Genomic DNA, 72089 nt, shown 5'->3' with positions numbered 1-72089 from the left:
AACATCTTGCCAGGAATAATAGCTCAGGTCAAAACCAGGGCACAAAGAGGATGGAGCCTGACACTCCCACCCCCAAATACACCAGCAGTATAATATAGTAGCACTTCTTTCTGCAAAGGCATACTATGAAAGGGGAAAGTTTACATATAGAAAAAAGCTCTTATCTACTAGGAATAAGAACTTGTACTTTTTTATAATATAGGGGCACCCCCTACCTTGAACATACGTCATGTGGACCCAACTTAGATTCCAGGTGATTACACAGCAAACGTCCAACCCTGGACCCTAGATCCCAGACATAGAACAGACACAGTTCTCCGAAGCAGCTCCAGGAATCAAACTTGCTCTGGGACATTCTTAACACTGCTCTGACACCAACATATGTTTTGACATGATATCAAATCATGCCAGTTTTTATATGATATCCTGACAATGAAGAAATGGCAACAACCATATCTGAGAGCAGGTTGTCTCACCTTAACATCTAACGATAAGATAAAACCAGAAGACTTGTCATCCTTTGATATGTGCAAAAGCCAAGATCGCTATCTACAAAAGACTGACTGTGACAACCATGACTGGGCAGAACGTATCCTGGGACCAATTAAAAATCCCTCGTCTAGGCTTTGGCATATAATCTGTACAATAACCAAGATCTCTAATTCCAGAGGTCTGACTGAGACAACTGCAACTGAACAGGTCTTCTGGAAACATAATGAAAGACTCTATCTTAGGCTTCTTCCTAGGATCAGTGCAAAAACCAAGACTATCAACTACAGAAGACTGATTAAAACAACAGTGATGGAATAGAACTTCTAGAACCGTAAAGAAGGACTTCATTATATACTCCATTCTTCGACCTGTGCAGATACCAAGATCTCTAGATACAGAGGTCTGATTTTATCACCCATGATGGAGCAGAAGTTTTCCATACACCACAAAAGAACCTAGGAAAGAGTAAATGAACATGTATGGAGTCTGTAGTTATTCCCATGACAGTATGACAGTATACTTCAAGGGTGAAGAAGCCCTGTATCTCTTAGGCCAAGGGAATTCCCTTTCTAATTTCCCCAATATTGACTGTGCCTACACAGAGAAAAAAAAAAAAAGAAAGCACAAAAAAAAATGTTTTTTTTTTTTGTTTTGGTTTTTTTTTTGGTTTTTGGGTCACACCCGGCGGTACTCCTGGCTGTCTGCTCAGAAATAGCTCCTGGCAGGCACGGGTGACCATATGGGACACTGGGATTTGAACCTATCACCTTAGGTTCTGGATCGGCTGCTTGCAAGGCAAGCTATCTCTCCGGGCCCTATTTTTTTTTTTTTTGGTTTTTGTTGTTTTTTTATTTTTTGTTTGCTCTGTTTTGTTTTAATTTCAGGACCATGGTTATTGTGTGGTGCTTGTATTTATAGCTGTAGTGCTTATTGGATTTTTTGTTTGATTTTTCTTTTTGTATTGTTGTGATATTTCTCTTCCTTTTTCCCTTTCTTCTCTCAAATTGATGTTTAGAGCCTCTAGAAAAACTCCACCCATTTTCTGCTTGTTTTATTTTTACCCCATTTTATTTCTTTTCTTTTCTTCAAACAAAATCACATAACTTGAACCATCTTGTTCTGCCCCTCAAATTGAGGGGGAAAGAATGGAGGGTACCAAGACCAAACAATTGTATGATCACTAAGTAGTAATAGAAATGATTGGCCTTAAACACCAAATCCAAAGTCAATGACAACAGAATAGATACCCAATCTACAACAAGCTAGACATGGAGGGGGATCACTTATTCTAGCAGGTGGGGGAGGGGGCGTAAGGGTAGGGTATCTGGGATGCATGCTGGGAACGGAGGTGGAGGGAGGACAGCTTTGGTGGTGAGAATTCCCCTTATCCAATGTTAATGTGTACCTAAAATATTACTGTGAAAGATATGTAATGCACTTTGGTCAAAATAAAAATTATTATTATAAAAATAGATTCCTTGGGAGCTACAGCAATAGTATAGCAGATAGAGTATTTGCCTTGCAAGAAGCCAGCCTCAGTTTGATTCCTAGCATCCTATAGACCCCTATGACTGCCAGGAGTGATTTCTGAGCACAGAGCCAGGATAACTTCTAAGCACCTCCTAGTGTGGGCACCCCCCAAAAAGGATTCCCTATCAATACTCAGTATTTGTGTGCCTGAAAACTGGTCTAGAATTCTTGAAAAATTATATGAACATTTAAAAAAAAACTAGGAATAGAAGTACTTATATGACTCAGAAATTCCATTTCTTGGCATCTACTCCAGATGCTCAAAAACTCTATTAGAAAAGACATCTGCATTCTTATGTTCATTGTAGCACTATTAAAAATAGCTAAAACCTGTAAGCTATCAAGTTTCCAGTAACAGATGACTGCACATAGAGCCGATCATATATGATGAAATACTACTCAGCTTTAAGAAGAAATAAAATAATCTGTCATCATTTCAGCCAGCTACCTCTGTATCTCCTGTTTGCTCTTCTAACCTTCTCCAGGTGAGGTTCAAGCTATTTACTAAAATTCCAGGCTTTTTTCAGTTTGGAATAGGGTTTTCTGTCCTTTAAACTGAGCTGCTACAATTTTAATGTCAATATGTTAATGAAGTTTAACGAGTTAGAAGAAATAGTGATATAGGTAGGCAGCAAAACACAAGAAGGTTTGAGACCAGATATGAGAAATCTCCATTAAGAAGTAAAAGAAATGAAGAGTATATTTATGAAATTTAAAAACAAATAGTGGGTCTTAGCAGCATAATAGTTTAACAGCAGCTAAGAAAAATGCTATCAAATTCTAAGATAAAATGAAGAAAACTAGAAAACAACTGAAAATGGAAAAATGTTAGATAAATGAAAGACACATTAAAGAACTATGAAACAATGTTTTAAATAAGAAAAAATATAAGAAACATTGTAGTCTCTGAAGCACATGAATGAAGAACCACAATCTAGCAGCATGAGTGAAGTGAGTTTGCCTTGTATGTGATCAACCAGGGTTTAATCCTCTGCTTCCCATATGGTCCCGCAAGCCTGCCAGGAGTAATTTCTGAGCCCAGAGCCAGGTGTAACCGTTGATTGCTACCAGGTGTGCCTACCTCAAAAAAAAAAAAAAAAAAAAAAAGAGAACCACTATTCAAAGAAATCACAGCTACAAATTTCCCAGTTACAAGTGACCAGTTTTAAGAGATTCAAAGGTTCTTGTTGAAAATAGACCTAATTAGAAAATTCTCAAGACACAGTATAATCAGAATAAAAAATAAAACCCAAATTCAAAGATAGAAACCGAATATTAAAAACAGAACTATCAAAAAGTGAAGTCACATATAAAGGAAAGCCCATACATAAGATCCAAAATCCTATCAAATTAAGTACTATGAGCCAGAAGAGAATGGAGGAATATAATACAGAAACATAATAAAATGAACACCTTACCAAAAATACTCTCTCCAGCTGGATTTTCTAGCTAGATTGAAGAAACACAGAGCTTTATGACAGATAACCACTTGGAAAGTCTAAGCCTTGAAACCAGATTTGCAAGAAATATCAAAGACATTTATTAATATGTCTTCATTTAATTATTTAAAAGACAAGAAATGATTGGAAATTTTGTAGGGAGCTTGTCTTGCATGTTGCCAACCTGGTTCAATCCTCAGCATTCCATGTGATTCCCTCTAGCACGCTAGGAGTGATTTCTGAGTGCAGAGCCAGGTGTAACTTCTGAACATTTCTGAGTTATGACCAAAAACTAGACAAAAAAAAAAAAAGACAAACTTCTCAGCACTTGGCATTGAGAATATGGCATTCACTCATGATGATTATAGCTGCTTTCTACTAGCTGTTTGCTTCTAGTTTGCTAAAGGATTTTATGTTTTCAATAACAAACTAATTTTTAATTTTTTACTTATATTGAATGTTCTATGTATGATCAGTTGTTTTATTTTTAAAGTTTTAATATAATACTTTACTTATTAATGCACATACTTAAGTATTATATATAGTTTAATTTGGAAGGGCACACCCGGTGATGCTCAGGAGTTACTCCTGGCTATGCACTCAGAAATTGGTCCTAGCTTGGAGGACCATGTGGGACACCAGGGGATTGAACCACAGTCCGTCCTAGGTCAGCATCATGCAAGGAAAAAGCCCTACTGCTGCGCCACTGCTCCAGCCCTTTGTTTAATATTTTCTAACATAAAGCCTATATATATCCCATTTTTAGGATAAGACACTTCCCTACTTTTAAAGTACTATTCAGATTTTAAAGTTTTTTAATTCTCATTCTAAATTGTGTTTACAAGATTTAATTTATGTTAATGTAAATATATTAGCATATAATTCTTGCTATTAATTGAAAAAAATCTAATTTATTGATTTACAATATTGTGGAATTTCAGGAGTTCAGTTTTACTCATCCATAGGTGTATAAGCATTATTGTCAACAATAAATTAAAAAGAAAATCTCTCTTATGTGGAAAGTGAAGCATAGAAAGGAAATATCAAATGGCTAAAGTAATCAGAACTGGAGATTTTATTTGTAGAACTGAGTTTACATGGGAAAGGTGGTGGTTGGGAGACACTCCTGGAGCACTGGTGGAGATAAACAGGCACTCTAGTGATGGATATGGTATAAAATGTTTGATACATGAAAAGCGTAACTACAGTATTTTAAATTATGGTACATCAACAAAAGTGGTTCAAAAGGAAAATGAAAAGAAAAGATGAAATAATGCAATCTGCTGTTGTGTAGATGGCTCTAGAGAAGTACAGTGATTTGATTAATGAAGGAGAGGTTCAAACACGAAATCATCTCTGTTATATGGGGGATATTTAAAAAAAAGGAGATAAATAAATTCTCTGATCTTTAGTGGGAAGCTTGTGTGGGGAAGAGGAGGTTGGTAGGGAAACTGGGACACTGATGGAGAGAAGCAGACACCTTAGTGGAGGGTGTGATATAGAATGTTTTATGTCTAAAAATAAAAGAAACATGATAAACTTGTCATGAGGACTCTAATAAGTAATAAAGAGAAATTAGATGAGAATGCCTTCTTAATTTCTTTCTTCTTTCTTTCTTCCTTTCTTTCTGTCTCTTTCTTTCTTTCTTTCTTTTTCTTTCTTCTTTTCTTTTCTTTCTTTCTTTTTCTTTCTTTCTTTCTTTTCTTTCTTTCTTTCTTTCTTTCTTCTTTCTTTCTTTCTTTTTTCTTTCTTTCTTTCTTTCTTTCTTCCCTTCCTTCCTTCCTTCCTTCCTTCCCTTCCTTCCTTCCTTCCTTCCTTCCTTCCTTCCTTCCTTCCTTCCTTCCTTCCTTCCTTCCTTCCTTCCTTCCTTCCTTCCTTCCTTCCTTCCTTCCTTCCTTCCTTTCTTTCTTTCTTTCTTTTTTTCTTTCTTTTTTTTCTTTCAGGGGTCACTCCTGGCTATGCACTCAAAAATTACTCCTAGCTTAGGGGACCACATGGGACGCCAGGGGCTCGAACCATAGTCTGTCCTAGTCTAGCACAGGCAAGGCAGATGCCTTACAGCTTGCACTACAGCTCCAGCCCCAAATTTCTTTTTAGGAGGGTGCTTTTTTTTCTGTGTTTTTGTTTGGGGGGGCACACAAATCAGTGCTCTGTGGTTACTCCTAACCTACTAACTCTGCAATCAGGAACCACTCCTGCTAGTACTTTGGGGATCAGATGTGATGTCAGGTATTGAGCCTATGTTTGTTGCATGCAAGGCAAGGGCTCTACCTGCTATGCTATCACTTTGACCCCAAAGTCATATGTATTTTTAAGTCTCCAGCACCTCTACAGAGAAAGTCATCCTGAGTAAGTAATGTTTTGCAGGCTCAGGTAAAATCTCAATATTTTGGCAACAGCTTTGAAAAACACAGTGCCTAAAAGAAAAAAGAAAAAAAATAGAGAATAAAATGTCTGTTATAGAGGCAGACTGGTTGGAGTGTTGATGGGAGGGAAACTAGAAATATTGGTAAAGAGATATTTGGGAGTGATATTTGGGAGTATGGAAGGCATGTCACAATATCCACAATGTAATAGAACAATTTGGCACAGTAAAGAGACAGTAATCAGTTATACTACCACCCCCAATATTACCAAGAAGTAAAGGTCACCTTTACCAGCACCCCCTTTGGCAGTAGAAATCTGTTCCATTTAGCTCTTCTTATCAGCTGGGGCAATGATATGTTCACATATTGATCTATGATTTCACAAATCCTCTTTTATAACCTAAACACAGTCCAGAGCACTCCATGACAGCTTAAGTCACTATTTTCATGCACTTAGGGAAAAATAAAAAAATATCCCCTAAACCTTAGAAAAAAATTATTGTAGACAGTTTCCACAAATTTCACAAGCAAGGGCCAGAGTGGTAGCAGAGCAATAGGGCATTTGCCTTGTACATGGCCAACCCAGGAAAGCGATTTCTGAGTGCAGAGCCAAGATAAACCCCTAAGTGCCACCAGGTGTACGCCCCCACAAAAAAAAATCCACAAGCAAATCTAATCATGTTTACTTAGAAAATATAAGCACTTTTAATAGTAGAGAGGTCCATTATTGCATCTTTGAGCCAACTTTTATATATATATATAGGTTCTCAAATGACCAGATGTTACATACATTAAATCCTTTTCACATTTATTAACAACTATACTGTCTTATTAAAACCTCCAAATCTCTGTGGAAAATATCATGAATCTATTTCCACAACTTGTTTATCAAGGCCAGAATCAGTTGCATGGAGTCTAATAAAAATAATACCTACAGTTAATTGCATTTTGTTGACCATACAATATCTAAGATTTTTGACATTATGATATAAAGTACATGAAAGATCTAAGAATTTGTAACTTTCAGTAAACAGAAAATTTTCTAATCTGTTAATTGCAGTGGAAGAAGGGTAAATGTTATCATAAGATCACACTAAAACTTCAAGTAGAACACCAGAGAAACTCTAGATTGTTTTATGGCTTTATTAAAAAAAAACACACAATCTAAATGGTAAGTAAACCAGAATCAAACATTATCCCCAGAGTGTTTTTAGGTCTGACTTTATCCGTGAGACTGAAGTTCAGTGTACAATTTGTAATCAGCAAGGACCAAGTACATTGGGATGCAGTTATGCCAGGATGCAAACACTTGTTAGATTTAAGGGGTGCCTTTTTGCACAGTTTGCAAGTTTTCTTGCTTAACCTGGCAAACTGAGTTATTTCCATGACCCCTCTATCTGATTGAAAATGTTCTGAGCTACTTGTCTCTGGAATGGAACTCTCTCCTATGGGGACAGGGACCATGAACAGTCAAGAGCATATTTGTGAAACCTGTCCCCAACAGCATTGATCCTGATTTTGATTGTAGTCAATTAATAATATTAGCAAACTGCTTTGCATTTTACCGGTGTTTTTATGGTCAATCCTCCCAGCAAGGCAAAAATTTACAAAGAGATTATCAAAGGAGGTAATTGTATTTTCTATGTCAATAGGATTTGAAAGAATTTCGATCTGTAATCCTCATACTTGAATGGGCATCAGTTAGGTGGAGGCTGGGACACTGGAAACACTGTCCAGAACTGGAAGTCAACAGATCTTGGTGAAACCTAAGAACCTGCATTTATCAGGAATGCCCAAGTGATGCCACAGACCACACTTTGAGGACCACAAGTTTAAAATTGCCAGAGGTCATCTAATTTCCAGTTCTAGATCTCTTTTCTTCAGATTTACTTCGCCAGGTACTAAAAGCAGCCACTTCCCCAACTGTCTTTCTTCCCCAGCCATTTAAATTTTATCATTGTTTAGAATGTTAAATATCCCCAGTCTTAACTGAACATTTCAAACGGTTACTATTGCATATTTGAAGATATTTTAACAAAAGAAAAAATGTCTTTCTTTAACTTGTAGGGAATTAATAATTTATTTTATTTTATTTCTTTGGGGGGGGGGGTTCATACCTGGCGACAATCGGGTTGCTCCTGGTTCTGCACTCAGAAATCACTCCTGGCAGGCTCGGGGACCATATGGGATGCAGGAATCAAACCACTGGCTGTCCTGGGTTGGCCATGTGCAAGGTAAACGTGCTCCTGCTGTTGCTCCAGCCCCTGAATAAATAATTTCTAATCATGAATTAAAGACTAAATAAAATAGTATTCATTTAAAGAAAGCAGCATTCCTGTAAGAAACATATAATAAAGTAAATGGATAGTCTGATTGGAACTGATAGTGCCATATCAAATCCAAAATAATGACAAGCTGAGAAATCTAAGGTTTCTATGAGGTATTCATTACTATCAAGGAGAAACTAATAGTTTCATTTTAAAAGAAAGAACTGTGATTTACTATACTATTAATGATGGTTTCCAATCCCATACCATCATACCCATCAGTGTATCCACTTCACTCTCCCAAAGACCCTATTACCGCTCCTTTTTTACACACACCCCTAACTAAGTTCTGTGGATCAGTTCTCTTGTTATGTTCCTTTGGCCATTTGCATTTATTTTTATGTCCCACATATGAGAGACATCATTCTGTATTTTAGACTGACTTCACTTAGCATGATATCCTCTAATTGCATTCATGCTGCTGCTAGAAAACCGTGTTTACATGCCTGCTTTAAAATTATTGATAGCAGACAAGATCACCACCCCAAGATATCTATTTTCAGTCAAAACTTGGAGCATTCTATGTTTATATTTATTCAAGTTAAGATATAGCACATATTTTGTATAATTGGAGATGTCCTAGCTCTATGAGATGCACACAGAACAAACAGAAACAACTTCAAACCCTAATAAATCATTTCTTTCCTGTCAGAATTTTGGATCATAATCTAAAAATTTTATGTGAATTCTCAGCATGATGGGTGTGAGCTTCTGTGGGTGCTTTGAATTAGCATTGTTATAAGAGAATGTTGCAGAAGATTAACTAAGTATATATTGCCAAGTTATTAACATTATACTTAATTTTCATTCCAATAATTATTTCAATTTCTCAATAAAGGTTTTTAATCATGTCATTCAAAGTGTCTATGTAATCTATTTTATTAATAAATGCTAATGTGGCTAAAGTTGTCAAACTAATTCTAAAATAGCAGATATTAAAGGGGTGGTACTAACTGATTTGTGAGAATTCCAGTTACATGTTCTCAGATCAGGACTGAGATTTCCAGTCATTGAGTGTATAAACTAAAACTTGAAAAATTAGAAATAAGAAGACAATTTTAAAATGCATAAATAATAGTTACACAAAACAAAGGAACAGAGATTTTTTAATAATTACTTTATTTAAGCAACGGGGTTACAAAAGCATTCATTATTGAGTTTTAGTCATACAATGCATACCAACAGTACACATTTCTTGCCACCAATATTCCCAATTTTCTCCCATGCGACCCCGACCCCGCCTGGCTCTGGACAGATGTTTTATTTTTCTCTGTCTCTGTATCTCTCTTCCTTTTTTTCCCTTTTGACTGTGATTTGCACTTTTGTTATTGTTAATTAAGGAATAGAATATATATCACTTTATCCCCTTTAAGCACAGCACCACATTATTTTTTGTCTAGAGTGATCAGTTACAAATATCCTTGACATAATGGGCCCTTCTCCACCCTAATTGCATTCACTGCTCTTTGTAGCAAGCTTTTTATCCTGGACAGGTCCTCCTGGACCTTTTCTCTATTGTCTAGAACAAGTCATTTTTACACTATTTTATTTTTAGTTTGTATTTCTTTTGGAATGAGTTTAAAATATCTGACAGTAAGATTGTTGAAAAGTACATCAAATATATTTTTAAAAAAGTACAATGTGGAATAAATTAGTGAGATACCAAAGTTAGTTTAACTAAATAATTCAGTGTGCTCTGAATTTCCTATCAAAGAAAAATGTGTTATTTGATTTTTTTTTTTTATCAAAATAAAGTACTGCCTGATGCTACCTGTCTCTTCCAGTCATCACTGTGGAGAACATGACTTTTAACAATGACCAACGAGTCCATCTGGTATTACTTACTGAAGTTCTTTTTGTATATTTCCTATAAATGACTAAATATTAATGCTTCTGATATGTTGCCAGTGTTTGCAAATAAAACTCTTGCTAAATCTCTTATTCCAAATGCCCAAATCAAAGTAAAAATATAGCAAATTCCTATAATCTAAAGAGAATATTGAAAACATGTATTAATGTTATTTGTACTATAACTCAGAAAGATTTATATTAAATTTATTCAGTTTTTATTTTGCTAAAATCTTTGTATAATATTTAACTATATCTTAATTGTGTTATATTGGAAATATAAAAAGATTTCTTGAACTATTTCTTATATTTATTTTTTATTTTAATTTCTTATCTTTCACATACACTCCTTAAATTAGGAGATATATTTTTATAACAGCTTCAGATTTTATTTATTAACTTGTAGGTAGAGTTTATGTTTTAAGTACATTTTTCTCTATTTAACATTTCTTTCCCACAACCCGAGATACCTCATCCTAAGTTTGTTTATCCTAGAGTTTGTCTTTCTGCCTACATCTATAACATTTATATATAAATGATAATTTTTTATTTTTATATGTTTTTCTATATGAGAATCAATTTTTAGGTCAGATGGATGATTTAATTTTATATTTAAGTTTTTGAGGGATCTCTGCATTATATTCTATGGCAGTATGGTTTTTCTAAATTTTTTTAATTTTTATTGTGGTCAAAGTAAATTACAATTTTTACACAGTAATATTTGAGGCACATATTGCCAATGAGAGAGGGGCATGTCCACCACCAGTGTTGTCCTCTCTTTACTCCTGTTCCAAGCATGCATCCTACATCTCCCTCCTTTACCCCCATAATGCGAATGCAACTATTTCCCCCTTGTACAGCTTCTTGTAGATTGGGTATCTATTCTATTGTCATTGACTTTGGATTTGGATTTGGATTCATGTCTGATCAGTTTTTATTTCCATCAAATGAACGTTCAACTGTTTGGTCTTGGTACCATTGGGGAAAAAAATAGGAGGGGTGGGCAAGCAAAAAAGAGAAGAACTAGGAGGAGTTCGTCTAGGTGTTGTAAATATCCATTTAGAAGGAAGTAAGAAAAGAAGAAAAAGGTAATAAAACAAAACAAAGCAAAACAAAAGACAATAAGGGAGTATCACCGAAATTACAAAAAGAATAAACAAAGGGAATTTCAGCCCCTTTGCGCGGCTTGGGTCGGCACCTTCCCCCAGGGGCTCCGGTGTGCAGGCGGGAGGCGTGAGTGAGGAGAAGCGTGAGTGAATTTCGGCCCCTTTGCGCGGCTTGGGTCGGCACCTCCCCCCAGGGACTCTGGCGTGCAGGAGGGAGGTGTGAGTGAGGAGAGACCTGAGTGAATTTCAGCCCCTTTGCACGGCTTGGGTCGGCACCTCCCCCCAGGGGCTCCGGCGTGCAGGAGGGAGGCGTGAGTTAGGAGAGGCCTGAGTGAATTTCTCTCCCTTTGCGCGGTTTGGGCTGCCCCCCCCCAGGGACCCCTGCGTGCCAGCCAGAGAGGGTCCAGTGACTCCCTTCCCCCAGGTAGGTGCCTAGAAAGGCAAGTTGAGCTACCCGAATAGACGGGAGAGATAGGGCCAGCCATCTGGACTCGCAGGTGACCTAGAACAGTCCACCCCCCTGGACCCTGGAGTGGACCAGGGACTCCCCAAGGGTGAGGACAGAACCCAAAGTGTTAGACTGAGGGAACCCTGGGCCCGGAGAGATAGCACAGTGGCGTTTGCCTTGCAAGCAGCCAATCCAGGACCAAAGGTGGTTGGTTCGTGTCCCGGTGTCCCATATGGTCCCCCGTGCTGCCAGGAGCTATTTCTGAGCAGACAGCCAGGAGTAACCCCTGAGCACCGCCGGGTGTGGCCCAAAAACCAAAAAAAAAAAAAAAAAAGACTGAGGGAACCCTTCAAGGGAGGCGTGGAGGGGGCGGAGCCCCAGTGACTCCCAGAGAAAGGAGAGGGGATTGAGAGCTAGGCTCAACAGCGCCAGTAACCATTGTGGCCAGGAGTGGAACTGCACCGCTGACAGAAATAAGGAGCAGAAAAGGGAAAAGACCCACAGCAGGAAGGCTGAACTCTAGGTAGCAAAGGGGAGGAGAAAGGGCTAGGCTCAACAAACTCACCCAACAGGCCCCTCTAGAAACACCTTCAGGAAGGGGACCAAAGCAGGCCAAAATTAGAAGCCACAGCACTCCAAAATACACCATTAAATACAAAGAACAATGCGTAAAGCAAGGAAATCGCTAATAACTGGAGACACCATGACAAACCCTATCAAATTTCCAAGTCCACCAAAACGCACAGATCCACGGGAAGAAGACCTAAAAGCTGTCATGAGGAAGGAAATGCAAGAATTACTAAAAGAATTAAAAGAAACCCTAACAACCGAATATAAAAAATCCATGGACGAACGAATCAGCCAAATTAAAGAAGAAATGTCAAAGAACATGAGAGAGTCCATACAAAAAGAAGTGAAGGAATTAAAAGACAAGGTAACAAGCCTTACGAGCAGAAACACAGAGTTAGAGAAGCACATAGAAGAACTCGAAGGAAAACTGCAATCAAAAAATGATCAAGAAACCAACAAAGAAATAAAAGGCAAAGCACTGGAAGGAAAAATCCAATATCTAATGCACAAGGACAAAAGAAACAATCTAAGAATTGTGGGTATACCAGAAGGGGAGGAAATAGGGAGGGGGTAGAACAGGTAGTCAGGGAGATAATAACAGAGAACTTTCCCACCCTCTGGAAAGACAATTCAGGACAAATCCAAGAAGTCAAGAGAGTCCCTAATAAAATAGACCCCAATAAACCCACACCAAGACACATAATAATCCAAATGGCAAAAAAAAAACAAAGAGAAAGAGAAACTCCTGAAAGCAATAAGGGAGAAAAAAAAACTCAAGTACAAAGGAAAGGACATAAGAATCAAACCAGATCTCCCATTTGAAATAATTCAAGCAAGAAGACAGTGGAATGACATATTTAAACGACTGAATGAAAGAAATTTCCAACCCAGGGTCCAATACCCAGCAAAACTATCATTCATATGGGAGGGCAGACTAAAAACATTCTCAAACATGAATGAACTAGAACTATTTGTGCAAACTAAGCCGATCCTAAGCGACTTACTCAGAGAAGAATTACACAATCCAAACCCCCGATTGTAACAACAACCACTCCACACAATACAACTGCACAACAGTCCTCTCTATCAATAATTTCCCTAAATGTAAACAGACTAAACTCTCCAATTAAAAGACACATAGTAGAGAACTGGGTTAGGAAAAATAAACCGGACTTCTGCTGTCTGCAAGAAACACACCTACAGCTACAGGATAAGCACAGGCTTAGAATAAAAGGATGGAAAGTAATTATTCAGGCCAATGGAAAACAAAAAAGAGCAGGGACAGCCATTCTTATATCAGACCAAATTGTATTCAACCTCAAGAAAGTGATCAGAGACAAAGAGGGTCACTACTTACTGGTCAGGGGAACATTAGATCAAGAAACACTAACCCTGGTCAATATCTATGCACCTAATGCAGAGTCACCAAAATATGTGAGGCAACTACTGGCAAACCTGGAGAAACACATGAAGGGAATTGTGATAATAGTAGGGGACCTCAATACTCCACTATCACCACTGGACAGATCCTCCAAGCAGAAAAATAGCAAAGAAATAAGAGCTCTAAATGAAAAATTAGAAGATTTAGGGCTAATAGACTTATATAGAGCCCTCCATCCCCAGAAAGCAGAATACACATTCTTCTCAAACCCACATGGAACCTTCTCCAGAATAGACCATGTCTTAGGATACAAAGCCAACCTATGTAAGATCACAAAGGTAAGGATCATTAGAAGTACCATTTCAGATCACTATGCAACAGAGCTTAAAATTGATGTCAAGAAGAAGCAATGGAGGAAAACTAATACCTGGAGACTAAACAACATGCTGCTTAACAACAGCTGGATCAAAGAACAACTCAAGGAAGAAATAAAAAGATTCCTTGAGACAAATGACAATGAAGAGACAACATGTCAAAATCTATGGGACACAGCAAAAGCAGTAATTAGGGGGAAACTCATAGCAATACAGGCCTATGTCAAGAAACAGGAAAACAACAAAACCAACAGTTTAAAAAATCACCTCAAAGAATTGGAACAACAGCAACAGAGAAATCCAACCACAACCAGAAGGCAAGAAATAATAAAAACCAGAGCAGAAATAAACAACATCGAAACTAAGAAAACAATACAAAAAATCAATGAGACCAGGAGTTGTTTTTTCGAAAAAATAAACAAGAAAGATAAACCATTGGCAAGACTCACCAAAAAAAAGAGGGAAAACACCCAAATCACTAGGATCACAAATGAAAGGGGAGAGATTACAACAGAACCCCAAGAAATACAACATATCATGAGATCATATTATGAACAACTATACTCAAGTAGGCTAGATAACCAAGGAGAAATCGACAGATTCTTCGACTAACACCCTCCTCCAAGACTGGAAAAGGAAGATCTAGAAAGTCTAAACAGACCAATCACTTCAGAGGAAATTGAAGAGGTAATTAAAAAACTCCCTAAGAACAAATGCCCAGGCCCAGATGGATTTACAGGTGAATTCTATCAAACATTTAAAGAAGACCTATTACCACTGTTCCAAAGGCTTTTCCAAACCATAGAAAAAACAGGAATCCTCCCCAACTCCTTTTATGAGGCTAATATCACACTCATTCCCAAAGAAGGCAAAGACATCACCAAGAAAGAAAACTACAGACCAATCTCACTAATGAACATAGATGCAAAGATACTCAACAAAATCTTAGCAAACCGAATCCAACCCTTCATCAAAAAGATCATACATCACGACCAAGTGGGTTTCATACCAGGAATGCAAGGTTGGTTCAACATACGCAAATCAATAAACATGATACATCACATCAACAACATGAAAGACAAAAACCACATGATCATATCAATCGATGCCGAGAAGGCGTTTGACAAAATCCAACATCCTTTCATGTTAAAGACACTCAGCAAAATAGGGTTAGAAGGAACCTTCCTCAAGATAGTTACAGCTATTTATGAAAAGCCTACAGCCAACATTATACTTAATGGCGAGAAACTAGAAGCATTCCCACTAAGGTCAGGAACTAGGCAAGGCTGTCCACTCTCTCCACTCTTATTCAATATAACCTTAGAAGTCCTAGCAATAGCAATCCGACAAGAGAAGGGAATCAAAGGAATTCAAGTAGGGAAAGATGAACACAAGCTAGCTCTATTTGCCGACGATATGATGATATACATCAAAAACCCTAAAGAGTCCACAGTAAAACTCTTAGAAACAATCAACCAATACAGCAAAGTGGCTGGATACAAAGTCAATACACAAAAGACAGTAGCGTTTCTATATACAAACAATGAAGTTGAGGAGAGAGAGATTAAAAATACAATCCCATTTAAGATAGTATCAAAAAATATCAAGTATCTAGGAATAAACCTTACAAGAGAAGTGAAAGACCTATACCAGGGAAACTTCAAAACACTTCAGAAAGAAATTGAAGAAGATCTAAAGAAATGGAAGAACATCCCATGCTCATGGATAGGTAGAATTAACATAGTCAAAATGACTATCTTACCCAAACTTCTATATAGATTTAATGCAATCCCTATCCAAATTCAGACACAATTCTTTAAAGAAATAGAACAATCAATCACAAAATTCATCTGGAACCACAAAAGACCCAGGATAGCCAAACACATACTCGAAAACAAGAAGCTGGGAGGCATTTCCTTACCTAACTTGAAACTATACTATAAAGCCATAGTAATTAAAACAGCATGGTACTGGAACAGAGACAGGAACTCAGACCAGTGGATCAGAACAGAATTCCCAGACATAAACCCCCAGATATACAGCCAACTAATATTTGATAAAAGAGGCAAGAATCTGAAATGGAACAAAGAAAGCCTATTCAACAAATGGTGTTGTTACAACTGGAAAACCACATGTACGAACGTGAAAATTGACCCATACCTCACTCCTTATACAAAAGTCAACTAAAAATGGATCAAAGACCTTGAAATCAGACCTGAATCTATAAAGTTTATCGAGAATAAAATAGGCAGAACACTCGAAGACCTATATATCAAAAAGGTCTTTGAGAACGGAGCACCAATGGCAAGAACGTTAGCCTCAAATATAAACAAATGGGACTACATCAAACTAAAAAGCTTCTGCATGGCAAAAGAAACCCTACTTAACGCAAGAAGACAGCTAACAGAATGGGAAAAAATCTTTTCACTTGACATATCAGATAAAGGGCTGATATCTAGAACATACAAAGCACTCAGAAAGCTGAGCCCCTCAAAACCAAATAAAGCCATAGAAAAATGGGGAGATGAAATGAATAGACACTTCTCTGAGGAAGACAAAAGGATGGCCAACAAACACATGAAAACATGCTCACCTTCACTCATCATCAGGGAGATCCAAATCAAGACAACAATGAGATACCACCTTACACCAGTGAGGTTGGTTCACATCAAAAATAATGGAAACAACCTTGTTGGCGAGGATTGCGGTATGAAGGAACTCTCATCCACTGCTGGTGGGAATGCCCCCTAGTCCAACATCTATGTAGAAAAGTCTGGAGAGTGCTCAAAGAACTCAGAATTGAACTGCCATTTGACCCAGCAATTGCTTTACTAGGCATATACCCACAAGATGGAAGGACATTCATTCCAAAATATATATGCACCCCACTATTTATTGCAGCACTCAGTATAATAGCCAAATCTTGGAACCAACCCTCGATGTCCACAAACAGATGATATGGATCATTAAGATGTAGGTACATATACACAATGGAATATTACATGGCAGTCAGAAACGATACAATCACAGACTTTGCAGCAACATGGATGGACCTAGGTCATGTTATGTTAAACGAAGTAAGTCAGAAGACAAAAGATAAACACAGAATGGTAGCACTATTCCTGAAACACCTAGAACACATAGTTTATACCACAACTAAATCTATCAAATAAAGGGGTAGAAACTCCGAACACTGTATAGTCAGCATAGACGTGGGGAGCAGTGTCCAAAAATACATGAAAAAGGAACAACGCAAACTCTTGACTACACATTATACCACAAAGAAAACAGCAACAACAGAAACGGCAGCATAGAGAGAACAGGTATGTAATCAGACTTCTACAACAAAGGTCCACAATAATCCCTTAGAGTTCATATACAGGAACACAAGTATAGAACACCAAGGGAAATCACAGACTACAATGGCAACATACCATAACACTACCTTTTAATGCCTTTATCTTACTATACTTTAAATAACCTCTCAGCTTTTCTGCCCACAGGTGCCCTTGGATACAAAGGGCGGACAAACTAAGGTGGCAACTCGGGATACCACACGGGATACCATACCTTGCTTGCACTACGAGATGGCCACAAGAAAACTCTTTAACATACACTTTATCTCTAGGTAATACCTTCATTTAGGAATTGAAGCACGTGACCAGTCAGACCACTGAAGCAGTACCTGAGACGTACAGACTTAAACTACAGGCTCTATTCTTCGAACACATTCAATCAAACCAGCATTCCCTTGCTATTCTCTCCCCTCTTCTCACTACTTTTTTTTCTTTTTCTTCTTCTATTCTGCTCATTTACTTTTCTCCCTTTCTCCCCCCCTTTTCTCTCTAAGGTATTTTCTCTTTTCTCTCCCTTCAAACCCTTCCCATACACCTTTCCCTTTCCCCCCTCCGGAAATCCAACTATCCCCTCACCCCTCAATCCCATCCAGATCTCCCACCATATTAAAACTACTTCACCCCCAGTCCTTATTCTATTAGGCATCAAGATCGACCTCCTACCCAATGAACCAGTACCCAGCACCCAGGCGAGAGGACACCCAGATAAACCCACACCTCGTCTCCTGAAAGAAAAGACAGCCAACTCCCCTATGGACTCATGCTGCGAGGCCCTCCCGACCAACTCCCCACTAACGCGAAACTGCTCCTTGAAACCGGGCTAAATCAAAAGTATCCCCAATGCAAGAACTCTTCCAAGACCTCCCTGCCGCAAATATTTACCAATCTGAAGAAGGTCTGGGGGGTGGTTAGGAAGATGCCTGGGAACCCACACACCACACGAAAAACCCAAAAGACAATGGGAAAAACTGTACTTCCAACATAGGCATAAGACCTGTAATACACCACCTCTTTACCTGCCCTCCCCCAAATGTAAGGTAGTCTTTTGCACCACTTTGGTCCATAAAAATTTCGCTAACTCATTTTATTTCTTTTTTTTTAATTTATTTATTTATCTTTTTTTAAATGTTTGTCCCTTCATATATATTTGTGAGCACATACAGTTTCAATCCCCCCCCCTTTTTTTTTCTTCGTTTTTTGGTATGTGACCTGTGACTGTTATCCCATCAGTCCACCCACGAATACACAGACATTATAATGTAGCACCACTTCCCCCCAACAAAGGCACAACTAAGTAAAGGGGAAATTTTACATTTAAAAAAAATAAAAGAGAGCTCCTTATCTACTAGAGATAGGAACTCATAGTTTATTAAAATATAGGGATATCTCCTGCCTTGCAAATATTGTCATGTGGAATCAAATTAGACCTCAGGTGATTAGATACCATTCATCCAGCCTTGAACCCTGGATCCCCGACATAGAAATGCACAGCTCTTCACAACAGCTGCAGGAAACAAACTCCATCCAGGATGGCCTTAATACGACGAGACCCAACAACAAGGCCCCAGCTCCTAACATGATATCCTGACAACGGGGAAAATGCGATCATCTGACCTTAGAGCAGATTAGCTACCTTACCAACTAACGACAAGGACAAAACCAGAAGTTTTGGCTCCTTTGTAGGACAAAAACCCAAGATCGGGATTTACAGATGAACTGGCTGCTTGATCCACGACCAGACTGTATACATCTTGGGACCAATAAATAAGCCCTAGTTTAGGGTTTGAACTATGACCTGCACAAGAATCATGATCCCCAGCCCCAAAGATCCGGCAGAGACAATTGTAACGGGAATGGGGCTTTTTGGGAGCACAAAGAAAGACGCTATCCTAGGTGCCCACCCTAGGCTCAGTGCAAAGACCAAGATCATCAACCACAGAAGATGGATTAAAATGACACTGAGGTAACAGAACCTCTAGAACCACAAAGACTGACTTCATCATAAGTCCCACCTCAGGATCTGTACAGATACTGAGACCTCTAAACACAGAGCAGAAGTCTTCCACACACCAAAGGAAAAAAAAAAGAAAGAAGAAAAAAAAAAAAAACACCACCGGGAAAGTAAAGGATCCTGAGCAATGTCTAGAGTTGATCCCATGACAGTATGCTCCAAAGGATGGGAGAAATCCCATATCTCTTAGGCCAAGTGAATTCTTTTTCGAATGACCCCAATATTTACTGTGCCAGTGCAGGAGGGAAAAAACAAATATACAAAAAGCACAAAACCTTGGTTATTTTTTTGATATAAATATATATATTACCTTTATTTATTATTGTTATTATTATTTTTGATTTACCAATCTATTTTGGTCGATTTCTCTGTTTAGGTGTGATTATTGAAAGTGTAGTCCCCAATTATACTTATTTTTTTTTCTCTTCCTTTCTTCTCTTTCGTTATGTGCTATGCCATGTTTCTTAATTCAAGACCATGGCGTGATTTTTGTTTGTCTGTTTTTGTTTTGTTTTTTTTCTACTTGTTTGTTTGTTTGTCTGCTCTGTGGTGGTGCTTATCGATATAGCTGGAGGCCCTCACTGGATATTTGACACTTCTTTTGGTACTAGTGGAGTGTTTCACCTACTTTTTCTCCATCTCCCAGATTGATGATGAGAGCCTTTAGAAGGACTCCGCCCATTTTCGGGGTATTAGACTCTTACCCCAGTTTATTACTTTTTTCTCCTTCAAACAAAACCACGCAACTTGAACTAGCTAGTCTGACTCCAGTTAGAGGGGGAAATAAGGGAGGCATCAAGACCAAACAGGTGCAAGACTACTAAGTAGTGGGTTAGATACAGAGGGGGACCACATATTCTAGCCGCCCTGGGAGTGAGGGAAAAGGAAAAGGGAGGTAGGATAGAAACGGAGGCGTAGGGATGACAATTTGGCGATGGAATCCCCCCCTGATTTTATGTAAATATGTACCTAAAATATTATTGTCAACAATATGTAAGCCACTATGATCAAAAATAAAAATTTATATTTAAAAAATTTAAAGTACCATTGTACTTTATATATAATTTTTGTAGGTACTTCTCTAATATTTCACAATGATTGTGTTAAATTGCTTTTTTTTTTGAGTGTCTCTGTATCCACTGTGGAAATCTCAAAATAGGCACAGCAAATACTTTTTAAAACTAAAATTTTTATAGTTCATTCTTCATGAGTAAAACAATTTTACTCTTGTTTCTTAAAAATAAGTAATTAATATTACATAATATTTAGTAATGTGCATATTTATTTACTAAAAATTTTATAATAGCACATAGAGGATTTTAATAATGTCACAGATTCTCATATTAGGAAATGTTAGTCTATCTCTTGTGATCATAGAAAAATTACTGTAGTCTTGGTATAACTTAATCATGGAAGTATCCCGTTTATTATGTTATTATAACTGCATTGTTTTGATTATAACTTATAGTACAAAATCCTGGAAAATTAAACAAATGGCCAATATGTAATGGAGATTTATTTTTACAAAATGCAGTATTTAAGATATATTTATTAATGTGTCTATTTCAGATCCTCCTACTTGCATCATTTATCCTACAATTAAAATTGTTACTGATTGTTTGATGAATTTGAATTCATTTTCCTTATTACATTATACAAATAAATACTAGAGTCTATGAAAAAAAATAAACAAAGGATAAACCAAAAGCCAAAACCATCAGCTATGGAAAAAAAAAACAGAAAAAGATAAAACAACAACAACAGCAACAACAAAAACAACCAAAAATAAAAGACCAGCAACTTCTTAAAAAAAAACAGAGTTGTGTTTCTTCTTTTTTTCCCTTTGCATAGGCATGGTAAATATTGGGGAAATTACAGCAGGAATTCCCTTGGCCTAAGAGATACAGTGTTTCACTACACTTAAAGCATACCGCCATGGGAACAACTACAGGCTCCATGCTCACTCATTTACAAACCCCAAGGTCTTTTTATGGTGCCAGGAAACTTTCCACTTAGATGTAGGTGATGACATCCTGCCTCTGTAGTTGGAGATCTTGTTGTTTGCGTAGGTCATAGGGTGAAGGCTAGGACAGAGTTTTTCTTTATGGTTTTAGGAGTTCTGTTCCATCACTGTTGTTGTAATCAGTATTCTGTAATTAGTGGTCCTGGTTATTTTTCAGAACCTAGAACAGAGCTAGGGTATAGTCTTTCAGCATAGTTCCAGAAGTTCTGCTCAGTCATAGTTCTCAAGGTTAGACCTCTGGAATTAGAGATCTTGGTTTTCGTACGAATCCTAGGCTGAGGCCTAGGCTCGGAACTTCCTCATTGGTCCTTTGATATGTCTGTCCAGACCATGTTTGTCAAAGTCAGTCTTCTGTAGATAGTGATTTTGGTTTTTACTTAGGGCTAAGAATGACATGCCTCCTGGTTGTATCATACTGTTAGGTGCTGAGATGGAGTAGCCTTCTCTTAGCTCAGGTTGTTGCCATTTCCTCATGTCAGGATGTCATGTTAAAACTGGTGCAAGTTGGTGCTGGGACGGCATTCAGAGTTTCTCTTGGAGAAGTTTGGTTTCTGGTGCTGTTGCTGGGACCTATATCAGTTCCACATCCGAGATAGGGGGTTCTGGGTTGGATGATTGGTGTCTGCTCATGTAGAGTGTTAGTTAGAACTACATGGCATATGCTTATGATGGGAGGCAACCCTGCATTTTTAAAAAATATATGAATTCTTATCCCTAGTAGATAAGAGCCTGTTTTGTGCATAATATTTTCATTTATTTAGAGTGCCTATGCAAAAGGGTATGGTGACATATTTTATTGCTGGTGGATGTAGGGTAAGAATGATAGTCTGAACAATCTCTGTGCCCTGGTGTTGACCTGAGCTTTTCTTCCAGGCAAGAATTTTCTTGTAGGTTTTTGTACCAAGCAGTACCAAAGCAGGTGATGTTGGAGAGAGAAAGAAAAAAGAAAAAATTATATTTATATTTATAGATATATAATAGAATAAATAAATAAAAATACATTTAAAAATGGCATTAAAGAAAAATGCTATTCATGGGGCTGACTTCCTTTCTAGGAGGTATTATTATACAGGTATCAAACACATAAAGAAAATATAGGCTTACCCATTGAGTCTTTTGAGATATTCTTTAGTGGGTGGAGTCCAGGATATTTTGTCATCACATATTGTGTCTGGGTGAGTTTGCGAAATTATTTGCAACCCTGAGGGAAGTGTCCTTGGACTGGGGTCCTCTGGGGCTGAGTCAGTGGCATGCAACAGTCCATAATTAGAAGGGTAAGAAGAAGGGCCATAAAGCATGAATCAGCAGGTATATTGGTTGAATTTTTTGCCAAGGCATGTTACATGGGGCTGGAGGGTGTCCTTTTGGTTTGGGAGCTTGGTGGTAGTTTATTGGAGCAGGAGATTGGTCCTGGTACCTACAGGGTTAATAACTGAGGGTAAAGAGAGATAAATAAGGAAGGATAATGGATCAGGATAGGGGGATGAAAGGCTAGATGAATTTCTAAAGGTGGGAAGAGGGGTAATATATAAGAAGAGCTATGTACAATTTAGGCATGACTTTTTACAATTTAGGTTTGTCAATCAAAGAGGAGTTCACTGTCTACGAACTCATGCCCACATAAAGACAGATATTAGTGCTCTATTTTAAGTTGTTGTTGTAGATCTGACCCTCATAAGCTGAGTCTGAGCTCTTAAGATATGATTGAGTTAAGAAAAGAAAAATAATTGGTTAAGATATGGCTTAGGAGAGAAAGGAGGGGAAAACAAAAGATAAGAGAGAAAAGAAGAATAAGTAAATAGGGTACAATGGATTGAAGTAATGAAGAAGAGTAAAGGGCAGAGGGAAAAATGTAGAGGGAAGAAGAAAGAAAGAAAAAGAAAGGAAAGAAAGAAAAAGAAAGAAAGAAAGAGAAAGAAAGAAAGAGAAAGAAAGAAAGAAAGAAAGAAAGAAAGAAAGAAAGAAGAAAGGAAAGAAGGAAGGAAAGAAGGAAAGAAAGAAGGAAAGAAAGAAAGAACGAAAGAAGAAAGGAAAGAAGGAAGGAAAGAAGGAAAGAAAGAAGGAAAGAAAGAAGAAAGAAGACAAAAAAAGAGAAAAAAGGAAAAGGACAGTAGTGATTTGCCAAAATGTATTCGATGAGTGCATAGGTCTGTGGTGCGCCATTGATAGTTTCAGTGGTCTGAATGATCATATGCTTTGGGTCCTAACTGAAGACATAAACAAAAGGAAGTGGGTTAATTAGAGTATCTTATCAAGACATTGACATAATGGGCACTGTGTATGGTATCTAGTATGATTGGCTGCCAAGGTTTAAAATTAGGGTATCCACCCTTTGTTTCCAAGGCCCTCTGTGGACAAAAAAGTTGAAGTGTTATTTTATACTTGGTAAAATTAAGGGATTTAAGCATAGTGTTTGTAATCACTTCAGGAGAAGACCAGGCTTCCAATCATATTCTGTGCCTGGTTCTGTGGAGAAATACATTAGGACATTATTATAGACCTTTGTGGTTATGGTTAGAGGTTGATTGCATACCTGTTTGTAAAAAAACAGTTGCTTCCATCATTGCTGGATTCTTTGGTTATAATGGGCATTCGCCTCTTTGTGTTGCCACCATTCCACATTATTTGAACACTTCACCACGTTATATGGTGGCACCTATGGTGTTTGGAGATTTTTATCCTTTGGGCACTTGTATTTGTTCATGAATTACTATATGTAAATGTGGCATATATTCTGAATACCTCAAAAAAGTGCTATCATTCTCTATTTATCTTTCTTCTGGCTAACTTCATTTAACACAATATTTTGAAGATCTGTCTATGTTGATGCAAAATCCACGATTGTATCATTTCTAACTGCGATGTAATATTCCATTGTGTATAGATACCACATCTTCAAGATCCATTTCTCCATTGTTGGGCATTGAGGTTGGTTCCAGTTCTTGGCTATTGTGCTGAGTGCCACAATGAATAGCGGAGTACATACATACTTTGGGATAAATATTCTTCCATCTTGTGGGTAGATACCCAGAATTGCTGGATCATATGGCAGCTCAATCCTGAGTTTACTAAGCACCCTCCACACTGATTTCCAGAGGGGTTGGACCAGGAGCATTCTCACCAACAGTTGATGAGAGTCCCTTTCTTACAACATCCTCGTCAACAGAGATTGACCCATTATTTTTTGATGTGTGCCATCCTCACTGGTGTTAGGTGGTACCTCATTGTTGTCTTAATTTGGGTTTCTCGAATGATGAGTGATGGTAAACATGTTTTCATCTGTTTATGGGCCATCTGTCAGTCTTCCTTGGAAAAGTGTCTATTCATTTCTTCTCCCCATTTTTCTATGGCTTTCTTGTGTTTTGTGGAGCTCACCTTTCTGAGTGCTTTGTATATCCTAGATATCAATCCTTTTTCTAATGTGTCGAGTGTGAAAATTTTTCCCATTCTGTTAGCTGTAGATCAGTTTTAGCCAATGTTTCTTTTGCCATACAGATCCTCTTTAATTGTATGTAGTCCCATTTGTTTACATTTGATGCTATTACTCTTGCCAATGGCATTCCATCATAAAAGACTTTTTTGAGGTATAAGTCTTGTAGTGGTCTACCTATTTTTCTCCTCAATGAACTTTATAGCTTCAGGTCTGACTTTCAGGTCTTTAATCCATTTTGAGTTGATTTTTGTGTAGGAGATGAGGATGGATCAATCTTTTTTTTTTCTTATAGGTGGTTATCTAGTTGTTCCAACACCATTTGTTGAAGAGACTGTATGCTCCATTTCGGGCTCTTAGATCCTTGTCAAATATTAGTTGGGGGTATATCTCTGGATGTTTTGTTATAATCAACTGGTCTGATACTCTGTTTGTTCCAGTACCATGCTGTTTTGATGACTACAGCTTTATAATAAAGCTTCAGGTTAGGTAAAGAAATGCCACCCAGTTTCTTGTTTTTCAATATGGATTTGGCTAACCTAGGATGTTTTTGGTTCCAGATGAACTTTATAATTGATTGCTCTAATTCCTTAAAAAATGGTGTCTGAATTTAGATAGGGATTATATTGAATCTATATAGTAATTTAGGTAAGATAGTCATTTTGATTATATCGATTACTCCTACATATGAGCAGGGGATTTTCTTCCATTTTCTTTCTGGAGCATTTTGAGTTTTTAATGATATAGGTCTTTCACTTCTCTTGTCAGGTTGATTCCCAAGTACTTGATATTTTTATATACTATTTTACATGGGATCGACTCCTTAATGTCTTTCTCCTCTACTTCGTTATTTGTATAGAGAAATGCTATTGTCTTTTGTGTATTAATTTTGTAGCCAGCCACTTTGCTATATTTGTGTATTGTTTCTAAAAATTTTACTGTGGACTCTTTAGGGCTTTATATATATATATCATCATATCATCTGCAAAAAGAGATAGTTTGACTTCATCTTTTTCCTATCTGAATTCCTTGAATTCCCTTCTCTTGTTCGATAGCTATTGCTAGTTCTTCTAAAACTATGTTGAATAAGAGTGGAGAAAGTGAGCATCCTTGCATAGTTCCTGATCTTAGTGGAAATGTTTTCAGTTTTCGCCATTAAGGATAATGTTGGCTGTGCACTTTTCATAAATAGCTGAAATGATCTTCAGGAAGGTTCCTTCCAACCCTATTTTGCTGAGTGTTTTCAGCATGAATGGGTGTTGGATTTTGTCAAATGCCTTCTCTGCATCAATTGATATGATCATGTGCTTTTTGTCTTTCTTCTTGTTGATCCGATGTATGATGTTGATTGATTTGTGTATGTTGAACCATCCTTGCATCACTAGTATGAAACTCACTTGGTCATAGTATATAATTTTTGATGTATTATTGGATACTATATGCTGAGATTTTGTTGAGGATTTTTGCATCTATATTCATTAATGAATTGGACTGTAGTTTTCCTTCTTGGCACTGTCTTTGCTGTCTTTGGAAAATGAATGTGATATTCACCTCATAAAAGGAGTTAGGAATGATTCCTGTCTTTTCAATATTTTGGAAGAACTGAGAATCAGTGGTTTTAATTCTTCTCAAAATGTTTGATAGAATTCACCCATAAAACCTTCTAAACCTGGAATTTTGTTCTTGGGGGAGGTATTAATTACTGTTTAGATTTTGTCAGATGTGATTGAATTATTTAAGCTATCTACATCCTCCTTATTCAATATTGGAAGATGATATTTTTCCAGAAATCTGTCCATTTCTTCCAGGTTTTCTAGACTCACTGACTATAGTTGTTCATAGTACACCTTCATGTTATCTTGGATTTCATGGGGTTATGTTGTAATCTCTCCCCTTTCATTTGTGATCCTATTTATATGGGAGTTTTCTCCTCTTTTTCATGAGTCTTGCCAGCAGTTTGTCTATCATGTTTATTCTTTCAAAAAAGCAACTCTTGGTCTCATTGATATTTTTGTACTGTTTTCTTTATTTCTATGCTATTTATTTCTACCATGTTTTTATTATTTCTTTTCTTCTGGCTATGTTTGGGTTTCTTAATTGTTGTTTTTTTCCAGCTCCGTAAAGTGTCCTTGTGAACTGTTGATTTTGTCATTTTCCTCTCTCCTGACATAGGCCTGTATTGCTATGATATCCCCCCTAATTACTGCTTTTGCTGTGTCCCAAAGATTTTGACAATTTTTCTCTTTATTATCATTCGTCTCAAGTAATATTTTATTTATTTATTTTTTTATTTAAACACATTGATTACATACATGATTGTGTTTGGGTTTTAGTCATGTAAAGAACACCACCCATCACCAGTGCAACAATCCCATCACCAATGTCCCAAGTCTCCCTCCTCCCCAACCGACCCCCGCCTGTACTCTAAACAGGCTCTCCATTTTCCTCATACATTTTCATTATTAGGAAAGTTCAAAATGTAGTTATTTCTCTAACTAAACACATCACTCTTTGTGGTGAGCTTCCTGAGGTGAGCTGGAACTTCCAGCTCTTTTCTCCTTTGTGTCTGAAAATTATTATTGCAAGAATGTCTTTCATTTTTCTTAAAACCCATAGATGAGTGAGACCATTCTGCGTTTTTCTCTCTCTCTCTGACTTATTTCACTCATCATAATAGAATCCGTATACAACCATGTATAGAAAAATTTCATGACTTCATCTCTCCTGACAGCTGCATAGTATACCATTGTGTATATGTACCACAGTTTCTTTAGCCATTCATCTGTTGAAGGGCAACTTGGTTGTTTCCAGAGTCTTGCTATGGTAAATAGTGTTGCAATGAATATAGGTGTAAGGAAGGGGTTTTTGTATTGAATTTTTTTGTTCCTAGGGTATATTCCTAGGAGTGGTATAGCTGGATCATATGGGGGCTCGATTTCCAGTTTTTGGAGGAATTTTCATATCGCTTTCCATAAAGGTTGAACTAGACGGCATTCCCACCAGCAGTGGATAAGAGTTCCTTTCTCTCCACATCCCCGCCAACACTGTTGATTCTCATTCTTTGTGATGTGTGCCATTCTCTGGGGTGTGAGGTGGTATCTCATCGTTGTTTTGATTTGCATCTCCCTGATGATTAGTGATGTGGAGCATTTTTTCATGTGTCTTTTGGCCATTTGTATTTCTTCTTTGTCAAAGTGTCTGTTCATTTCTTCTCCCCATTTTTGGATGGGATTAGAAGTTTTTTTCTTGTAAAGTTCTGTCAGTGCCTTGTATATTTTGGAGATTAGCCTCTTATCTGATGGGTATTGGGTGAATAGTTTCTCCCACTCAGTGGGTGGCTCTTGTATCCTGGGCACTATTTCCTTTGAGGTGCAGAAGCTTCTCAGCTTAATATATTCCCATCTGTTAATCTCTGCTTTTACTTGCTTGGAGAGTGCAGTTTCCTCCGTGAAGATGCCTGTAATGACCTGGAGTGTCTTGCCTATGTGCTGTTCTATATATCTTATGGTTTTGGGGCTGATATCGAGGTCTTAAATTCATTTAGATTTTACCTTAGTACATGATGATAGATGGAGGTCTAAATTCAATTTTTTGCAAGTGGCTATGCAATTGTGCCAACACCACTTGTTGAAGAGGCTTTCCCTGCTCCATTTAGGGTTTCCTGCTCCTTTATCAAAAATTAGGTGATTGTATGTCTGTGGAACATTTTCTGAGTATTCAAGCCTATTCCACTGATCTGAGGGCCTGTCCTTATTCCAGTACCATGCTGTTTTGATAACTATTGCTTTGTAGTAAAGTTTAAAGTTGGGGAAAGTAATTCCTCCCATATTCTTTTTCCCAATGATTGCTTTAGCTAGTCGAGGGTGATATTGTTCCAAATTAATTTCAAAAGTGCCTGATCCACTTCTTTGAAGAATGTCATGGGTATCTTTAGAGGAATCGCTTTAAATCTGTATAATGCCTTGGGGAGTATTGCCATTTTGATTATGTTAATCCTGCCAATCCACGAACAGGGTATGCATTTCCATTTCCTCGTGTCCTCTCTTATTTCTTGGAGCAGAGTTTTATAGTTTTCTTTGTATAGGTCCTTCACATATTTAGTCAAGTTGATTCCAAGATATTTGAGTTTGTGTGGCACTATTGTGAATGGGGTTGTTTTCTTAATGTCCATTTCTTCCTTATTACTATTGGTGTATAGAAAGGCCATTGATTTTTGTGTGTTACTTTTGTAGCCTGCCACCTTGCTATATGAGTCTATTGTTTCTAGAAGCTTTTTGGTAGAGTCTTTAGGGTTTTCTAAGTAAAGTATCATGTCATCTGCAAACAGTGCGAGCTTGACTTCTTCCTTTCCTATCTGGATTACCTTGATATCTTTTTCTTGCCTAATCACTATAGCAAGTACTTCCAGTGCTATGTTGAATTGGAGTAGTGAGAGAGGAGAGCCTTGTCTTGGGCCAGAATTTAGAGGGAAGGCTTTTAGTTTTTCTCCGTTGAGGATAATATTTGCCATTGGCTTGTGGTAGATGGCTTCAACTAGATTGAGAAAGGTTCCTTCCATTCCCATCTTGCTGAGAGTTTTGATCAAGAAAGGGTGTTGAACCTTATCAAATGCTTTCTCTGCATCTATTGATATGATCATGTGGTTTTTATTTTTCTTGTTATTTATGTTGTGTAGGATGTTGATAGATTTACAGATGTTAAACCATCCTTGCATTCCTGGGATGAAACCTACTTGATCTAAGTGGATGATCTTCTTAATGAGGCATTGATTCCTATTTGCCAGGATTTTATTAAGGATCTTTGCATCTGTATTCATCAGCGATATTGGTCTGTAATTTTCTTTTTTTGTAACATCTCTGTCTGGTTTAGGTATCAAGGTGATGTTGGCTTCATAAAAGCTATTTGGAATTGTTTCCATTTCTTCAATTTCATGAAAGAGTCTTGCCAGTATTGGTAGTAGTTCCTCTTGGAAAGTTTGAAAGAATTCATTAGTGAATCCATCTGGGCCTGGGCTTTTGTTTTTCAGCAGACCTTTGATTACCGTTTTAATTTTATCAATGGTGATGGGGGTGTTTAAACATGCTACATTCTTTTCCTTCAACCGTGGAAGATTATAAGAGTCCAAAAATTTATCCATTTCTTCCAGGTTCTCATTTTTAGTGGCGTAGAGTTTCTCAAAGTAGTTTCTGATTACCCTTTGAATCTCTGTCATATCAGTGGTGATCTCTCCTTTTTCATTCCTAATACGAGTTATCAAGTTTCTCTCTCTCTCTTTCTTTGTTAGGTTTGCCAGTGGTCTATCAATCTTGTTTATTTATTCAAAGAACCAACTTCTGCTTTCGTTGATCTTTCAGGTTGTTTTTTGAGTTTCCACTTTGTTGATTTATGCTCTCAGCTTTGTTATTTCCTTCTGTGTTCCTATTTTTGCGTCCTTTTTTGAGCACTTTCTAGTTCTATTAGCTGTGTCATTAAGCTACTCAGGTAAGTTCCTTCTTTCTTCCTGATGTGTGCTTGCAAAGCTATAAATTTTCCTCTCAGTACTGCTTTTGCTGTGTCCCATAAGTTCTGATAGTTTGTGTCTTTATTGTCATTTGTCTCCAGGAACCTTTTGATTTCCTCCTTGATTTCATCTTGGACCCATTGGTTATTGAGTATGAGGCTGTTTAACTTCTAGCTGTTAAGGTTTTTCTTCTGTGTCCCTTTGGAATTCACAAATAATTTCAGAGTCTTGTGGTCAGCAAATGTAGTCTGCAAAATTTCTATCCTCTTGATATTATGGAGGTATGTTTTATGTGCCAGCATGTAGTCTATCCTGGAGAATGTCCCATGTATATTGGAGAAGAATGTGTATCCAGGTTTCTGGGGATGGAGTGTCCTGTATATATCCACTAGACCTCTTTCTTCCATTTCTCTCCTCAGGTCTAGTATATTCTTGTTGGGTTTCAGCCTGGTTGACCTATCCAGTGTTGACAAAGCCATGTTAAGGTCCCCCACAATTATTGTGTTGTTATTGATATTATTTTTCAGATTTGTCAACAGTTGTATTAAATATTTTGCTGGCCCCTCTTTCGGTGCATATATGTTTAGGAGAGTTATTTCTTCCTGCTCTACATACCCCTTGATTAATATGAAATTTCCATCTTTGTCCCTTACAACCTTCCTGAGTATAAAGTTTGCATTATCTGATATTAGTATGGCCACTCCAGCCTTTTTATGGGTGTTGTTTGCTTGGATAATTTTTCTCCACCCTTTTATTTTTTGTCTATGTTTCTTCTGACTATTCAGGTGCGTTTCTTGTAGGCAGCAGATGGTTGGATTGAGTTTTTGATCCATTTAGCCACTCTGTGTCTCTTGACTGGTGCATTTAGTCCATTGACGTTGAGAGAAAGAATTGTCCTGGGATTTAACGCCATCTTTATTTCTAAATTTGGTGTGTCTTTTGGGTAGTCTTGTCTTAGATTAGGTCTTTCAGTTTTTCTCTTAAGACTGGTTTTGTGTCTGTAAAGTTTCTGAGCTGTTTTTTGTCTGTGAAACCATGTATTCTTCCCTCAAAACGGAAAGTGAGTTTTTCTGGCTATAGTATTCCGGGTGAAGCATTCATTTCATTCAGTCTTGTCACAATATCCCACCACTGCTTTCTGGCATTGAGTGTTTCTGTTGACAGGTCTGCTGTAAATCTCAAGGATCCTTGCTTGAACGTAATTTCCCCTTTTGATCTTGCTGTTTTCAGGATTCTGTCTCTATCTGTGGTATTTCTCATTGTGACTAGGATGTGTCTTGGGGTGTTTTTTCTGGGGTCTCTTTTGGTTGTTACGGTTCAAGCATGCAGGATTTGATCACCTATATTCTTTAGCTCTGGAAGTTTCTCTTTAATGATGTTCTTGACCATTGATTCTTCCTGGGAATTTTCTTCCTGGGTCTCTGGGACTCCAATGATTCTTAAGTTGTTTCTGTTGATCTTATCATAGATTTCTATTTTCATCTGTTCCCATTCTTTGACGAATTTTTCCATTGTCTGCTCATTTCCTTTAAGTTTTTTGTCCAATCTCTCCTGCTGTATGGAATTGTTATGTATCTTATCTTCCACAGCACCAAGTCTATTCTCAGCTTCTGAAACCCTGTCCCAGAGATTATCCATTTTGTCATTCACTTCGTTTACTGACTTTTTCAGGCCTGTTAGTTGACATGTTATTTCAGTTTGGAGTTTTGTGATTTCTGTCTTCATATTTTATTGGTTCTTATTAGTGTTCTGTTCCACTCTATCCATGGTTTTTTGGAGGTCTTTGAGCATCTTCCATATTGCTAGTCTAAAGTCCTTATCTGAGAGGTTGTTTAGTTGGTTGGTCATTATCTGGTCCTCAGAATTGTCATCTTCATTCTCTATGTCTGATGCTGGCCTGCATTGTTTCCCCATTGTCACACTTGTATTGTGAGTTTTTCTACGTGTTGTGGTGGTATTCATTGGCTATATGATGTAGGCAGCACACTCCTCTGGCTCCGCCCTTTCTGGATGGGCTTATTTGCCTCTGAGGGAGGGGAGTCTTTCATGGATGAAGCCTCACACTGGATCAAATCTTAGGCCCGACCATGCAACAGAGAGGACAGTCCAGAGAGAAATGCTTGCTTCTGTGATCCAGCACAGTTCTTAGTGTGATTTTTTCTTCTTGTTGTGATAGTGTTCTTTTCTTTGAAAGAGCACACGGCCGTGTAGCGAAGCAGAGCGGCCTGCTCTGCGGGAGCCTCTTTTGCCCCAATCCCAAGAGTTTCACGGAAGAGGACAGTAGACAGATATTTACAGGTAGCACTCACAGTTGGGCCCCACTGGGCAGGCGTAGATTCGTGGCTTTTCCCCGCCTGATGTCCCAAACAGGGCACCCAGCGTCTGCGACAGTCTGCTGGTTTTTATGTTCTCTCAAGTAATATTTTTATTTCGTCCTTGATTTCCTCTTTAATTCAGCTATTGTTGAATAGAATGCTGTTTAATCTCCAGGTGTTGGATTTTCTCCACTCCACAGTTTTTTTTTTTTTTAGCATTCTGGAGTATCTTTATTTCTTTTTTTTTTATTGGTTCAATTTTCTTTCTTTTCTTTTTCACTTTTTATTTTATTTTATTTTTTACATTTTTTTAAAAAAATTTTATTTAAACACCTTGATTAGATACATGATTGTGTTTGGGCTTCAGTCATGTAAAGAACACCACCAATCACCAGTCAACATTCCCATCACCAACGTCCCAAAACTTCCTCCTCCCCACCCGACCCTCGCCTGCACTCTAGACAGGCTTTCCATTTCCCTCACACATTCTCATTATTAGGAGTGTTCAAAATGTATTTATTTCTCTAAATAAACTCATCATTATTTGTGGTGAGCTTCCTGAGGTGAGCTATAACTTCCAGCTCTTTTCTCTTTTGTGTCTGAAAATTATTATTACAAGAGTCTTGTTATGGTAAATAGTGCTGCAATGAATATAGGTGTAAGGAAGGGGATTTTGCATTGTATTTTTTTGTTCCTAAGGTATATTCCTAGGAGTGGTATAGCTGGACCGTATGGGAGCTCGATTTCCAGTTTTTGGAGGAATCTCCATATTGCTTTCCAGGAAGGTTGAACTAGATGGCATTCCCACCAGCAGTGGATAAGAGTTCCTTTCTCTCCACATCCCCGCCAACACTTTTTATTCTCATTCTTTGTGATGTGTGCCATTCTCTGTGGTGTGAGGTGGTAAATCATCGTTGTTTTGATTTGCATCTTCCTGATGATTAGTGATGTGGAGCATTTTTTCATGTGTCTTTTGGCCATTTGTATTTCTTCTTTGTCGAAGTGTCTGTTCATTTCTTCTCCCCATTTTTTGATGGGATTAGATGTTTTTTTCTTGTAAAGTTCTGTCAGTGCCTTGTATATTTTGGAGATTAGCCCCTTATCTGATGGGTATTGGGTGAATAGTTTCTCCCACTCAGTGGGTGGCTCTTGTGTCCTGGGCACTATTTCCTTTGAGGTACAGAAGCTTCTCAGCTTAATATATTCCCATCTGTTAATCTCTGCTTTCACTTCCTTGGAGAGTGCAGTTTCCTCCTTGAAGATGCCTGCAGTCTCAATGTACTGGAGTGTTTTGCCTATGTGTTGTTCTATATATCTTATGGTTTTGGGTCTGATATCGAGGTCTTTAATCCATTTGGATTTTACCTTCGTACATGATGTTAGACGGGGGTCTAAGTTTAATATTTTGCAAGTGGCTAGCCAGTTGTGCCAACAACAATTGCTGAAGAGGCTTTCCCTGCTCCATTTAGGATTTCCTGCTCCTTTATCAAAAATTAGGTGATTGTATGTCTGGGGAACATTTTCTGAGTATTCAAGCCTATTCCACTGATCTGAGGGCCTGTCCTTATTCCAATACCATGCTGTTTTAATAACTATTGCTTTGTAGTAAAGTTTAAAGTTGGGGAAAGTAATTCCTCCCATATTCTTTTTTACAATAATTGCTTTAGCTATTCTAGGGTGTTTATTGTTCCAAACGAATTTCAAATGTGCCTGATTCACTTCTTTGAATAATGTCATCGGTATATTTAGAGGGATTGCATTAAATTTGTATAATGCCTTGGGGAGTATTGCCATTTTGATGATGTTATTCCTGCCAATCCATGAGCAGGGTATGTGTTTCCATTTCCGTGTGTCCTCTTTTATTTCTTGGAGCAGAGTTTTATAGTTTTCTTTGTATAGGTCCTTCACATTTTTATTCACGTTGATTCCAAGATATTTGAGTTTGTGTGGCACTATTGTGAATGGGGTTGTTTTCTTAATGTCCATTTCTTCCTTATTACTATTGGTGTATAGAAAGGCCATTGATTTTTGTGTGTTACTTTTGTAGCCTGCCACCTTACTATATGAGTCTATTGTCTCTAGAAGCTTTTTCATAGACACTTTAGGGTTTTCTAGGTAGAGTATCATGCCATCTGCAAACAGCGAGAGCTTGACTTTTTTGTTTCCTTATTTGGATTTCCTTTATATCTTTTCCTTACCTAATCACTATAGCAAGTACTTCTAGTGCTATGTTGAATAGGAGTCGTGAGAAAGGACAGCCTTGTCTTGTGCCAAAATTTAGAGGAAACGCTTTCAGTTTTTCTCCATTGAGGACAATATTTGCCTCTAGCTTGTGGGAGATGGCCTTAACTACATTGAGAAAGGTTCCTTCCATTCCCATCTTGCTGAGAGTTTTGATAAAGAATGGGTGTTGGACCTTATCAAATGCTCTCTCTGCATCTATTGATATGATCATGTGGTTTTTATTTTTCTTGTTGTTGATGTTGTGTATTATGTTGATAGACTTATGGATGTAAAACCAGCCTTGCATTCCTGGGATGAAACCTACTTGATCGAAGTGGATGATCTTCTTAATGAGGCATTGAATCCTATATGCCAGGATTTTGTTGAGAATCTTTGCATCTGTATTCATCAGCGATATTGGTCTGTAATTTTCTTTTTTCATAGCATCTCTGTCTGGTTTATGTATAAAGGTAATGTTGGCTTCATAAAAGCTATTTGGAAGTGTTCCTGTTTTTTCGATTTCATGAAAGAGTCTTGCCAGGTTTGGTAGATGTTCCTCTTGAAATGTTTGAAAGAATTCATTAGTAAATCCATCTGGGCCTGAACTTTTGATTTTGGGCAGACACTTGATTACTGTCTTAATTTCCTTAATAATGATGGGTGTGTTTAGATATGCTATATCCTCTTCATTCAACTGTGGAAGATTATAAGAGTCCAAAATTTTATTCATTTCTTCTATGTTATCATTGTTAGTGGCACAGTGTTTCTCAAAGTAGTTTCAGATTACCCTTTGGATCTCTTCCATATCAGTAGTGATCTGTCCTATTTCATTCCCAATACGAGTTATCAAGTTTCTCTCTCTCTTTCTTTGTTAGTTTTGCCAGTGGTCTATCAATCTTGTTAATTTTTTTTAAAGAACCAACTTCTGCTTTCGTTGATTTTTTGGATTGTTTTTCGGGTTTCCACTTCATTGATTTCTGCTCTCAGCTTTGTTATTTCATTCTGTCTCCCTATTTTTGGGTCCTTTCGTTGAGTACTTTTTAATTCTATGAGCTGTGTCATTAAGCTATTCAGGTATGCCCCTTCTTCTTTCCTGATGTGTGCTTGCAACGCTATAAATATTCCCCTCAGTACCACATTTGCTCTGTCCTATAGGTTCTGACAGTTTTTGTCTCCATTGTCATTTGTTTCTAGCAAGGTTTTGATTTTATCTTTGATTTCATCTCGGACCCACTAGTTATTCACTATTAGGCTGTTTAACTTCCAGGTATTAAAGTTTTTCTTCTGTGTCCCTTTGTAGTTCACATATAATTTCAGGGCCTTGTGGTCAGTGAAGGTAGCCTGCAAAATTTCTATCCTCTTGATATTATAGAGGTATGTTTTATGTGCTAGCATGTAGTCTATCCTGGAGAATGTCTCATGTACCTTAGAGAAGAATGTGTATACAGGCTTCTGGGGGTGGAGTGTCCTGTATATATCTACTTGGCCTCTTTCTTCCATTTCTCTTTTCAGGTCCAGTACATTCTTGTTGGGTTTCAGTCTGGTTGACCTGTCAAGTGTTGACAATGCCATGTTGAGGTCTCCCACAATTATTGTGTTGTTATGATATTATTTTTCAGATTCATCAACAGTTTTATTAAATATTTTTCTGGCCCCTCATCGGAGCATATATGTTTAGGAGAGTGATTTCTTCCTGCTGTACTTATCCCTTGATTAATACAAAATGTCCATCTTTGTGCCTTACAACTTTTCTGTGTATAAAGTTTGCATCATCTGATATTAGTATGACCACTCCAGCTTTTTTATGGGTGTTGTTTGCTTGGATGATTTTCCTCCAGCCTTTTATTTTGAGTCTATGTTTTTTCTGACTATTCAGGTGCATTTCTTGTAGGCAGCAGAAGGTTGGATTGAGTTTTTTGATCCATTTAGCCACTCTGTGTCTCCTAACTGTTGCATTTCGTCCATTGACATTGAGAGAAAGAATTGTCCTGGGAGTTAATGCCATCTTTATATTGGAGTTTGGTGTGTCTGTTAGTCAGTCTTGTCTTAAAGTAGGCCGTTCAGTTTTTCTTTTAAGACTGGTTTTGAATCTGTATAGTTTCTGAGCTGTTGTTTTTCTATGAAACTATGTATTTTTCCTTCAAATCTGAAAGTGAGTTTTGCTGGGTGCAGTATTCTTGTTAATAACCTTATTTACAGAGTCTCCCTCTACCCCTACCAAATCTAGCCTTTTCTCTCTTTTTATCCCTATAGTGAGAGAGAAAAATATTTGATATACTCTTCCCATAAAAATATTGTGTGCTGCTAAGAAATAATATGTACTACAACTGGGGATTTGAGGGACAAACTAATTGTATTGTACATAGGTTTAGTTTTGATTTTCTTAATGTTCTTTGGCTGAAAGTTCAAGGCTGGTATATCATCGATGGCAATACCATGAATTTTGTTTATGGGTGATTGGGCTTCCACTGTAACTTTACCCTGTCCTCTTTCTTTGCATCTTTGTTGTCATAATTAAAATAAAAAAATAATAAAAATAATACTCCTGGATTTGTCCTTATTGAACTGCTGCCTTTTCTAATTATAGGATTATAGAATTATAGAATTGTAGGATTCTATATTGTGCTCTTGTAGGTAATGGCACACAACTAAAGTCACATAAGCCAATCTCTGGTAAAGTAGGAGCCAAAAGTTTTAAGAAAACTATACCAAACAACAACAACAACAACAACAATTTTCTAAGTGATCTTCCAGGAAAACTATCTGGAGAGAACTAAGTAGAGTTACTTTCTAGTTATGTGTTTGGCTTCTTCCATCCTTCTTCTGCCAGTTATGTCTATTTCTTACATAAATCAACAGTAATATCTAATGCAACTATGTTTGCTACTTGTTTTGTAGCAGAGCTTCTTCTTTTCAAGATGGAGTAAGAATTGACAACGGCTTCTTTGAATAGACTGAGAAGGATTTAACTAAAGACTGCTAGATTGACACTGTATCTGAGATCAGCAGAAAGAAGTGCTGTGATTTATTATTGATGTCTGCAACAGGTACTAGATAGTAAAGTATTTGTACTTTTATTATTTGTAGATTCTGCCTAAAACATAAGTTCTTTACACTTTCCTAATAATTATTTTTAGAAATTTAATGTCTTTATATTTCCTCCCCCTTACTTAATTATTCCTTGTTTCCATTTTTCTACTAGATTATTATCTTTTTCTCATATATAAATATATGTAAATATTTTATTAAAGTACCATGATTTGCAAAGTCAGCTATGGTTGGGTTTTACATATACATTTTCTCAACACCAATCCTATGCCAGTGTCAACTTACCTCCATCAATGTCCCCAGGTTTATCTATTAGACCCCACCCCCACATACCTTCTTGCTAGGAACCTTTATAAGTTTAGTTGTTAGTTTGGTCTCATTATTTTAATGTTGTTGACTCTATGGTTTATATATTTTGCTTTATTATTCAATGTGCCTAAATCCCCTTGACCCCTGCTCCCTATCTACTTCTCATCTGTCTCTTCTCCCTCTGTTTTGTTCCTTCTACTCACTATATTCTTGGGCTAAGGCTGATATAGGCCAGATTTTAAACCATTGCATTCCCTCATTTAGTTATTATAAATACAACATATAAGTGATAATATCCTGTGTATCTATTTCTTGCTTACTTCATTTAATATGATATTGTCCAGTTCCATTCCTGTTGCAGTGAATTTTATAATTGTATCATGCCTTATAGCTGTATAGTATCCCATCATGTATATAACAAATTTTCATGATCAACTTATTTATCATTGGACATCTATAGCTATTTTATTGAGCGCTGCAATGAATAATGATAAATTTACATAATTTTGAATGAATATTTTTCTGTTCATGGGATATATACTCCAAGGTGGAATTGCTGAGTCATCTGGCAGCTCTATTCTGGGTTTACCAAGAATGTTCTATGCTATTTTCTATAGGACTTAGACCAGACAACATTCCCATCAGCAGTGGATGAGAGGTTTAATTTGATCATATCTCCATCAATGCAAATTGTACCCAGTATTTTGCTATGTGCTATTCTCAAGATGACATCTTATTATGCTTGATTTGGATTTCCCTAATAATAAGTGGTAATGTTTTCTTGTGCTTATTTGCCATCCATTGGTCTTCCTCTGTTTGTCCCCCCTTATTTCTGATGTTTTAATTTTCTTTAGATATTTTTGTTGTTGGTCATTGTGAGTAATTTATATCCTGAATATCAGCCCTTTATCTGATGTGTTGAGTCCTAACATTTTTTTTTAACTCAGCTGTCATTTTAGTTTCAGTCTGTGTTTCTTTCGCGAAACAGAAAATATTTGGTTTAATATAGTCCTGTTTGTTTAATTTTGATTTTTTAGCTTTTGTCTTTGGCGTCATATCATTGAGTTCTCCTGCAACATCTAGGTCTTGGAGCTTTCTGCATATATTTTCCTCAATGTACTTTATAGATTCGGGTTTGATTTCAACGACTTTGAACTACTTTGAATTTACTTTTGAATAAGTTGTAAATTCTTATTCAAAAGTCCTGAATTTGAACTTTTCTCTGAATTTGGATTGGATTGCATTGAATTTATATAATAGTTTAGGTAAGATGATAATTTTGACAATATTGAGTTATCTGTGAGCATGAAATGTTTTCCTAAATTCTTTAATGTCTTACTTAAGTGTTTTGAAGTTTTTGTGGTATAGGTCTCTCACCTCCTTTGTTAAGTTTATTTCTAGATACTTGATGTGTAAGGACACTATTTTAAATGAGATAAACTAGTTGATCTCTTTTGTTGGACCCATGGTTTGTTGGTCCACCAGAGCAGGGTTCAGCTCTCTCCCTCAATAGCACCTTGGCCCTGTTGTCTGCCTAGCAATTGCGATGACTCGCTAGACAAAAGTCTAGGTCCCATTTGCCTGCACAGAGGTTCCAATTGCTCACAAAAGGCAGCCTTCCTTTGAAAGGGTTGCTATCCTGTCACCCTATCCAGGGTCAAGGGCAAGCTAGGGAAGAAGACAAAACTGGCAAGAACACTCACTCACACAGTTGGGTAAAATGCTGTTGGGCAGCAAAGACTGTTTATTAGTGGTTTTACACACTATTATATAAGGTTTCAGTGGGAGGCAGTATGTGCAAAGTCATTTCTTTGAACACCAGATTTTTACAGTAGATATAGATTTGGCTCTTATACTTGCATATGTGCCAAGGGCATATGGAAATAGAGACTGACCTAAAAGCAAACAGGCAGGTTCTTTGCTAAATGCCACAGGATGTGGCAGCAAGCAATAAAAGGAAGCAGGGCAGGGATGAGCTTACTGAAGGCCCATCTTTGGAAATGCCAGTCTGTTGTTAGAGCCAGAAATATAGCTTTTAGTTATAAAGGTTTCCACACACGTTTTCTCTTATGAATCAATATTTGTATATAGAATGAAAACAATTTTTGTGTATTGACTATGAAGCTGGTTATGTTCTTGTTTGGTTTATTGTTGCTAGGAATTTTTTTGTAGACTCTTTAGGGTCTTCATCGTATATCATGTCATCTACAAATAGAAATCATTTGTCCTCTTTTCCATTTTAAATCCCTTTGTTTTCTTTTTCCTGCCTGATTGCTGTTGCTAGGAATTCTCATATAGTCTTTAATAAGAATGAGGATACTGGACATCCTTTCCTTATGCCTAATCTCAGAGGTAATGCTTTCAATTTTTCACCATTAAGAATAATATTGGCAGGGCTGGGATAATAATACTTGGATGCAGCTGACTCGAGTTCAATACTAGAATCCCATATGGTGTCCCAAGCATGTATATATAAACTATATATAAAACGTATATATTGGTATAGGCTTTTAGAATATAGATAACTTACAACCTTGACAAAAGTTCCATCAACCTCTATGTTTTTAAATAATTTTTATTTTGACCAAAGTGGATTACAAATCTTTCACAGTAATATTTTAGGTACATAGTGACATTGAATCAGGGGCATTCCCACCACCAATGTCATCCTCTATCCACCCCTGTTCCCAATATGCAACATATAACCCCCTTCTTTGCTCGAAGGGCTGCTAGTATAAGTGGTCCTCTCTGTGTCTAGCTTGTTGTAGATTGGGTATCGATTTTGTTGTCATTGGCTTGATTTGGTGTTTAAGTCTGATCATTTTTTATTTCTACTCAATGTCCATACGACTGTTTGGCCTTGGTACACTCCATTATTTCCCCCTCAATTTGTGAGGCAGAACAAGATTATTCAAGTTATGTGGTTCTGTTAGAAGGAAAGAAAAGAAGGGGTGGCAAAAATCAAACAAGGAAGAGTCCTTCTGGAGGCTATAAATATCAATTTAAGAGAAGAAAGAGAAAAAGGAAAAAAAACATAACAACCACAAAATCAAACAAAAAGACTGGAAAAGCACCACAGCAATAAAGACAACAACCAAACAATAACCACGGTCCGGAAATAAAAACAAAACAAAGCATACTACTACTTTTTCTATTCATTCAGAATGGGGAGATTACATGGTTCTAAAATTCTATCCATTTCTTTTAGGTTCTGCAGATTAAAAGAGTAGAGGTTTTCACAGTAATCTTTCATGATGTCTTGGATTTCTGGGAGTTCTGTTGTAATTTCTCTCCTTTTAATTCTGATATAAATTATTATTTTATCCTTGTGAGTCTAGCCTATAATTTGTCTATCTTGTTTATTCTGTTGAAGAACCAGTTTCTGGTTTCATTGTAGTGCTTTATTGATTCTTATATTTATTGATTCCTTCTCTGGTTTTTTATTATTATATTTTTCTTCTACTAGTCTTTCGACTCATTTATTGTTAGTTACCAAGAAATTTAAGGTATGCATTTAGGTTGTTGATTTTATATTTTTTTCTTTCCATACATAGGCCTGTATTGTTATGAGTTTTCTTTAAGTACAGCTTTTGCTGCATCCCATAGATTTTGGTAGCTTTTTTATTTTGTTTGTTTGTTGTTTTTGTTGTTTGGCAGTGCTCAGGAGTTACCTCTGGCTCTGAGCTCAAAAATCACGCACAGTAGGCCGGGATTCAAATCATCATTCGTCCTGAATCAGCTGCATGCAAGGCAAAGCCCTACTGCTGTGCTATCTCTCTGACCCCAACTTGTTTCTTATTATCATTAGTCTCCAGAAACCGTTTTATTGCTCCCTTGGTTTCCTCTTTAATCCTGCAATTATTTAGAGCATATTGCTCAGTTGATCAGTTCAGAAATTTATGGTTAATTTTTATATTCTTGAAATTTTGGTCTGATAGGATTCTTAATTTGATTCTTATGTTTGTGAATTTATGTCAGTTAGATTTATATACTAAAATATAATCTATCTTATAGAATGTTCCATGTACACTAGAGAAGAACATATATTTGACTTTCTGAAGATAGACAGTCACATGTAAATGCATTAATACCCAGTTTTTCTAGTTTTTCAGTTAGCTATTTTATGTTGTTACTGTTCTTTCTAGTCTATCTAGTGGTAACAATGGTATGTTGCTATCTCACACTGCTATTATATTTCTGTTCATGTGTTTCTTTAGGTGTGTGGGCAAAAGTTTTATAAACCCTTGCTGACCTAAAAACTTGTATATATGTTGATTATTTGTATTTCTTGTTTTTTTAAACTACTTGATCAACAAGTCCATTCTTTGATTTTTTTTTTCTGTTTTGGGATTTTGGGTCACACCCTGCAGCACTCAGGGGTTAATCCTGTATCCACACTAAGAAATTGCTCCTGGCAGGCATGGGGGACAATATGGGACGCCAGGATTTGAACCACTGTCCTTCTGAGTCTAAGGCAAATGCCTTACCACTGTGCTATCTCTCTGGCCCCAATAAGTCTATTCTTATTTATATTACTTTATGACTTCAGATGCCTGTTTCTATAGCTTCTTGGTATCTAAATGTGGAACACTCAACTCCTTTGGGTTTTTAATAATTCATCTAAAGAAGTATATACTACACTAACAATTATAATGACAATCTTAATGAGTGAGAGAAGTAGAATTCCTGTCTCAAATACAGACAGGGATTGGGAAGTTAGAGGGGCATTGGTGGTGGAAATGTTGCACTGGCAAAGGGGGGTGTTCTGTTTATGACTGAAACCCAACTACAATCATGCTTGTAATCATGGTGATTAAATAAAGATTTTAGTAAAAAAAAATAAAGAAGTATATACTTCTTTATTTTCCTGATGCATATCTGATACCCATATAATGTTATAATGAAGCATTACTTCAATGACAAAACTTTTTCTTTTCTTTTTGGGCCACACCCAATGATGCTCAATGTTTACTCCTGGCTATGTGCTCAGAAATGGCTCCTGGCTTGGGGGACCATATGGAACTCTGGGTGATCAACAGATGGAGTGATCTATCCTAGATAAGCATGTGCAAGGCAAACACCCTCCGCTTGCACCACCACTCTGGCTCCCCTACAAAACATTTTCAAGAGTCCAAAAGAAATAGTATTTTTAAATTGAGTAGCTGATACAACTTGGGATGGTCCTTGTCTCTTTTCTTTTCTTCCTAACTTATAACTGATCCATCAGCAAGTCTTTATTAACTTCAAAATGTACCTGAATTCTATGTCATAACCCACTAAATATAATCTACTACTGGTCTCATCTGGATTAAGGTAGTGATCTCTTCAGTGGTTTTTCACATTGAATTTTTTTTTTTCAGAGAAATCACTGTGGTCCTGTTTATCCACAATCAGATTTGCTCTGACTTCTTAATCTAAACCTTGAATTTATCTTGTTTTTCTAAGACTAAAAGTCAAAAGCCCTTTAAACCTAGGACCTCAACTCTTACTACTTCTCACTTTTTCTATTTTAATTAAATTGATTCCTGTTCATGGAACACAAAGGTCTCTTTCCTATTCCATGATCCTTGTGCAGGCATTGATCAGACAGCTTTACCCTCTATGTACCTTTCTTGTATGATTTCCTAGTCTTCAGTTTTTCCTTCAGTCTTATTCAGTTCTTTCTTCCTCAGCTTTCCTACTTAAATTAACTCACTATTATCCCTAAAACTTTCTACTTACTTCCATGAATTATTTTTTAAAAAAGACCTTTTCTACATAAGTGCTATTTATTTTGTTGGTTGCTTTTCATGAGACATTCTACAAAATATGAACAATGAGAGATGGGAGATTTTCATTGTTTCACATGCTATGGTGATTCCACCCTAATCCAATGCATGGTACAGAGTAGTTAATCAGAAAAAAATTTTTTACAGTGAATAAGTAAAATAATGAATGTAATAAGTTTAACACTATGATAACCAGTAGCTGTCCAATAAATGTTATTTTTTGTCACAATGATTTCTGAGACCCAAAAAGTATAGAGTAAAAAACTTGGATTTATTTCTATAATATGCTTCACAACATTCTGATACTTTTACCTACATTTCTGTGTTTATCACAATATTATTTAACATATGGGCAATAAGAAGGGATTTAGATGGGATTGCTGCCAAAAGGAGGCCCCGAGACAACCATAGCTTCTTATCTGTAGTGGGCTAAAAATCCAGATGACTGAATAATTTTAATTGTGTTTTAAATGACAGTAAATGTTTTTTATTGTGTTTTCATATGGCTGTATGTAAGAGATAAATTCCATAGAGAATAGCCAAAAGGTTTCAAAAGCCTTGGCAACCTGAGACCATTTAGTGCCAGGGCAAGCATGCCTAGACTATCTTACTGTGAAGACCTGGATAAATAAGCCTTAATCTTTGGGCTTGAGAGATAGTACACTGGGTAAGCAGCCTACCCAGGTTTCATTCCTGGCACAGAAAATGGTCCTCTGAGCATTGATAGGCATGATCTTTGAGCACAGAATACTGCTGCCAGTACTCCTTCCCTCAAATAAATATAAAATCCTTAACCATTATTATAAGGTTAGATATCCAGTTATGTTAGATATTAAAAATGTGATGTATTTAAGGGGAAGATTTACAAGGTAAACACTCAATTTTTTTATAAAATGTGTTTAATCTTGTCAGAGTAAGCTTAAAGGCTAGAGAAAAACAGTCTATGTGAATTATTGTAGCTCCCCAAAAGACTCAAAATAATATCACTACTTATTTACTATAAGTAACCGAACAAATGCTAGGCAATCTAAAAGACATTAAAACTGGTATGTCCAAATGTCTATAAAAATTGTTTATCATCACTTATTATTAGGAGTAAAATGCAAATCCAAATGACAGTGAGATAAGCAATGAGGATGGCCTATATATAAAAAAGACCCAAACAACCAAATCTAGTGGGTTGTGATAAAAAGAAAAAAAGGAAACTTTTGTCAGAATTTTATATGGTTCAGCCTCTATGGAAAATACTGGAGATTTATCAAAAAAATTAAAAAATAACACCCATTTGACCTAGCAATTCCAGTTTCTGACATCTGTCCCACTAATTACAAAATATAAATAAAAACAAACATATGTATATGCACACCTATGTTTGTTGCAACACTATTTACTATACCAGGTTCTAAAAAAACCCAAATGTCTGATAACAATGAGTAAATAAAGAAGCTGTGTGGTATATACTCATAATAAAATTCTACTGAGCTATCAGAGAGGATAAAATTTTGTCTTGTGATAAAACTTGGATGAAGCTAAAGATTATTATGTTAAGCAATAGAGTCAGAGGCTGAAGAACAAATACTGGATGATCACATATATATATAGGAGAGCAAAAAAAAGGGAGTAAAAAGCATCATAATAACAAATATTTGGACTTTGACTACAGAATTGAGGTTATCATGCCAGGGTGTATGAATGCATATCCTATTTTATCTTTCTCAACTTCTTTTGCTACCTTTTAGGACGCAAATATACTTATATAAAGTATAAATATTCTTCTTTAAGAAAGTCATGTTTAGGGGCCGGAGCAGTGGTGTTGTGGGAGGGCATTTGCTTGCACACGGCTGACCCAGAGGGATCACAGTTACATCCCAGGCATCCAATATGGTCCCCAGAGCCCGGAGTGAGTTTTGAGGACTAAGCCAGTAGTAACCCCTGAGTGTCGTAGTGTGTGGCCCAAAACTAAAACAAAACAAAACAAAACAAAAACCAAAAATAAAAAAATAAAAAGAAAGTCATGTTCACACAACCAGAAGGATACGGTAAAAACCAATCATCAAAGCCCATCAGCACTGAGAGTTGATGGACTAACTCCCTGATTGGGCTCTTCTAATCTTTAATAAGTGAGAAGGCATCAGGGAATGTGAGTTCTGAGCCCATTTCATCTTTTCTTGTCTGAGAATTTCCCCCATCAACCTCCTCTTCTCAACGTAAAAGTGTGTACTGAAGTTCTTGAGAAAACCAACTCCTTTTCAGTGTCTTTTCTTTTTCAAGATCTTCATAAACAACATCACTCTTGCTGCCAGCATGTCCTTGCTTTCAATCTCTGAATAAACCCCTCTAGACTCCCTTCCACCTATCATAGAGAGAAATTAATCTTGTTTTGTTAATTGTTGACTGTTGAATGAACAATTCCTTTATAATTTTCCTCTCCCTACATGAAGTGTTCTTTGTACCCTCTTATACGAGATTTCACTTTTCATGTGCTATGTTGTCACTAGTCAAAATAATATTTAATAAATTTAGAGCCTGTGAAAGAGATGCAGTATTTTCAGCCAATATATTATTATAGTGGTTTACTTTAGTAGTATTGTTAAACTTTATAATAAGTATTTGCACATAGGGGAAAAGAGCAAAGTATATACAGGTTTCAGGCATCCATTAATATTGGGCACGCTATTTTCTATTTCCTGTGATGCTTATTTTTCTGAAATTCTCCAATTATTGTTTCATATATGGATGATTTGTTACCCACAGTTTAATCCTATTTCTAAGAAGAGTCTTACAGTATACTTTACCTACCTTAAGCAATCAGGGTGTCATGTAATGGGACTTATATCTCTATCAAATAATAGGTAAGAGTAAAATTAGATATAGTTTCAAAAATCTACTTGTTCAGAGTCAAACTCTCCCAATTTCTTTGAAAATTGGATGTCTTGATATTTATTTCATCTAATAGGCAACTTACGTCACTTGTATTTTCTATAAGGCACTTACTAACTGTACAGATTTAATTATGTTTAATTTTCATGTTAACCATCTAGATGAATTAATTGCTACTAGAATCATAAACCATTTTACATTTGAAAATGAAGTACAGTAGTAAACTGACCAAACTCTTTTTTTTTGTTTTGTTTTGTTTTGAGCGTTGACGCTCAGGGGTTACTCCTGGCTATGCGCTCAGAAGTCGCTTCTGGCTTGGGGGACCATATGGTACGCCGGGGGGATCGAACCGCGGTTCATCCTTGGCTAGCGTTTGCAAGTATTCTGGGAGGTAAAGGAGGGAGATATGGGATGCATACTGGGAATAGAGGTGGAGGGAGGACATCAATGGTGGTGGGAATGCCCCTGATTCATTGTCACTATGTATCTTAAATATTACTGTGAAAAATTTGTAATTCACTTTGGCCACAATAAAAATTAAAAAAATATATATGTGGCCTGATTATTAGCTGGATGATTTGATGCTCCAACCTATTATAGCTGTATCTCTGTTTCAAATCCTAGCCTTGCATTCAATGCCCAAAGCACAAACCAAGATGTGTTCCCCGAACACAAACCCAGGTGTACCCCTCCTCAGCACTACTGGGTAGAACCCCCAAACCAAAAGAATAATAAAATGTATGTCAAATTACTGTACACTTTAGGAAAAATAACACGTTTGGATGATGTGGTTTATAGGGTTTGCATCAGAAGAGAACAGAATGGACATAATTGTTTCCATAAAGAGTACTGAAGATAAGAAGGAAACCTTTTTATTCTGCAAAGATAGTCTATGGCATCTGATAATGTGAGTCCTGCATTCTCCATTCTAGGAATTATACACATCTTGACCTGAGGGATATAATTCCTTTTGTTTACTATCTTGGCTCTCTCCCTTCTGTGAATTCCACATTCTGTCTTGAAATTTTTTGAAATCTTAAACTAAAATAGACAGTACCCCCAAATTTGAAACTTTGTGGCAAGGTATAGGTAATATTTTTATGTAATATTGATAGGCATATGTTAAAAATACAAGTCAACATTAACTGGAATTCTTAAGAATTGAGATGTCATAAAAACTTATATTTGAAGAATTGAGGCATTATTTTGTGTAAAACAAAATTTTTTTTATTTCTTACTATATGGCCTTAGATTTGCTTTGTACTGGATATGGAGAGATAGTGCAGCAGAGTGCTTGTTTTGTATATGGCCAACCTGGGTTTATACCTTATATCTCATATGATATCAGGAATGATCTCTGAGCACAGAGGCAGGAGTAGTCTCTGAGCACTGTTGACTGTGGCCCCAAACAAAAAAGTCTAGAATTGCATTTGCTTTTAGTTTTTATTAGTTTGGGTTTTTTTTTTGGAGGGGGGTGCCCTAAAGCACTCAAGGGTTACTCCTGGCTCTGTGTCTTGGAATTACATCTGGTGATTCTTGTAGGACCTTAAAGAATGCCAGAAATCCAATCCAGGCTGGCTCTGTGCAAAGCAAATGCTCTACCCATTGTACTATTGCTCTATCCCTGTTTTTAGGTTTTATATCTACCTTTTATGATCATTCTGTCTCCCTTACTGTCAACTTTTAATGTTGCTTGGCATCACTACTGTTTTTTTCTCTTCTTTTGTTTTCTAATGCAGTTATTTTAATCGGCTTTCATTTTGGAAACAAGATAATTAAATTTATTAGAATATTGTGTAGAGTTTGTTCCAAAGACTTAAGTGTCTACAAAGAAAAGCACTGTTTAATATTGCCTGAATGGTAACATTTTTCAAAGTATACTCCAGAGTGATAATTCTGCTGCCAGAATTAAAACAAATGTAAGAATAGTCTCACTATATTATTTTAAAATTTAATAAAATATGACACCTATCATGCTCTGGACTGATCTATATTTTTCAGTTCACAACAGGTTTTCAATATTACATAGAATCTTTTTTTATCTAATCCCTTAATCCTTCTATTTCTGTCATATACTGTTAACTCAGTCTATCTAAATTTAAAAAATAATTTACTAAGGCAAAGTCATTTACAAGATTATATGTGTTTTAGAGATATGATTTCACCATTTTCAAATACTTTACCAAAATATTTACTTACACCCAAGCCAAAATATCCCTCCATTACAGTTTATTTTTGACCAACAACCATAATCAGCTACTCATCCTTTATTAATCCTATGAATTTTTATAATTATTATCTATTTCTTAAGATAAGAAACTAAGGTAAAAGACTAACAAAGCTTCCAAAGTTACACAGACAATGATGGGATTTAGATTCAAATCCATCTGTTAGCTTTAGGTTCTCTATACTATACTGCTATTCTATGACTTTTTATAACTATTATCTATTTCTTAAGATAAGAAACTAAGGTAAAAAGACTAACAAAGCTTCCAAAGTTACACAGACAATGATGGGATTTAGATTCAAATCTATTTGTTAGCTTTAGGTTCTCTATACTATACTGCTATTCATATTAGTGAGTGAAATTATAAAAAGCTTCTAGGTTAAATAAATGAAATGACATCAGTATTGTCAATTGTAGTGAAAAAAATGTTGCTTTGTGTCCCAAAGTACATGCAACTTAATATTGAATCACTAAGATAGAGCTGAATTTGTCTGTTAATGTAATGGTCTCCTTTCAAAAACAACTGAAGCTGTAATTAACATGTTACAAATCTAGAGGCATTAAATTTAAATTGCTTGATGGAGTACCTTATGTAGAAAATACTCCACAAACTTTGCAATATATCAAATAAAAAAGAAGAAAGGAACAAATATTATAAAGCCTGGATAGACCCAGATTTAGGAGACATCCTGATAATATCACCAAACATACTATACCTACTGTGTTCCAAACACTGTCTCAAAAGTTTCATTAAAAATACTAAATGTATAAGTAGATAACTTTAAATACAGATCAATTAAGTAACTTTTCTCAAGCCATTCAACAAGTGACTCCTTGGTATTTCACTAGCATCATAGTAGTTAATACAGCTGGACCATTGCCATTTGAGTTTACAAAATTAGAGTCCAGTGTCAAGAATTCTTTAATGATTCCCACTGTTGCTTATATTGACATTCATTCTTATATAGAGAAATTAAAATTGAACAATTCCATTCCTACCCTCAATGGAACTAATTAAAATTTCAATTTGACAAAAATGAAAGTTATGAAAAAGCTTATGGTAATACTTTTTACAATATTAAAGACCAATGGGGTAATACATTTTTAAATCCTATAATTTTCTACTTTCATTAAATGTCACCTTTTTAAATATTCTCTGATCCTATCTGGGCCTTTATTTAGTCATTTGTAAAGCCAGGGGATGAAAACAGACCAATTTTTGATGATGCCTTTTCTGTATAGTATATTATTTAGGTATTTTACATGCTGACTCATTTAATTTTCATAGTATAAGTAATTGATGTGTTTCTGTCTATTTTCAAAGATGAGAAAACAAATTTAGAGAAAGTAAGAATTTGTCTAAAGCCATTCAATTAATGTGAATCAAAATACAAAAGTTTAAGTGGTTTTTTTTTTTTTTTTTTTTTTTTTGGCCACACGCGTTTGATGATCAGGGGTTACTCCTGGCTAAGCGCTCAGAAATTGCCCCTGGCTTGGGGGGACCATATGGGATGCCGGGGGATCCAACCGCAGTCCTTCCTTGGCTAGCGCTTGCAAGGCAGATACTTTACCACTAGCGCCACCTCACCGGCCCCAAGTGGTTTGTATTTTACCTTTCATTGTTTACTGAAAATCAAGTATTTCAGGAGTTTATTTTTATTTTATTTTAGTTTTTTATTTTTTTTTATTTTATTTTTTTTTTGGTTTTTGGGCCACACCCGGTGACGCTCAGGGGTTACTCCTGACTATGCGCTCAGAAGTCGCTCCTGGCTTGGGGGACCATATGGGACGCCGGGGGATCGAACCGCGGTCCGTCTCCTAGGCTAGCGCAGGTAAGGCAGGCACCTTACTTCGAGCGCCACCGCCCGGCCCCCTTAGTTTTTTATTTTTAACTCAACTACAGACATGTTTATAACTGCGGTGCTCAAAGATACTTTATTATAAGAAATTAAATATAAATCTTCAGTCCCTTTTTCTTATTTCCCTCTCTTCTTTTTCTTCTTTCTCTTGCTCTTCTTTTTCCTCCTCTTCTTTTTCTTCTTTTACTTTTGCCTCTTCTTCATTTTCTTCTTCCTCTTCTTCTCCCCCCCTTCTTCCTCTTTTCTTGTCTTCTTTTTTCTTCTCTTCTTTTCCTTCTTACTCTTTCTCCTTTTTCCTCTTTTTCGTATTCCTCTTCCAATTCTACCTCCTTTTCTTGCTTCACCTCAGCTTTTTTCTTCCTTTTCTTCCTTTTTTTCTTTTTATTCTTCTCATTTTTCTCTTTTTTCTATTCTTTTCCTCTTCTTCCTCTTTCTCTTCTTCTCACACTTCCTCCAACTCTTTTTCTTAATATTCTCTTCCTGAGTCTTTGGGACTCAAAAGAGTCCTGTTTTTTCTGTTGGGTTTATCAAAGACTTATATTTTCATCTTTTCACATTTTTTGAGTAGTTTATTCGTTGTCTCTTAATTTGCTTTAAGATTCTTTTCCAATCTCTTCTGCTGTATGGAGTTGTTCTGCATCTCATCCACTTGTTCACTGACCCCATCCTCAGCTGCTTTTACTCCTTTGGCGAGGCTTTTCATTTCATCTACTGAGTTTTTCAGATCTCTTTTTTTCAATTGTAAGTTCTGTCATTATGGTCTGTTCAGATTGATCTATGCTTGCTTTGAGTTCTTTAAGCATCCTTCATATTAATACTATAAACTTATCTGAGAGGCTTTTCAGGTCATCTTCATTCTCTACGCATGGTGTTCTCATGCATTGTTTCCCAGCTGCCACACTTGTATAGTGGTTTTTACTATGTGCTGTGCTGGGTTCGTAGGTTAGAAGATGTGCGCTGCAGCTCCACTTTGCTTTGTGGCCCCGCTCCTCTGATTCCACCTTATTGGGTGGGGCCCTTACCGGGTTTGGGTCCTGGAGATTATGTTCAATGGCTTCTTCTTGAATGTCTTGGGCAGAAAAGCAGACAGGGAGCAAGGCAGCAGTCTTTTAGGATGGCTCTCCGGGTTTGGGCCCTGGAGATTGTGTTCGATGGCTTCTTGGCTGTCTTGGGCAGAAAAGCCATTTTAGGATTTTAGATGTATATCTGATATGACACTGTTGCTACTCTATCAACTCTTGTTCAGCATTTAACTCAGATTTATCTCCATTTCTTGGGAGATATACTTGAATTCTGATATAATAGTTAAATATAATTTAAAGTAGCTTACATACTATGACAAACACTCAAATTTGTTCACTATATCATGACTACATTCATGTATTGCATGAATTCACCCATTACAGTGAAAATTTTGAATGCATTCTGTAGAAGGTTTATTTAAAGCATGGCAAGTATGGTACAATAAAATTTGATTATAGGTATTGTTCACAAGGGGCTAATTTTATCTGAAAATGTTTTAAAATATTTTATTAGAGATAAGCAGGAACTCATTTTCCGCAATGGCTATTTTCTATTGTTAAGAAAGCAATGTTGTCCCTGCTGAAAATTCAGGAGTTGCTTTTGTCCTAAAAGAAACTGACATCCTATACTATGCTTTATATGACATCTTATACTACACCCAAACCACAAGGGCACATTTCAGCTATAGGAATGTGCATCTAGTTTGAAAATTAGGTCAGCTTCAGTGTGCTTCCTTGTGTTGATGCTAAAGAAGATTGAGAAAATGCTAATAAATATTCTCACTGTCTTTGTCCTTTTTGATTTTTATAAGATGACCCTAGAGTTCTCAACTTATTACACCTAGTTTATTCTGTTGTGATTATTTTGGGTACTAACAGCAAAGCCAAATATGGAATTTTGATGCTTTCTAAGAAAGAATGTGAATAGCATGTGTCATTAAAATAATTTGTAATTGAAGAAAGTATCCCATATTAGTTTCTGGATTGATTATTGTCAAATAATTTACCAAGTAAGCTCAGAAGAAAAGGACACAAAGCTTGAATTATCTAATATTCAGCAATTCCCTTTCTGGAAATGTACTTAAGAAGAAAAACATAAACTAAAAAACGCTGTAACAGTTTTACATTTATTATAACAGCAGTATTCACAAGAGTCAAGATGTGGAAACAATCTGTCCACTAAGGCATACGAAGTTGTGATATATTAGCACATATATGTATCTATACACACAATGGAATATATTTCATGTATATGCACATATATAACATGTAATACCTTATAATATTACACTAAGTGAAAGAAATCAGAGTAAAATATTGTATAATCTCACCTATATAATATATATTATAATATCATTCAATCTCCCTTCCCATCTCCCTGCAAATCCATATAGGAAGATTAAATTTGTTGTTACCAGAGGTGGAGATTGAGGGAATTGGAGAAAAGTAATTAAAAGGTACAAATTTTTGGTTATAAGAGAAGTTTTAGGGTTACAATGAACATAATGATAATAGTTAATAGCTAAAATGACTATTTTATAGGGAAGTTAAGAAAGTAAATCTCATAAATTCTCATTTAAAAAAATCTCGACTTTTCTCCCCTTAATGATACAGCAACTTTTCTTCCCTAAAGATTAAAGCAACCAACAAATATTATTGAAGTATTAGGGAAAGTCCAAATTAGGAAAAAATTTACTCAAAGAGATTATGTGAGAGAAAGAGGTATCTCCCTAGATATTAGAAAATAGTAGATCCCACAACAACATCCTTAGCATTCTTCAATAACACTAGGTTTGCTTTTGTTTAATAAAATTTATATAGAGTCCTCATGTTTGGAATACTTGTCTTTCAAAGAACCACATGGTTCATTTCTTTAATCCATCAAGTCTATGCTCAAATGTTATCTCTCAATGAGGCATTCCTTTATCAGTTCTGCTTATAATAGAAACTATCCCATTTCTGCCTTTTCATAGATTTCCCTATGCTTACTTTATATAGCATTTATCATCTACTTAGGTATCATTTGTTTCTCCATTAAAATGTAGTTTCCATAATCTAGACTCGACCTATTCTACTGACTTTCTATATTTGTAAGAACTCAGAGGCAGAGGCAAGGCTTGGGGAAACTGAGGTTCATAGCATTCAATAATGCAGAAAGAGAAAAGAGCTAAAAGAGAGCAATTAGGCAGAAATTGGGTCTGAAAGAATACAGAGCAAGAGCAAACAAAGGGCAGCTAAGAACAGAAATAATTTCAGTGCTGCTGCACTTAGAGTGATTAGATAATAACCAAAAGTTTGGGGCTGGAGCGATGATGCAGCAGTAGCGCGTTTGCCTTGCACTTGGCTGACCTAGGATGGACTGAGATTTGATGCTCAGGAGTCCCACATGGTCCCCCAAGGCCAGGAGCAATTTCTGATTGCATCTACAGGAGTAACCCTTGAGTGTCACGAGTGTCACCGGGGTGTCCCAAAAACCAAAAACAAAACCAAAAAAAAAAAAAAAGAAGAAGAAGAAGTTTGTTGGTTGCTGGACATATTTTAAGATATGGTAGGTGTCATGGTTTTGACTGCCTAGCAATTGAATTAATTCTTAGTCTGGATAGGCACAGTTACGCTGTAGTAACAAACACTTTAATTGTTGCGCCCTTAACAATGCTGTTAGTTTCTTGTTCATAATACAAACCTCATTCACAGACAAACCTATGGTGGAATAGGTTTTCAAAGCAGCTTTGCTCATCATAGTCACTCAGAAACTCAAACTGGCTGTTTTATTTCAATATGCTTATATATTTGCAGAGGCAGGAATGACTCATTTGGGAGAACCATAAACTGGCACTTCTATCGTGAAGTAACATTTGTCACTATTACTGATATTTAATTCAGTAACTACACGTATTTCACTAGCTAAAGTTAGTCACATTGCTAATACTAATCAATGCACTTCATAAGTGAAAATAGTCTACCTCATACATCTCTAAAATTGGGAAATTAGCAATCTTATTGGTGAAGAAAATATTCTGTCCTGATAGTAACATACAAATCCAGATAAGGGATCTTCCTAGCATGCTGTCCCAATCATATGCACTTAAGTCTGGCTTGAATCAAGTTTGGTGACATAATGCTACCTGAGAGTGGAACTTGATGATTGGAAGTAGCATTGTTTTGCAGGAATTTCTATGATGAGCATATAGTTATGCCTTCTGGCATCCTATGTGTGGACTGAGGTAGTCAGAGTCCAATGATAACCATAATGGAAACCCCTTTTGCTGTTATATGGCATGATACAGGATGTAGTTGTGTAACCTGCTGAGGGAATTTTTGTATTATGCTTTTGTGTTCCTAGGGCATATTCCTTGGAGTAGTATGGCTAGATCATATGGGATCTCAATTTCCACTTTTTTGAAGAATCTCCATATTGTTTTCATAAAAAAACAAACATAAAAACAAAAAATAAAACAATAGACTAGACAGCATTTCTATCAGTAGTGAATGAGAGTTCCTTTTTCACATCCCTGCCAGCACAAATTGTTCTTGTTCTTTGTAATGTGGCATAAAATGATACCTCATTGTTGATTTGATTTGCATCCCCCTAATTACTAGTGATATGAAACATTTTCTCATGTGCCTTTTGGCCATGTGTATTTCTTCTTTGAGGAAATATCTGTTCATTTTCTTTTTCAAATTTTTGATGGGGTTAGTTGTCAAATATCTTTTTAATAAATAATTTGGCATCTAAATAAGCTCATGTATTGCTTACATCTAAGAACTATGATAAATACAAGTGACCTAAAAGCAATGTGAATTTTTTTCATCCTATTTATCATGACATTTGCTAGTACATAAAGAAGTTATTCGCTAAATTGAAATATGTAATTTCCATTATTTCAAAATGTTTTTGAAATTATCCATGAACTTAGAATATATAATTTCTCAAGATATAAAAAGTGACTATCATTTTCCTACTTTATACCCACAATAGATATTTTTTCTTTGTTTTCTCTTTTTTGCTTTTTTTGAGCCACACCCAGTGACATTCAGGGTTTATTTCTGGCTATGCCCTCAGAAAATATCAAGGTACTGACAGAACTTTAAAAGAAAAAAACATCTAATCCCATCAAAAAAATGGGGAGAACAAATGGACAGACACTTTGACAAAGAAGAAATAAATATGGCCAAAAGACACATGAAAAAATGCTCCACATCACTAATCATCAGGGAAATGCAAATCAAAACAAATATGAGGTACCACCTCACACCTCAGAGATTGGCACACATCACAAAGAATGAGAACAATCAGTGCTGGCGGGGATGTGGAAAGAAAGGAAATCTTATCTGCTGGTGGGAATAATGTCTATTCCAACCTCTATGGAAGGCGATATGGAGATTCCTCCAAAATCTGGAAATTGAGCTCCCATTCGACCCAGCTATTCCACTCCTAGGAATATTCCCTAAGAACGCAAGGATACAGTACAAAAACCCCTTCCTCACAACTATATTTATTGCAGCACTATTCACAATAGCCAGGCTCTGGAAACAACCAAGATGCCTTTCAACAGACGAATGGCTAAAGAAACTATGGTACATATACACAATGGAATATTTTGCAGCAGTCAGGAGAGATGAAGTCATTAAATTTTCCTATACATGGTTGTACATGGAATCTATCATCCTGAGTGAAATAAGTCAGAGGGAGAGAGAGAGACGCAGAATCGTCTCACTCATCTATGGGTTTTAAGAAAAATAAAAGTCATTTTTGTAACAATCCTCAGAGAAAATGAGAGGAGGGCTGGAACACTAGCTCACTTTGTGAAGCTCACCACAAAGAGTGGTGAATACACTATAAAAATAACTACACTGAGAACTACCATAATCATGTGAATGAATGAGGGAACTGGAAAGTTTCCCCATTTTTTAATGGGATTAGATGCTTTTTTCTTGTAAATTTCTGTCAGTGCCTTGTATATTTTGGAGATTACCCCCTCGTCTGATGGGTGTTGGGTGAACAGTTTCTCCCACTCAGTGTGGGGCTCTTGTGTCCTGGGAGCTATTTCTTTTGAGGTGCAGAAGCTTCTCAGTTTAATATATTCCCATCTGTTAATCTCTGCTATCTCTTGCTCGGAGAGTGCAGTTTCCTCTTTGAAGATGCCTTTAGTCTCAATGTCCTGTAGTGTTTTACCTACTTGTTGTTCTATGTATCTTAAGGTTTCGGGCCTGAAATCAAGGTCTTTCATCCAATTGAATTTAACTTTGGTACCCGTTTTTCATTTCTAATATGGGTTATCAGATTTCTCTCTCTTTCTTTGTGAGTTTTGCTAATGGTCTATTAATCTTGTTTATTTTTTCAAAGAACCAACTTCTGCTTTTGTTGATCTTTCAGATTGTTTTTTGGTTTTCCACTTCATTGAGTTCTGCTTTCAGCTTTGTTATTTCCTTCTGTCTCCCTATTTTTGGTCCTTTTGTTGGTCATTTTTTAATTTTTTGAGCTGCGTCATTAAGATTTTCAGGTATGCCCACACTTACTTCCTGATGTGGCTTGTAGAGCTATAAATTTTTCTCTCAGGACTGCTTTTGCTGTGTCCCATAGATTCTGGCAGTTGGTGTCTTCATTATCTTTTGTTTCCAAAATTTTTTTGATTTCTTTTTTGATTTTATCTTGGACCGACTAGTTGTTCAGTAGCAGGGTGTCTAATTTCCAATTTTTAAAGTTTTTCTTCTGTGTGGCTTTGTAGTTCACATCTAATTTCAGAGCCTTGTGGGCAACAAAGTTAGCCTGCAAGATTTCTATCCTCTTGATTTTATGGAGGTATGTTTTATGTGTCAGCATGTAGTTTATCCTGGAGAATGACCCATGTACATTGGAGAAGAATGTGTATCCAAGTTTTTTGGGATGGAGTGTCCTATATATATATCTACTAGTCATCTTTCTTCCATTAGTCTTTTCAGGGCTAGTATGTTTTCGTTGGGTTTCAGTCTGGTTGACCTATCGAGTGTTGATAGATCCGTGTTGAGGTCTCATGCAATATTGTGTTATTATTGATTTCTTCTTTCAGATTTGTCAGTAATTATATTAGATAATTTGCTGGTCTCTCAGTGGGTCCATATATGTTTAGTATTCTTATTTCTTCCTGTTGCACATATCCCTTGATCAGTACATAGTGTCCATCTTTGTCTCTTACAACTTTTCTGAGTATAAAGTTGGTGTCATCAGATATTAATATGGCCACCCCAGCTTCTTTGAGGGTGTTTGCTTGGATGATTTTCCTCCAGCCTTTGATTCTGAGTCTATGTTTGTTCTGACTATTCAGATGTGTTTCTTGTAGGCAGCTAAATATTGATTCATCTTTTTGAACCATTTTGCCATTCTGTGTTTTTTTCAATATTTTTATTTCTTTTTTAAAATATATCAATATTTTATTTATTTATTTATTTTATTTAACTAATTTTATTACATACATGATTGTATTTGGGTTTCAGTCATGTAAAGAACACCACCCATCATCAGTGCAAAATTCCTGTCACCAATGTCCCAAATCTCACTCTTCCCCACCCAACCCCCGCCTGTACTCTAGACAGGCTTTCTATTTCCCTCTACATTCTCATTAGTAGGAGAATTGAAAATGTAGTTATTTCTCTAACTAAACTCATCCCTGTTTGCAGTGAGCTTTATGAGGTGAGCTGTAAGTTCCAGCTTTTTTCTCTTTTGTGCTTGAAAATTATTATTGCAAAAATGTCTTTCATTTTTCTTAAAACCCATAGATGAGTGAGACCATTCTGCATCTTTCTCTCTTTCTCTGACTTATTTTACTCAGCATAATAGTTTCCATGTACATCCATATATAGGAAAATTTCATGACTTAATCTCTCCTGACAGTTGCATAATATTCCATTGTGTATATGTACCAAAGTTTCTTTAGCCATTCATCTGTTGAAGGGTATCTTGGCTGTTTCCAGAGTCTTGCTATGGTAAATAGAGCTGCAATGAATATAGGCATAAGAAAGGGATTTTTGTATTGTATTTTTTTGTTTTTAGGGTATATTCCTAGGATTGGTATAGATGGATCATATGGGAGCTCGATTTCCAGTTTTTGGAGGAATTTCCATATTCCTTTCCATAAAGATTGAACTAGACGGCATTCCCACTAGCAGTGGATAAGAGTTCCTTTCTCTCCACATCCCTGCCAACACTGATTGTTCTCATTCTTTGTGATGTGTGCCAATCTCTGGGGTGTGAGGTGGTACCTCATATTTGTTTTGATTTGCATCTCCCTGATGATTAGTGATGTGGAGCATTTTTTCATGTGTCTTTTGGCCATTTGTATTTCTTCTTTGTCAAAGTGTCTGTCCATTTGTTCTCCCCATTTTTTTGATGGGATTAAATGTTTTTTTTTCTTGTAAAGTTCTGTCAGTGTCTTGTATATTTTGGAGATTTGCCCCTTATCTGATGGTTATTGGGTGAGTAGATTCTCCAACTCAGTGGGGGGCTCTTGTATCCTGTGCTCTATTTTTTTTGAGGTGCAGAAGATTCTCAGTTTAATATATTCCCATCTGTTAATTTCTGCTTTCATTTGCTTGGAGAGTGCAGTTTCCTCCTTGAAGATGCCTTTAGTCTCAATGTCCTGGAGTGTTTTACCTACGTGTTTTTCTATATATCTTATGGTTTCAGGTCTGATGTTGAGGTCTTTCTTTCATTTGGATTTAACCTTCATAGAAGATGTTAGCTGGGGGTCTAAGTTTAATTTTTTGCAAGTGGCTAGCCAGTTTTGCCAACACCACTTGTTGAAGAGGCTTTCTTTGCTCCATTTACGATTTCTTGCTCCTTTATCAAAAATTAGGTGATTGTATATCTGGGGAATATTCTCTGAGTATTCAAGTCTATTCCACTGATCTGAGGGCCTGTCTTTATTTTAATACCATGCTGTTTTGATACCTACTACTTTGTAGTAAAGTTTAAAGTTGGGGAAAATAATTCCCCCCATATTCTTTTTCCCAATGATTGCTTTAGCTATTCTAGGGTGTTTTTTGTTCCAATTGAATTTCAAAAGTGCCTGATCCATTTCTCTGAAGAATGCCATGGGTATCTTTAGCGGGATCTCATTAAATCTGTACAATGCTTTGGGGAGTCTTGCCATTTGAATGATGTTAATCCTGCTAATCCATGAGCAGGGTATATGCTTCCATTTCCACGTGTCCTCTCTTATTTCTTGGAGCAGAGTTTTATAGTTTTCTTTGTATAGGTCCTTCACATTTTTATTCAAGTTGATTCCAAGATATTTGAGTTTGTGTGGCACTATTGTGAATGGGGTTGTTTTCTTAATGTCCATTTCTTCCTTATTAGTATTGGTGTCTAGAAAGGCCATTGATTTTTGTGTGTTAATTTTGTAGCCTGCCACCTTGCTATATGAGTCTATTGTTTCTAGAAGCTTTTCCATAGAGACTTTAGGGTTTTCTAAGTAGTGTATCTTGTCATCTGGAAACAATGAGAGCTTGACTTCTTCCTTTCCTATCTGGATTCCCTTGATATCTTTTTCTTGCCTGATTGCTATAGCGAATATTTCCAGTGCTACTTTGAATAGGAGTGGTGAGAGAGGAGAGCCTTGCCTTGTGCGAGAATTTAGAGGAAAGGATTTCAGTTTTTCTCCATTGAGGACAATATTTACCTCTGGCTTGTGGTAGATGGCCTTAACTATATTGAGAAAGGTTCCTTCCATTCCCATCTTGCTGAGAGTTTTGATCAAGAATGGGTGTTGGACCTTATCAAATTCTTTCTCTGCATCTATTGATGTAATCGTGTGATTTTTATATTTCTTATTATTGATGTTGTGTATTATGTTGATAGATTTATGGATGTTAAACCAGCCTTGCATTCCTGGGATGAAACCTACTTGATCGTAGTGGATGATCTTCTTAATGAGGCATTGAATTCTATTTGCCAGGATTTTGTTGAGGATCTTTGCATCTGTATTCATCAGCGATATTGTTCTGTAATTTTCTTTTTTGGTAGCATCTTTGTCTGGTTTAGGTATCAAGGTGATGTTGGCTTCATAAAAGCTATTTTGAAATTTTCCTGTTTTTTCGATTTCATGGAAGAGTCTTGCCAGTAGTGCTTTTTAATTGGTGAATTTAGTCCATTGACATTGAGGGAAATGGTTGTCATAGGATTTAATGTCATCTTTTAGATAAGTTTGCTCTGTTTGTTGGTCTCTCTTGTCTTAGAGTAGACATGTCAGTTTTTTCTTTAAGGCTGGTTTATCATCTGTGAAGTTTCTCAGCTGTTGTTTATCAATGAAGCTATTTATTCTTCCTTCAAACCTAAACGTGTGTTGGGCTGGGTGCAGTATTCTCGGTGAGGCATTCATTTCATTCAGTCTTGTCACCATATCCCACCACTGTCTTCTGGCCTTGAGAGTTTCTTTAGATGTGTCTTTTGTAAGTCTTAGGGATGCTCCTTTGAATGTAATTTCTTTTTGATCTTGCTGCTTTCAGTATTCTATCTCTATTGGTGGGATTTGTCATTGTAACCAGGATGTGTCTTGGGGTGTTTTTCTTTGGGTCTTTTTTAGTTGGTACTCTTCGGGCATGCAGGATTTGATTGCATGTAGTCTTTAACTCTGGGAGTATCTCTTTGTTGATATTTGACAGTTGATTCTTCCTGGAGATCTCCTCCTGGGTCACTGGGACTCCTATGATTCTTCTGTTGTTTCTGTTGAGTTTATCAAAGTCTTCAATTTTCATCTGTTTGCATTCTTTAAGTATTTTTTCCATTGCCTGTTCATTTGTCTTAAGGTTCTTTTCCAATTTCTTCTGTTGTGTTGAGTTTTTCTGCATCACATTTTCCAGTACTCCAATTCTCTTCTCAGCTGCTGATACCCTGCTGGCAAGGCCATCCATTGAGGTTTTCAGTTGAGCTATAGTGTTTTTCAGATCTGTTATTTCAGTTTGGAGTTTTCTGATTTCTGTTTTTGTGTTCTGTTCAGATCGATTTATGCTTTCTTTGAATTCTTCAAACATCTTCCATATTACTATTTTAAGTTCCTTATCCAAGAGGTTAATCAGATGGTTGGAATTTATTAGGTCATCAGAGCTTTCATCTTCATTTTCTGTGCATGGTGTTTGCCTGCAAGGTTTCCCCATTGTCTCACTTGTAGTGGGGTTTTTCCTGCGTGTTGTGGTGGGGTTCATTGGTTAGAAAGAGTGGCTCTTCTGCTACCTCTAGTTGACAGTTTTTTGGTGGTGCACTCCCTAGGCCTCTGAGGAGACCTTCAGGGATTCAGAAACACAGGCAGACAGGCACAGGCAGAAGTTTCCCTTGAATTCCTCATAGTGAACAATGGCTCAGAAGGCAGAGCCTCTGCAGGCCAGATAGTTCAGCTTATTGGACGGCAACCCCCACAGCCAGAATTTACTCACTGGGCAGCTTCAAAATGCAGATTTTTGGGGTTGCGCTCCTTAGGCTTCTGAGGAGACCTTTAGGGATTAAGAAACACAGGCAGACAAGCACAGGCAGGAGAAGTTTCCCTTGAAGTCTTCAGAGTGAACAAAGGCATAGCAGGTCTGAGCCTCCACAGGCCAGAGAGTTCAGCTTATTGGACTGCGACACCCACAGCCAGAATTTACTCACTGGGCAGCTTCAAAATGCAGTTTTTGGGGGGTGCGCTCCTTAGGCCTCTGAGGAGACCTTCAGGGATTCAGAAACACAGGTAGAAAGCCATTTCAACAAATCTTATTAAACTGATACTTTTGCTGAGAGATGTTGATCAAAGATGCTGTAAGATTCTATACAATAAGGAAACACTCAGTTTTCTGATTTTTACTTTTTTGGTTATAGGTATTTTGCCCAGATAATCTGTTGCAGGTTTTTTTCCCTAGAAACGCAGTCCCAACGTGTAGGACTATAGTGTATACAACAAAAGCAAAAACTCTCAGTAGTATAAATCTTACAACATTCTGTCCACCAATATACATGCAAATTACATTATGCAATATTTTACCACAAATTATTGAGTGCAAGTAATGTGCTTCTTTGTAATACTTTTATTCTACATAAATTACTGCTGTAGGCTAATACTTCAAAAGCAAATAAACTGAACAGATGCAGGAGAAAAATTTATCACTCAACTATACAAGGTGATGTTTTCTTTTAAAATTACAATAAATGCAGAAATGTTTGTTGCATGTAGTAGCCTTAAAAGAAAAAAAACAATGACTCCCGCTGTTCTAAAACAAAACAAAACAAAACCTCCACACATCTTGTGCCATTCCACATTAAAATCATATTGGATATATTTCTAAACCAAGAAAAATGCCAGGTGTCAAAATGAAATAAAGAGAGTATTTCAAAGATTTAAGCCATTATCAAAAAATAAAATCACAAAATTTAAAAATTTTGATATTTAAAGTTTTAAATATTTTTATTTTAATAAAAATATATTACATTTTTTTCATTGTATTCCATTATTGAATAACAATATTTTTTTTCTTAACACCACCCATCACCAGTGCAACATTCCCATCACCAATGTCCCAAGTCTCCCTCCTCCCCAACCGACCCCCGCCTGTACTCTAAACAGGTTCTCAATTTCCCTCATACATTCTCATTATTAGGACAGTTCAAAATGTAGTTATTTATCCAACTAAACTCATCACTCTTTGTGATGAGCTTCCTGAGGTGAGCTGGAACTTCCAGCTCTTTTCTCTTTTGTGTCTGAAAGTTATTATTGCAAGAATGTCTTTCATTTTTCTTAAAACCCATAAATGTGTGAGACCATTCTGCGTTTTTCTCTCTCTCTCTGACTTATTTCACTCAGCATAATAGATTCCGTGTACATCCATGTATAGGAAAATTTCATGACTTCATCTCTCCTGACAGCTGCATAATATTCCATTGTGTATATGTACCACAGTTTCTTTAGCCATTCATCTGTTGAAGGGCATCTTGGTTGTTTCCAGAGTCTTGCTATGGTAATAGAGCTGCAATGAATATAGGTGTAAGGAAGGGGTTTTTGTATTGTATTTTTGTGTTCCTAGGGTATATTCCTAGGAGTGGTATAGCTGGATCGTATGGGAGCTCGATTTCCAGTTTTTGGAGGAATCTCCATATCGCTTTCCATAAAGATTGAACTAGACGGCATTCCCACCAGCAGTGGATAAGAGTTCCTTTCTCCCCACATCCCCGCCAACACTGTTTATTCTCATTCTTTGTGATGTGTGCCATTCTCTGTGGTGTGAGGTGGTATCTCATCGTTGTTTTGATTTGCATCTCCCTGATGATTAGTGATGTGGAGCACTTTTTCATGTGTCTTTTGGCCATTTGTATTTCTTCTTTGTCAAAGTGTCTGTTCATTTCTTCTCCCCATTTTTTGATGGGATTAGATGTTTTTTTCTTGTAAAGTTCTGTCAGTGCCTTGTATATTTTGGAGATTAGCCCCTTATCTGATGGGCATTGGGTGAATAGTTTCTCCCACTCAGTGGGTGGCTCTTGTATCTTGGGCACTATTTCCTTTGAGGTGCAGAAGCTTCTCAGCTTAATATATTCCCATCTGTTAATTTCTGCTTTCACTTGCTTGGAGAGTGCAGTTTATATTACATTTTTTAAAGATACAGAAATGTTGCTATGATGCTGGGACCCCAGTACCCTTTCAATAGCTGCATTCATATCACCTTTTGTTGCTATTAGCTCTTCTAAGTTTGCTTTATGGTTCAAAAATCTCATTGTACTGAGTTGGTCCAGTTGTTGCTGAAATCTCTCTTCTGGATTCTGAAGCTATTAAAAGGGGAAAAGTAAAATAAAGCCAAACCCGCAAAAAAAAAAAAAAATCGCTCCTGGTTTGAAGGATCAAACCAAAGTCGTCCAATGCTAGCTTGTGCAAGGCCTACCACTTGCGCCACCGCTCCATCCCCCACAATAACTATTTTGACACAAAAGCTATTCTTATTTTTTGGGTTTGTTTTTAATTTAAAATAATGCATTATATTAGCTGATTCTATATATATTCTTTGTATTGCCAATAATTTTACCTTAAACCAGTGCTACTCTAATTATTTACTCTGTACCAAGTACAAATTACTTTAAAAGTTTAGCCCACATAGTAATTTATTATGAAGAAATAATTTTATTCATGTTTTTCAGATTACAGAATTGAGAATAATTATTTCTATAATAGTGATTCTTAACAGTTGTGGAGGGTAAAGCAGAATTATCAATCTCCAGAGATGTTTTAGGTGTCACAGCTAAAGCTGGTATCTAATGGAGAGAAAACAAGGATATTGTAAAAACATCCCACAATGCCTCCACCGCATAGAATTATCCTGAACAAAATATGAATGGTGTTGCTGCCAAGGATGTCTGCTTTTGTCAGCACTCTGCTACACATTCTTTAGAGACTAGCTTTGAGTCCAAGTTCCTTTGAAGCTTTTCAAATCTTGTCGAAGTGCAGAGGCAGGAGTGAGGAGTGAGAGGATCTTAGGGTTCCTGCTCTGTTGTGCATAGTCAGAGTAGGCCACACTTAGTCAAGGGAATGACCACTTAATTTGGTTTCTGGGGAAATTGCACATTTTAAATGATAAGTCCCACATCACAGTAGCCACTGTAGACTATGAAAATCTGTCAGTTGGCTTTATAATGATCTGAACGGGAAGAGTGTTTTGAGAAGAAAGAATTCTACTTAAAATTTGAAGGAAGACTGTGAAAAGCTACTGTTTTCAGCAGCATAAATCTAACCACAAAGAAAACTTGGAGGATAACTCTAAAGGATCATTTTTCAACAGTCTTGTGAATAAATGATAAAGAATTAGGTTTCTTCCCAGCAACCTCCACTTCATCCCACACACAGGCCTAAGAACCCGGGATAGCAAGATCTTAATCACCATCTTCTTGTGAAAGAAGCAAAGATGTCCTATGAATAATTTTAAGCAGCTATTCTCTTTGCCTAGAGATTAGGAGAAATTCTAGATAAATTTCAGGAAAATCTTTTGACTTCTAAGTAAAGTGCAATAATGTCTATACTGCATTTATTTTCCATAATTAAAAATTAAGAATTTACATTTAAAATATAAAAGGAGAGTGAGGGAGAAAAGGAGGGAGTGAGGAAGAATAAAAGGGAGAAGGGAAGTACAGAAGGAGGGAAGTAAAAAAGAAAGGAAGGGAGGAGAAAGAATTCCTTTCATAGAAGATGACATTCTCTGTGAATAAAAAATAAACTTCATCCTTTCAGGTCATATATTCTTGCAAGTGTCCCTATAAGTATTTTTTTTCTATTTTCTGTAAGCAAATTTATTGTTGCTACTCAGGTAGTTTCTTTCAGACCTTAGAATACAACTAATTAAACTTCAGCAAGGTAGCTCCTGACTTCAATGCCTGCCCTTCTTCTAGTGCCAATTTGTTATACTTTGGTTCACTGTTCTCATATCCCCTTAGCAGAATGTCAGCACACTATTTCAGCACTATAATTGATAATATAGCTTTTGCTTTTTCAATATTTTAAAAACAATAAATATTTTCTCTATTTGTTGCCCAGAGTTTAAAAAAAATGAAAAAGTTGTGAATCAAGATGACTTCACTTAAATTTCCTTTTTCCAAAAGAAATTTCCATATACTCTGATAAAAAGTTCTCCACCCAAAGATGAGAAGAAAGAAGTCTCTATCTGTTGAGTGTTTCATGTCATTTAAAAAAAGAAACTCCTTGGGGGAGAGATAGCACAGCGATAGGCTTTTGCCTTGCACACACCAAACCTGGACAGATTCAGGTTTAATTCCGGGCCTCCGATATGGTCCCGCTTGCCAGCCAGGAACGATTTCTGAGTGCAGAGGCAGGATTAATCCCTTAGCACCTCTGGATGTGACCCCCCCAAAAAATGAAAGAAACTCTTGGAGCTGGAGCAATAGCACAGCAGGGAGAGTGTTTCCAAGATCCCATAAAAAGGTTTCTTGAGCCTACCAGGAGAGATTTTCAAGTGCAGAACCAGGAGTAACCCATGAGCACATTTGGGAGTGACCCCAAAACAGACCAAAAACTAAAACAAACAAACCAAAGTAATACCTTTTTTCTGTTCTGAATGTGCTCAGATCTTGTGCAGCACAGGTGACATGTTAACACAGTTGACCTTAGGAAGCAAGAAATTCGCTCACAGTAATGAATGGTGAGAGAACTCAGCTGTCATTACCTTCCATGTCTTTATAAAAACTTCAGGGCATCTGCCAGCTGACTGGTTGGGGCCTCAGAAATGAGACTCACAAATGCATCAAGAAGCTTCTGAAGGTAAACAGTGCATTCTTAACAGGGCAACGCCTCATTTCCTTCTCTACGGGATGAAAGAAATCTTTAAAACTTGGGGACTGTGTCACCATTGTTTACAGTATTTTAATATTTGTAGAATCATTTGGTTAATTTCAGAGTTTGTGAATAACACTTAAATATCTGAGTAGGCTAGGCCAAGCTTGTTCAAAGTCATTTAGCTATACAATACTCATTTGCCAAGCCCTGTTGTCTTAGACCAGGAGTCTTCAAACTATGGCCCGCAGGCCAAAGGCCAGCAGAGGAGTCTGATCCGGCCCACCAGCAGTGAGCACTGTTTGGTTGCCAAGATACCTGCCAGCATATACACTCAATGTCACGGTTTCTCAGGGATGACATCAACCGCCTTTGCCCACGGCATTGTGTGCTGGGAGGGTGGGCATGAGGGCAGTATTGAGGGGGACACTGATGTACCCTTGCGCCTGGCACTTGGCTTGTGCATTGCTGATGACGTCACTGGAGGGCGCCGGATGCCATATGGCGAGGAGTACCACATGTGGGTGACTATATGATGTAAAAAGGCACCTTCTCCACCCCCCAGGCAACTTGGTGTCTGTGTGCTGTACCTGCCTGTCAGTGAGGTTTTCCTCCACTCCCTCCACTGCCAAAGGTCAGTCAAAAGTGCCATAGAAATAAATTTTTGCCAGATGGAGGGTTCTGCCCGATTGGGCTTTGGGTGACTCATATGAAAATTTCCCTTTGGGGGGTGAGGCGTTCAGTACTGAAATTAAAGTTAGGAGGTGAGCAGTGATTGGGAGGTTAGGGGTCCGGTGCTGAATTGCCCTTGTGGAAAATTAGGGGTTTGATGCTGAAGCATTTTAAAGGGGTTACATTGAAAATTTTATATGCATTTTGCAATTCCTTTTCAGTGCTCACATGCTGATTCCGAACATATCAATTTGGGCATTATATAGGGAGATATAACTGAACTATCAGGGACTGAGCTGGTCTGCTTAGAAAAGCTTGCAAGGGGTAAGTGTTCACATCAGAGACTAATGGGGGTTCATACAGTGTGTACATATACACACATATTTGTATTTTACTAATATCAGTTTGGAATCTCTAGGAAACAATGATGTCAAGAAAAAGAAAAATTGATGGCCAGTGTAGTATATTCAAAGAACAGTGGACTTACGATTACTTTTTTATGCAGTACAAAGAAAAAGCTGTGTGTCTGATATGCCAGAATATAGTTGCTGTGTTCAAAGAATACAATTTGCGATGCCACTATTAAACTCAACATAAAGATAAATATGATTGTTTGGTTGCAGAAGTGAGAAAAGATAAAATATTACAACTAAAACATACACTGACGACTCAGCAAAATACTTTTGTGAAGCAGAAGCAGTTAAATACATCCTCACTGCAGGCAAGTTTTCAAGTTGCCAAGCTAATAGCGCGCAATGGCAAACCACTTGTGGAGGGAGAATTTGTTAAAGAATGCCTTATTTCTTTTGCCAAAGAGATGTTCCAGAGAAGACCAATTTATTTAGAACAGTGAGCCTTTCAGGAGTTACAATGACATGAAGGATTGAAGAAATGGGAGAAAATTTGCTGCACCATTTGCAAAACTTTGCAAAGAAACTTTGCTATTTTTCCTTGGCACTCGACAAAAGCAATGATGTTCGTGATTCTGCCCAACTTCTCATTTATATGCGTGAAACAAATGAGTATTTTGAAGTCACAGAAGAGCTTGCTGCACTGCAAAGTATCAAAGGTACAACCACAGGAGTGGATATAATTGAAAAGGTTTGCCAAACTGTGAATTATTTGGAGCTGCACTGGGTTAAACTAGTCAGAGTAACAACTGATGGTGCTCCTAGCATAGTGGGGTCTAAGAGAGGAGTAATTGCTCACATTACACAAGATATGGACAAACATAACCATCCTCATCCAATTGCCATACACTGCCTCATCCACCAAAAAGTGCTGTGTTGTAAATCACTGAAGTGGGACTCTGTTATGAAAATTGTGGTATCTTGTGTTAATTACATTAGAACTCATGCACTAAACCACAGACAATTTCAGGAATTTCTATCTGAGGTAAATGTTGCCCATGAAGATGTTCTGTACCACACAGAAGTCTGTTGGCTGAGTAGAGGGAGAGTTTTGAAACATTTCTATGACTTACTTCCGCAGATTACAGCTTTTCTACTTTCAAAAAACCAAGAAGTACCAGAGCTCAATGATGCAGAATGGAAATGACACCTAGCCTTTCTGACAGATATAACAGAGATACTCAACAGTTCAATCTACAACTTCAAGGCAAGGGGAAGCTCATCGTGATGTGGCATCGCATGTGAAAGCATTTGAAGTAAAATTAGGCCTTCTCGTCAAACAAGTACAGGAGGAAAACTTCAGTCATCTCCCAACAACTCAAAACCTGTCAGCAGACAAACCATTGGTTGCATTCCCAAAGGAAACATGTCTGGCTTCACTAGAATTGTTGCAAAAGGAGTTTCAATTTAGATTCAAAGAGCTTCATTTCCATGAACAGGACATACAGCTTTTTCGTAACCCATTTTCTGTTGAGATTGAAAATGTCCTTACAATTTACCAAATGGAACTGGCTGAACTGCAGAATTGTGACTCTCTGAAAGATGCATTTAAGTCAAGTAACCTTTTGAATTTTTATGCATCTCTCCCCTCTGAGACATATCCAAATATCAGGAACCATGCACTCAAAATGGTAACCATCTTTGATAGCACTTATGCCTGTGAACAGACTTTTTAAAGAATGAAACATCTGAAATCTCCAACCATATCAAGTTTAACTGATGCCCACTTGCATCACTTGTTATGGCTGGCAGTGACAAATATGGCACCAGACATTTACCATCTCATTAGCCAAAAGCAGGCCCACAGTTCCCATTGAAAAACTGGTGCGTGATCTTTTTATTTATAAATGGTTTTCATTTTATTTATATAAGATATGTGCAGTGTGAGTAGGAATTAGTAGCTCATATAGTTCGGCCCTCCAGCTCTCTAAGGTACCATAATCCAGCCCCCACCTTAAAAAGTTTGAAGACTCCTGACCTAGGAGATACAGGGTTTCTCACCCCTGAAGCATACTGTCATGGGATTAACTCTAGACTCCTTAACCTAAGGCGCATTATTCTTTAGATAAAATTTTGGTCACTTCATATAAAGATATGAGATTAAGATTTCCATAGCTAATATTATGGCTTTTAATTATTTAGGATTTTATAAAAATGGAATAGTTTTGTTTTATAGTATTGATGATGTTTCAGGGGTTTCATTTACACCTCTCTATATGGAAATTGGCAAAATTTCTTTTATCAAAGTGGCCCTTTATTCTCATTCATCTGTCCCTCCTCTTATTTCTCTTAGGTAAATTGTCATTATTACCTAGTCTAGAATTTATTTTTATGTTTTGCTTTTTTGTATTATTCTCAGTTTGCTTTAATAATTCATATTTCATGTAGGAGTGAAAACATCTAATAATTGTCTTTTTGGCCACACCCATTTGATGCTCAAGCGTCACTCCTGGCTAAGCACTCAGAAATTGTCCCTGGCTTGAGGGGACCATATGGGACACTGGGGGATCGAACTGCGGTCCTTCCTTGTCTAGCACTTGCAAGGCAGACACCTTACCTCTAGTGCCACCTCACCAGCCCCATTGTCTTTTATACCCTTATTTCACTTACTGCAATCACTTCATTCACCAATATTGGGCCTTTATTTTTGTTGGTGACTTTTGGCACATATTAGTTGTCTTCTGATGAAACATAATCAATGATATATTTTTTTCACTAGATAATTCTGTTTGAGAATTATTTTGCCAAATATTGTGTCTTGAGGCAAACTTTTTGTTTGTTTGCTTGGTTGGTTGATTTTGACCACACCCAGCAGTGTTCAGGCTTATACCTGACTGTGTGCTCTGGGATCACTCCTGACGGGGTTCAGAGGACCATCTGGACTGCCAAAGATTGTATCTGGATTGGCCACGTGCAAAGCAGGAGCCCTGTCACCCCAGCTCCAATTGTCACAAATGTTTTTAACCTTTTATTTTTTAATAGACACCACACTATGTAGTTCTGGGAAGGGGGTATATTTTTCAGCAATGCTGTCCCAGCTGTTAAGTACTCAAGACCACTAAGGCTATATCCAAAGGTACTTGAATACAATTGGACTGTACTTGCTCTGAGGTACAACTTGGGACTATGTGGTGCTGGTGATAAAATTGCTCCTAGTCATGTGCTATACCACTGTAAACCATAATTAAGCCATAATCTCAACACAGTATTTAATTTTTTAATATCTAAGCTTCTCAAGCATAGAGTATTAAAAGTTCACACATCTATCAAAAGCTTGTTGAAAAGTTCAGTGTATCATTGGACATGCTGTCTTTAACCACTAGGTTAAAGCACTACTCAATATAGCAAGAACAATTGAGCACTACTCAATATAGCAAGAACTTAGTAAATGGTAACTGTAGTTCCTAATATTTAGACTTTAGATAATTAAACTGTTGTATCATTTAGTTTTACCCATCTATAATAATATATATGCCTTTAAAATATTTTGTTCATAGTTTTTTCTCAAATAGGTATGTAACTAATATTCTCAATATATTGACAAGAACAATTGATTATTGAATGACAGTCAGACTGTCCATTTTGTTCTGCAATGTAATTCCAAGGCCACTAAGATTAGTGTAATAAGTACTTGCTTATTTTTGCAGATAGCAATTTTTATATTGATGACATGTGCTTGAGTATGTGTTGGCTTAATGGTAATAGTATAATAACAATAGCAAAAAGAACACCAATAATGATAAGCACATGTATTAGACATTACCATAGTTCGGGGCTTGGTTTTTCACACTTTACATATAAAATAAAGACATATCTTTTGCATCTTGAGAAAGAAGACATGGGAATTTGATATTAAATTCAGGTAATTGGAATCTTAAATTTATTCAAA

Source organism: Suncus etruscus, chromosome 11 (genome assembly GCF_024139225.1).
Source record: "Suncus etruscus isolate mSunEtr1 chromosome 11, mSunEtr1.pri.cur, whole genome shotgun sequence".
Lineage (NCBI taxonomy): Eukaryota > Metazoa > Chordata > Mammalia > Eulipotyphla > Soricidae > Suncus > Suncus etruscus.
This window is presented reverse-complemented; position numbering follows the sequence as displayed.